Source organism: Syzygium oleosum, unplaced genomic scaffold, assembly GCF_021117445.2.
Source record: "Syzygium oleosum isolate NSW1041296 unplaced genomic scaffold, Sole_v2.1 Sole_v2.10, whole genome shotgun sequence".
Classification (NCBI taxonomy): domain Eukaryota; kingdom Viridiplantae; phylum Streptophyta; class Magnoliopsida; order Myrtales; family Myrtaceae; genus Syzygium; species Syzygium oleosum.
This window is the reverse complement of record NW_026607494.1, coordinates 10,868,463-10,926,728: the sequence shown is the minus strand read 5'-3', so window position 1 is coordinate 10,926,728 and position 58,266 is coordinate 10,868,463. Positions and strand designations below refer to the sequence as shown.

General features: G+C 41.2%; 2 protein-coding genes and 2 pseudogenes across 4 annotated transcripts; 1 reads left to right on the top strand and 3 right to left on the bottom strand.

Annotated features, from left to right (window-relative positions):
- Nucleotides 1–3,819: 3,819 nt before the first annotated feature.
- LOC115679881 (putative cyclin-D6-1) lies at nucleotides 3,820–6,193 on the bottom strand. 2 transcript variants are annotated; one of them, XM_056315413.1, is made up of 6 exons: nucleotides 5,745–6,193; nucleotides 5,538–5,618; nucleotides 5,264–5,359; nucleotides 4,949–5,153; nucleotides 4,733–4,850; nucleotides 3,820–4,422 (listed from the first exon to the last, which is right to left on the bottom strand). In XM_056315413.1, exons 1-6 carry the CDS (start codon nucleotides 5,931–5,933, stop codon nucleotides 4,284–4,286), a joined length of 828 nt encoding a protein of 275 aa, XP_056171388.1. In that variant the 5' UTR covers nucleotides 5,934–6,193; the 3' UTR covers nucleotides 3,820–4,283. The 2 variants fall into 2 exon arrangements, with proteins under 2 accessions (XP_056171388.1, XP_030459458.1); XM_030603598.2 differs by having other exon boundaries at nucleotides 4,720–4,850; nucleotides 5,745–6,187.
- A 10,354-nt stretch (nucleotides 6,194–16,547) lies between these two features.
- LOC115680042 (equilibrative nucleotide transporter 3-like) lies at nucleotides 16,548–21,106 on the top strand. 2 transcript variants are annotated; one of them, XM_056315273.1, is made up of 11 exons: nucleotides 16,548–17,048; nucleotides 17,486–17,624; nucleotides 17,720–17,779; nucleotides 17,962–18,066; nucleotides 18,671–18,826; nucleotides 18,919–19,062; nucleotides 19,156–19,261; nucleotides 19,734–19,909; nucleotides 19,985–20,145; nucleotides 20,315–20,573; nucleotides 20,664–21,106. In XM_056315273.1, the coding sequence occupies exons 3-11, from the start codon at nucleotides 17,741–17,743 to the stop codon at nucleotides 20,769–20,771; spliced, it is 1,254 nt and encodes a 417-aa protein (XP_056171248.1). In that variant the 5' UTR covers nucleotides 16,548–17,048; nucleotides 17,486–17,624; nucleotides 17,720–17,740; the 3' UTR covers nucleotides 20,772–21,106. The 2 variants fall into 2 exon arrangements, with proteins under 2 accessions (XP_056171248.1, XP_056171247.1); XM_056315272.1 differs by lacking the exon at nucleotides 17,486–17,624.
- Nucleotides 21,107–22,837: 1,731 nt separating this feature from the next.
- LOC115679857 (uncharacterized GPI-anchored protein At4g28100-like) lies at nucleotides 22,838–25,298 on the bottom strand (annotated as a pseudogene).
- Nucleotides 25,299–30,835: 5,537 nt separating this feature from the next.
- Nucleotides 30,836–33,172, bottom strand: LOC115680003 (coumaroyl-CoA:anthocyanidin 3-O-glucoside-6''-O-coumaroyltransferase 1-like; annotated as a pseudogene).
- Nucleotides 33,173–58,266: the final 25,094 nt, after the last annotated feature.

The window sequence follows — 58,266 nt, the reverse complement described above, 5'->3', positions numbered from 1 at the left end:
TATTCTACGCTTGATATTTCAATTTCCGTCATTTAAATTTTGCAACCACACGAATAATCATCGTTAAATTTAATTTATGGTTATTATTTAAAAAAAGAAAAAGACTTGCTTGCGCATTAATTCACATAGCACCCGTGTATAGAAGATAAGCCCTTTCGAAAATTGCTTGAAAACCTTAATTTTATATAATGGGCTAATCATAAATCAAATCAAAAAGAAAAAAATAAAGGACGAAAGGTTAAGGTTGTGGGTTTAGTCGCGATCGAGATTTTTTTTTTACTTTTTAAATTTGAAAAGGACTGAGAGTTAATACGAAGGGGGAGTTGGGCGATGTTGATCGCTTGGAAGCCCCAAGGCCGTGTAGCACAAGTTCAGGCCCTATTCCAATCCATGGAAATATCAAATATGAAAACTAATATTGGGGAGGGCTAAAGAAAGAACTTTGAATTATAAGCTCGTTTTTGTAAGGGATAATGGCACAAATAATCATGAATTTTGGCTCAATGTGCAATGTGGTCTATGAAATATCATCTCTAAATTTTTAATTTGTTCAATATAATCTATGAACTTTTGGTACATATTCAATGTAGTCGTTAAACTAGATGAAAATGCTCAACAAAAAAAAAACTCGATGAAAATGTTTTATATTGTCATTCCATTAATTCAAGTTTAGGAACAACATTGAATATTTTCATATAATCCAGGGGCTAAATTGAATAAATTAAGAATTCAGGAATGACATTGCATATTGAACCGAAGCTTATGAACAATTTGTGTCATTTTCTCTTTTTTGCAAAGACAAATTTTCCAATCAATCGACCTAACAAAGAGTCTTTTTTCCTGACATAAAAAAAGGTCTTTGAAATCCACAATCAATTTCTCAAGATTGATTTTCGCACGCTTGCTAGATTTTGGTGGTAAAGTGAAATAATCGATTGAGATGTATGCTCGCTAGATTAACTAGGCAATTTCTTGTACTTGATACATCGAAAAGTTTTGCTTCTTCCTCACCACCTATTTGTATTTCGTTCTATCGGTTACCACAGGCCGGCTATCTCAACTGATTCACTTCTCTTGACGAGTCAAGCTCAATCAAATCCACGATTTGGCTTAGGAGATCCCACAAAAACGACACTTTATCATCCGACTAATGTTTGATAGGAAACTCTTTGTCTTTACCATCCAAGTCAATCTTGAGATCGTTGCTTGCCACGACAAAGATGGTTGGAGGATGAAAATTCACCAAGAACTATTCGGCTTAGGACATTTTAATAAAGGGTAGACCTGTCAAAATAAGTCGTGAATCCATTTCTTAATCCATATACGGTAGACTGAGTTATTATATGGGTTAGTTATATTCAGTAAATATGTTAAAACATAACATAGGTGTTAAATGGGTCATATAAGAGTTTGCAACTTTCTTAGATCCAACCTACCTCTATGACTCTCTTAATTCTCTCTTACCTTCATTCGATCTCGCGCTTATCCATTCCGCTCTCTCACCTCAGTTTGAGTAAGGGTTTTCCTAATTTGAGTTAAATATAGAAGTGTTTTATCAATATGAGTCAGGTTGGATATGGATTACTATATATACATTGCATGGAAAATAGATGAGAAATGGGTTTTTTTGGGGACGGACAATTTTCGATCCAACTCATCCATTTGATGAGATTGATAGAGAGTTGGGGAGTGTGGTGGTGTGAGCTTATTCCCAGTTCCCATGTATCATTTCGCCCTGGCTTCGGATTGAAACCTTTAATGGAAAGAGACGCGACATGGAAGGAGACACAAGGAAAATGAGAGACATCCTCAAAAAGCCAAGCTTAATTAAACTCCAAAGTCTCTCTCTCTCTCTCTCTCTCTCTCTCTCTGAGAATGAGCCGAAAAGGGTTGTTGCGGAGATGGGCCAATTTTGTCACGAGTCATGTCAGAAACTGAGAGGACATGAGGCGATCATCGGCTTTTCGTGCGTTGCCGTTGCCGTTGCTGTTGTTGCTGGGGACTATCATCAATCACGAAGCTGGACTCGAGCTGCACTACTTGCTTAGGTGTCCTCAGCCAAAAGCTGCGGTTGCTGTCGAAAGGCCCCCCTGAAATCATTGATCATCATCATTCGTATGATCTTTTTTGAGGACACTTGCCCTACGTTCATTCTAAATGTTGTAAAATTACGCACCTACCGTTCCATTACATAGTGATGTAAGGACCATGGGAACGAGTGCTTTCACTGCGTTTCTTAGAGCGCATTTGAAAGCTTGGACACGATTGATCACAACATTAGTTAATCGTAATGTGAGAGAATGCTGTAAATCGAAAACCGGCTATGTTAACACGGGCAACATAAATGATGCTCATGGTCCGTGGCACTACGTGCATAAAAAAAAATGAAAGGGATACTACTATTAGAAGTGTCAAAATGGGTTGAAGGTCCATTTCTTAACCGATATATGATGTCATATATGGGTTAGTCTAATTTTAGGAAATGGGTTGTTATGGGTTTGGACCGTAAAGTCCAATTAAAGTATGAATTTTTAATAGGTCATATGTGGGTTGACCCACACGCAATATCTCCATCCTTTAGGCAGTGTCAATGGACAATATGAATATTAAGCAGCATCTTTCTGGTTGGAACTTCGCGAGGAACAGAAATAAGAAATGAAGCACCATCTTTAATTCTCACAAAATGAACTCTATATTAGATAGGAAAAAGAAAAAGGAAAAGAAAACAAGATTCTCGAAGTAATTATGAGAAGGCTTTCTTATGACCGTGGCCAGCCGTTCGTGTATATAGTTTCTTCTTAAAAAAGAAATTCTTAGGCATCGAATCCATGTGTAGTCAAGTGGCAACAACAACCAAATCGCAGGGCAGGTCATGTAGGGAGTTCAACTAACTGAAAGATCTTTTATTTATCGATTGTACCCTCGACCGATGCTTTCAATCATCTCCTCGGTCCCATTTTTTGCAAAGCAGAATGTCTACTTATAGATAAAACCCGAAAGCCGAGGTAATTTCGTGAATCGGATAAGACACGAGCCTAAGCTCCCGAGGAGATTCGGATGTGCGATTCTTCGTTTCTCTTGCACTCGGTGGTGGCGTATTGGACACGTGTTGTGCGTTGATTATGATGCACACATCATTTTCATCATTTAATTCCTTAGAGTCAGTCTCTTGAACTTGTCTAAACGGATATTTTGAGTTCATAATCACGGGCGGAAATGGTCCGTGCAGAGACTTTTCATCAGCAGGCACTGAAGTTCTTCCATTGTGTTCTGCGTTTTGCCTGCAAGAAACTGTGGAGAGAGCCCAAACTCATTTGGGCCATAAGCTCTCTTTTGAACTCAGGTTGGGCTGATATGGAGTTTATGCCTCGATCCAGTCCGTTTAAAGAAAAAGCACAGCCCCACAGTGCAATCAGGGAGCATATGAGGATAGCTACATGTTACAGATTCATTCTAAGTTAACCAACTCATTCGACACAGTGTTCGCTCCAACTTCATACACCTACAAGATCATCCATTACCATTAGGCAACTTCCTAATGTTATGTTGGTGTGGATGATTCGCTAGGATTAGATCATATCGCGAGCGAATTATGAGCTTTGAACTCTAGACTAGCGTGGGTGATCTCACCCCTGAAAGGCACATGTCACAAACTAGATCGGATGCCTCCTTCGCCTAACGATTTCCGCTCATGACAGATGAAGAGTTCAAGAGAAGTCCTGTTCAATCCTCTGGTTTTTTTTTTTTACACATTTGCATTGCCATCTAGTTTTCTCCGCCAAAGAAGAAGAAAAGAACAAGAGAAACAGAGAGACCCCAGAACAGAAACACCAGGCCAAGCAAAAAGCCCTTCTACCAAATTCCTGTCCAGACCCCTAGAGTGACGTTTTCGTCCCGGCATTTGGTTCCCCAAACAAACCGAAACCAAACAAAGACAATTCTTCCCACTTTAACTTTTCGCTTCGCTCCTGCTCGGACCACCCCTCTTTTGCACAGCGAGCGTTAATGAAGGGGGCCCGTACCGAGATCACGTCGCAGTGATTTTGTCCCTCGAAACATCCACTTCCCATTCTCTCTCTCGCTGTCTCTATCTCTCTTCGTTCTTTGAACCAGCTGGTGTCATTTTCGAAGCCTCTCAACGCTGACGCTAGAAACAATTAACTATTTCTCAGAGACAGGGGAGTCCCCAAGTTGACTACTAGTCGTTATTATTTTCGGGTTTTACTGGGTTTTTCTTCTCTTCAGGGCTCGCTGTGATCTGACGGTGGAGGCTGCGACATTGGTCATCTCACTGTCCGAGCACGAGAAATGGTGGTCCAGCACATTAATGGGCGTGTCCGAGCTTGAGTGAACATCGAGCGCTGACCCGAATCCGTCCATCGCTCCGTCTTGCATTGCATTGTAACAATGCAGCAAGTTATCCTGCAATTAGAAGCAAAAGCGAAAAAAGCAGAGCAGAACCAATGAGACCCATTTTCCAAAACGGGACACGGATTAAAAAAAAAGCAAGTACTTGTTAGTTGATTCCCGAAAAGCAACAGTGACCCATTTCTTTTAAACCAAAAGAAAATTATAAAAGATCTTGCTTTTGGAAGTGTAACCCATCTTGGACTCTGTAGCAAAGCAACACATTGTACTTTCTGACAGGACAAGATGACAAGAGTCGCTTATTAATTAAAGCATAAACAATGTTTAAGTTGGACTGGGATTAGCGATTACCTTATTTACATACGAACAACTGGAGATGTCGCTCTTGAAGCTCGCAAATTGCAAGGGGAATAGCTCATGACAAGCGCAGAGAAGCGCTGACGCTGCTGTTATTGAGGGCTTGAACTCCAGAAGCTTGATATCTGTCCCCAAACAAAAGAACATTTATCAGGCTTTGTCTTATAAGTTTTGCCTGGCAGAGAGAGAAAACAAAATGCTAGAATGGGTCTCTCTGTAGTACCATTCTGAGCTTTGAGGATGATCTCGCTCGCTCGAGCTTGGATAGCCTGCCCCAGTGGCGGGTCTCGGAGTTCGAACAGAGAGACGAAGAAGGAGATGAAACAGAAGGGAGTGATCGAGCGCATTCGCCACTGGAGAGCCCCCAACACGAGTAACTCCATCTTCTGTATCGAATGTGCGTCGAATATGAAACCTCCTCCATCGCTCTGCACCAAACCCAAAAGAAATATCACGATGGGTCCCGAATTCAAGCGAAACAGAAGTAATACGTATTCTCTTTCTTCCAGTTTTTGAGCTAGAATTCTTCCACGTTTACCTGAACATCAGCGAGAGCGATCTCTGTCTTCAGCATTTTCGCGGCCAGAGCCACGCAAGAAACGGCGAGAAGCCTCAAGACCCATGGCTTCGGTTTCTGCAAAAAGAACCGAAAGAACCCCAAATTTCAGGAGGCGATAAAACAGAGTCAAACCTAAAAAGCAACGCAGAACGCGGAAACCCAGAAAAATAAAATAAAAAGAACAACGGGTCTCGGTTCAACACCACGAGAGAAGGCGGCAAAAACAAGAGAAGCAATGCGCATTTTCATCAACCTGCAATTTATGGGAGGACAAGAACCGATCGACGTAATTGATCGCGAGGTACGACAGCGCCGGATCGAAGCCGCAAGACAACTGCAAAACCACCCCAAGAAGAAGAAGAAGAAGAAGAAGAAGAAGAAGAAGAAGAACGTGAACAAACTTGCCCCAGAGAGAGAGAGACAGAGGGACAGAAAGATTGCGATTGCCGCGATCGAGAACCTGCGAGACCGAAGAGACGACGTCCCGCCGAACGGAGAGATCGTCGGAGGAGAAGGAGCAGCCGACCGACCGAAGGCCGGCGACGTACTTCTCGGACGGCATGTGGTCCGACTCGACGAGGAAGAGGAAGGACTTGTCGGGGAAGCGGTCGTCGAAGTTGGTGAGCGGGTTTTCCAGATCGAACTCCATCGCCCACCACGGCGGCGACGGCGACGGAGACGGCGACGGCGAATGCGTGATCGGGGGTTTCAGAGGAACAATACTGGACGAGCCATGGTTGGCGACGAGAGCGAGCAGCAGCAGCAGTAGAGAGAGAGAGAGATGGAGATGGAGATGGAGATGGAGATGGAGAAGGGGAGCGAGGTTGTGGTCTTATGGGGGAGGAGGTGGGAAATTCCAAGGTCGGGGAAGGTGGCGATCGGATGGTGTCGAGGCTCACCGCTCGTTTCGCTGCGCGCAACCTTTGTCAGCTTCTTCTTTCGGAAATTTTTTTCATCCTCTTCTTATTGCTCCGCCGAATCTCGACCGTCCATAACGATCGAAGTTGACCGACCCAACGGTTGAGATTTTTCTAGTGTATTTGCGTGGGGGGGCGGGGGGATCCACGTGCTTTAAGAATTGGAGTGAATTCGCCATCGATTTGTCCATTGTACATTTGATATTTGTACATTTCATGTTCACGTGAAGAGGCCCTTTTGCCTTCTCGTACGTACGTCGATGGGACGGCAGCGACGGGTCATGTACGTACAAGTAAAATCGATTATTTATATCTTAAATTTGAATATTCATATCGAGTATGAAACTCTTGTTATAATGTTTAGAAAGGTCGTTGCTCTCCATTTTCGTTATATATTTGTATGCTTTTTTATAATTTTGGGACATAAGCATGAAGTGCTCGGCTAATTAAGGGTTTATAAAATGCCCTACAAGGCTCATGAATCAATTAAGTCCAGACTTTTGGCTTAGGCACAAATCCCGTATCTAGAGTAGTTTAGTCGCGTTTGGTCGGGTTTGAACATTTGACATCGGATTTGTCCATTGTACATTTGATATTCACGTGGAGAGGCCTTTTGCTTTCTCGTATGTCGATAGGACTATAATGACGGATTGGTGTATTTATAAGTAAATTGAGTATCTATATCTTAAATTCGAACATTCTTAACAAGTTTATAATGTTTAGAAAGGTAGTTGCTCCAGACAAATCTCTCCACTATCGTTATATACATGTATACTTTCTATGATTTTGGGACATAACCATATAGTGCTCGGCTAATTAAGGGTTTATAAAATACCCTATAAGGCTCGTGAAACAATTAAGTCTAGACTTTTGATTTGGGCATGAATTTAGTATGCTCGTGTTTGGTTGGATTTGAACATGTGACATTGAGTTAACAATTAAAAAAAAATGCCTCTAGGCAGTGTTGGGAACAGATGGAGAAGCAAATTGAGAGATAATTTTGAATTTTCATCCTCTCCTATTCAAAAAAGTTTTATAATCTATCTTATTTTTGACATCCACCCCTCATTTCCTCCCCATCCCCTCCTTCCCACACGCAACATAAGAGTTGGCTGGACTCTGTTAGGCAAACAAAAGAATGTAGAATCCATAACTTTGCCTAGTTCTGCGGTCACGTTGAGCATCCAAACTTTTGGCAAATACTTACTTGAATATAATCGATAATGAATGGGATCAATCACGACCTTTGATCATGTGCATTTCGTGTGAATCCCACAAATTCTAGCAAACTCAAGTCTATGCAAGTATTTCCCCCAAACTTTTTAAATAATATTGACTAATCTTGTGGAGTCACCCAATCCCTGTATATGTTCTTTTGCTTAACTTGGTGTCGTGGTCGGCATCTTCGGATCATTTTTGAACATCAAACCAAACCGTCTCTAGGACCGATCAAATGGCTTTCGTTATTCATCTTGGAATTACTACATTAGTGCATGCGCTTCAAGAGACCTTATGATGTGTCGAGTGCGAATCGAATCTGCAACCTCATGCTTCCTAAGATCCGAAGCTGCAATGATCTTACCTAACTCAACCAAACCTTGCAGAGTTACTTTCCAGCTCTCTCGATCATACCCTAAAGTTCCCCGAATCATGATCTTAGAGATGAAGAAAATTTGACTTGCCAAATTCACAAACATCAAAGTCCTTTCCTTGATCAGAGACCCCAGCATCTTGACCAAGAAGAGAAGGTCACCAATCGCCTAAGTCAGACATGTGCAGTGATCATTTCATCAGCAAACCCTAGGGAAAATGACAAGTTTGAAATCCTTGCTGCTCCTTCACATTAAATCATGTAACCACTCCAAGGAGGCAAAACAAATAGTGAAATGAAATAAAAATAAAAATAAAGAGAATCATACATGAAAGTCCACCCCTCCATTCCCACGACGACAACCCTCCAAACAATATAATACAAAGGTCAGTTTGGCAGCTTCGGGCTTATCGTTTAATGTCCTTGCACCGAGCGAGAAGCTCTCGTCCTTCCAAGCAAGCCAAAACTATCGATACGACAAATTCTGCGTACAGCACTTGCATGCATGGGTGAATTTTAGTCTGTGCTCGCTTGTGTCTGTGCATTAAACCCTAGGCGCGAAGCTAAGTACAGAGATTGAGGTTTTTTTACGTGGATTTGATCAAAGAGCGAAGTCAATGTGGAAGACGACATTAGTAAAACGATGGGCTCGGCACCTTATGAAAATGAAAGTTTTGTGGTGTTTTTAGCAGTTACTACGTGGTGTTTACCTAGATACTGATCGTTTTGTCAGAGAAGTCAAATTTTCAAGGGCCCTTGTCATTTTATAACTTTAGAGTAAGATTTTCGTATCCGAGAGTGTTTGGCATGTGTGTATGGGATTCATCGTTGAGGGCCAAAAGAAGGGCATTTTCATATTTCTCTGTGCGCTTTCTGGGCACGTGAAGGCTGAGCTCGTAGCCTCATAGGACCTTTCTTTGCTTCTAACCAGCGGAAAAACCCTGCCATTTATATAATCACGCAAGTGAAAATTTTCTTCCAAGTAAAATCTACTGCACCAAGAATTTCCTTGTTTCCTTTTCTTATAGTCGAAAAGTAATGTGTTCTTTGCCATGTTAGCGAAAGCATAGAAATCAAGATGTAATCTCTGAAGCTCATCGTTATCCAATTACAGTGAATAGATACCAGAGTCTTCGAAAACCCTAGCCACCCAACTTTTCACCAACTTCATTGAGGGATCCTGCTCATACATTTTTCTTTTGTGACATACAAGTTTAAAGAAGGATCGTATTTCCATAAATGAAAGTTAGGCAACAAAATCAAGCGAAGAAAACAAACATCAATGAAATCAACGAATGCGCAATGAATTCTCGCATTAACCTCAACCCCACTTGCTGTTTTTCTTGATCTTCAGTGCTGTGGTAGATAGACAGATTCACAAAGTTGGACATGCATTACCTTCATCACATCTTTATCCATCTTTCTTACCTTAAAAAAGTAAAAGGAAAGAGGAGGAAAAAAAGAGGACATTCATACTTATGTTTAATCATCACATTTGCAAGCAGAACTTGATTAACATCATGGCTCGAGGGGCATGTGGCTGTATAGAACACAATGATCCCCTCTGCTTTAACGAAGCAAGATGGACCAAACAACAAGGACCGCAAAAGAACCTTCTAAATAATCCCTTTTTCCCCCCTAAGCAATCTTTTTCTTTTCCTTTTCCTCTCTCTCTCTCTCTCTTTTGGGGTGTAAAATGGGAATACAAAGAAACGAGGGGGGTCCCACTCAAAAAGTGAAACAAGACAATCATTTGGTGGTCGTTTTGTTTGTGTGAGTAACGTGTTTGGGTTAAGTGAGAAAACGGTTCTACTTCGTTTAATCAACTTTTCGTGCACCTAACTTTTGAAAATCACTCACCGATCCATTCAACTTCTTTGACCATTGGCTTTAGTGCCTGACCAAACTCACATGGCAGATTAGTCCCTTTTATCCACTTTATCTTTGTTTTCTCCAAAAGAAAGCCTTGAGAAATATGGGTTTTCCGAGGGGCAAAAAAACACAATATTCCCTTTGACCTTTTCTTTTTTGGGTTCATGGGGGACCGGATTAAATAAAGCGCAAAACATATACTACAATGATGAACTTTGTAGGGTGATGGCGACTCATGCCTAGGGGCGGTGGGACCGATTCGCAATTGATGATGATGTTGGCGTTTAATGTCTTTGTGATTGCTAGGTTGGGATAAAGATTTGGTCCTTGACTTAGTCAAGCATTGAAAAGAAAAAGAAAGAGGCAATGGCGTGGAGGTTTGGAGTTGAAATGAAACCCCCAAACCCAATTTAACTTAAGTGAGACACAAACTAGTTAGGGCAGTATTTGACTCGGTGAGCATCATGGGTTTTTCCATAATGGCATGTTTAGGTATGCATTGAAAGTGGGATTGAGCAAAAGATTAACAACCTGAGATTCTGAAGAGGAAGTGAGGTGAAAAATGATGGAATCAAAGAGAAACGTTGTTGAGATTTCATTTGAGGAGAGATGATAGCTATATGCACTCCTCACAACAGATCGAATTAATTAGGACGTTTTTTTTTTTGGTCAGATAATTAGGAAGTTTGAAAGTAAGGAGAATTACATTTTTCTAATAGTTCAATAACTAAGGTAATTGACTGCCTTTTCTTTTCGGTTTGATAAATCAGTAGCATGAGCACAGAGATCCGGCAACTTGGAGGCACATGAAATATCCCGCAAGCCCCATAAACCAGTTAAGTTCAAGACTTTGAACTGTACATACGATCTTGACTCATAACATTTTACACTTAGATATTGAAATTTGAGGAAGTAACTTGCAATTCCCGAACTAGAAATTCCCTTATATCTTAATCAACCGTGCCAACTCTAGGGTTTCAAAATTATTGCCGCGAAATCTCATATAGTTAAGTTTGTCATATTCTCTTCAGTCTCCTCGTGTTCTTTATATATTCTCTCTCCTCATTGTCAATATAGTGAACGGTCCTATCGGGCATTTTCCCAGTCTCTCAGTGATGGAGGCTAAGGGGACTTTGGTTCCCATAAGTCTTCCCCTATATATGCACAGCATTACTCTACAGTCATTGCTTTTGGTTAGTTCAGCCATCTAAAAGTAATGAGTAGGTGGTATTAGGAATTGAATGTCTAGTGCATTATGACTTGTTTATTACACAGAATAATTTGGACATTTAAACCTTATCCATCTCATCATCATATAGAAAGAACACTCATGACTGCAAGACCAAATGCTCTGACATGATCTTCATAATCACTCTAATGTGAAAATGGAGGTGGAGGATCAACCATGAAGTCAGGATCATATGAGTCAGATGTAACATATTAAGGAAGATCTTGATTAAGAAAAAAAAATAATGAATGTCAGAAATAAAAATCATAGTGCTTTTCATTGGCCTTCTCGTTACCTGAACTTCTTTTCTTTACCGCTCATCTCCTCAATAATCTCATCTTATCTAAAGACCCATGTTGAGATTGAATTATCTTTGTTATGTTTAGCCAAATGCTTTGTCATAATCAAACGGCAAACAAGAATCACGGGATACGTGGTATATTGACTTTATATGTCAAATTTCATATTGGTTGAATTATTTCAATTGTAAACCATAGTGCTTTGGGGGTCTTAAGTTTTCGCCGTCTCTATTGACTCTCTGTCTCTTTCCAACGAGGTAAGAGAAAGCCTACATAGGTCAAGTCTCTTAATTATCGTTACTGTTATTATCTTCTTCTTCTTTTTGGCGAGGGAAGGTTAATAAAGAGCTGAAATTTCACAATGCATGCTTGCCACCTCCTCTTTTCCCCATTTAAGTAAACCATGCTTTTCTATGTACGCCATGTGAGCTCGAGCTGATTGGTGGTTTCTACATGCAAGGCAAAAGTCAAAATGAAGAGAAACCAGAAGAAGCAGATGATGGCAGGGGTGGTTCAGATGCAAAGTGTGCATGCCAGGCAAGAAAATAGGACATACACGATGATTGGATGCTTCCTCACGCCATTCCCTCATGCAGATGACACCATCATTATGCTTTCTTCCCTCCCCCCGAGAACAAGATCGGCAAAGTCTGATTGGGACAAAATTAAACCAAGGAGGTGCTCCTAATTGGACGACCCTTTTCGGCCTTTGAATGCGTCCCAGAGATGATCAACTTGAAATGTATGAATTGGTAATGTTACGTTGTTCGGATAGAGTAACGAGTTTATCTTCTGTACACAGATGGTATGTGAATTGATGCACTGGCAAATCTTATTTCGATAATAATTGTGGAGTAAACTTAACCATAGCCGTTTGTATGGTGACAAAATCTAAATTATGAGAACTTCAAAGTTGAAATATCGAGTGTAGAGTATCGAAATTGAAAGATCTTATTGCATTCTTGTAACTCGTGTTAAATAGCTAAGGGCATATACACACCCTTGTAATTGAATACTTTTAGCACAAAAGTTGGTATTTTCCAATTTTGAAATTTAAAGAAAAATGCATCGTGAAGTCTTCTTGCACATTAGGTTGATTTTTAACTGCAAAGTACTTTTGAAACTTAGATTCTTGAGTATTTTCTTTTATTAAGAAATAAACTTTCAAAAAAGTCTAAAGAAAAATTAAGGGATGTAATGATAATATTTAGATTTGATGTTAAAAAAACGGAACATTAGTTGTTCAGTAACTAAACATGAATGAATTGCTCATGCAAGGCATTACCTTTGTGTCGGCACTTTGGAAATGAAAGGAAGGAAAATCAACACAATCTCCAATGTGAAAAGTACTGGTAGAAAAAATTGAAAAATACACTTTACTATTCTTAGAAATAAATTATTTGGTTTACAATTTTTTTTGAAATAATATGCTTTCAAATTCATAGAAAGATTGATTTAATTCCAATTAAAAAGATTGGCACATATTGTAAAAAAGAAGAGATCGAAATGATTTTTTTTTTTGGTAAGGTAAATCGAAATGATTTTTGTGCGGTGAAAGTTTTACAATTGCCGATGGTCCGTCTTTTTTTTAAACACGATTAGTTTTTGCATGAACTTTTAATTAATGTGCTGGAAACGATCGTGATTAACAAAACAAAATGTCAGAAAGTGTGGTTAAGCGTACTTGCTTGCAATGAGTTTGTACATCGTTGGTGATAGGAACATACATTGCATTTCGATGCGCTCGGTGTCATCTTAAAACGAAAAATTTTACCGGCACAGTTCATTCGGCCTCAGAGAAACGTCACATTCCACGATAACTGGGTCCCATTTTCCTGTCCAACAACTTCCGGGACGCGTGTCGAAAGGCGATATTCTGTCAAAGACAGGGGGGTCATTGTAAATTGGAAAAGAGCAAGGGGGTGTCAAAGTTTAATTCATCTTAAACGAAACAGAAGAAGTTCGAGAGTAATTCATTTGTTTTTTCGGCTTTGGGTCAATAGAAAAATCGGGGGAGCACCGCGCCTGAAGGCGTACGGGACGGGCTCCTTGTCCAATGATTTGCATTAAATTGTCTTATGAGCCCAAGATCGAGCCCAATTCTTTTCACTCATACCCAGATTCCATTTACCTACTCATAATTAATCCTCGATTTATTAATGTATACGCATATATTATAATGTCAATGTAATGGATGTTTCTGACTTCTCTCGGTTGAGTTAGATTATGAATTCCGAGATTGTGATGATTTTGAACATTGAGAGAATATCGAGGTGACCTCATGTTTGTCTCGACAGCTCCGTGACCATTAATAAACAGACAAGGGGACAATATTTGGTACACCCCATTTGAAATATTCTGGTGATTGAAATTTGCCACTTTTATCAAATTTTGGTTGAAGTTTCATGGTCGGGTGAGTTCCAGTGGGGCGCGATTCTAACCTTCAAAGGCCTTGCGAAATCGGCCCCTTGGGCCCGTCCAGCCCAGCAATGTGGAAGCCCGGTTTCTCCTCCCTTGAGGAGATATATGGCGTGGTCGGTCGTATCGCACAGCAACGGAGGAAACTCGGCCGATCAGAAGCGAGGGTTTCGTAGTCCACATGGAAAATTTTGGCAAGACACGTTGTGATTAGTTGGACACGTCGTCCAGGCGTGTAACCTATGCGTAAAATACTTTGCTTCCAACCCCTCGAGATAATTAAATTGCTAGTGTGACGGACCATGATTCTCGCACATTCTTATACCATTGTGAGTGGAGCTTAGTGGCGTTGGGATGAAGAGTGAGTGATGTGATAATACAACTAGTTCATGAGAGTGTCGTAAGGGTGGTTTGTGCTAAGAGTTCTAGGTTAGAATGAATAAACCTTTGGGAGCTCTAAAGGTGGGATTGGCGTCTTGTGCACAAACTGGTCAAAAGCTAATGCCGTTCTACCGATGAGGTCATGGCAAGCCAAAACTAGTTATTGTGCCTAAAGTGTTTGTGTGTCTTGTACGTGGATGTTATTCGCCGTTGTGTTCTTTAAAATAACTATAGAAGGAAGGCTAGCCTGGTGTTCTCGGCTTGTCAGGCGTCGCACAGGCTATTTCGTGGTAAGGAATTGCCGGCTTGTGACAAATGGTATCAAAGCAGGATCCCATCAGTAGATAGGTGATTTGGGATAAACCCGTGGTCTACCCGATCTTATGAGGGCAAAGAGTGAATTGCCAGGGCTAAAAGGGCTCGAACAACATGCGTTTGTGTGCCTAAAGTGTTTGTGTGTCTTGTACGTGGATGTTATTCGCCGTTGTGTTCTTTGAAATAACTATAGAAGGAAGGCTAGCCTGGTGTTCTCGGCTTGTCAGGCGTCGCACAGGCTATTTCGTGGTAAAGAATTGCCGGCTTGTGACAAATGGTATCAAAGCAGGATCCCATCAGTAGATAGGTGATTTGGGATAAACCCGTGGTCTACCCGGTCTTATGAGGGCAAAGAGTGAATTGCCAGGGCTAAAAGGGCTCGAACAACATGCGTCTCTCATTTAGCTCCAAGGATGGCAATGGGGGCATAGGGAGGAACCAAATTACTCATTGAATAGGGATAATGTTTCTAGATCAATTGGCGAATCTCAAGAAGATGAATGCTATCACGTTTCCAACAAGGGGAGAACCGTCCATTGGCTTGCTAAGATTAGGAGAAGCTTAGTAGGCGAAAGAAGGTCTTGCCAAGGGAGTGCAGTTAAGCTCGGGTGCCACACTTGTTAGGAAGCACAAGTGATCGAAGATGCACGAACAATTTTGATCGAGGGAAGCTACCAGTGGAGTGGAGTTACTTGTTTTGTTGGGCGAGCATTACCATTCATGTAATTCCCAAGGAGTGGTGTTGATGGTTGGGAAATGCAAGGAAGCGACAGGATAGCCCGCAATGAGGGCGTTGCGGAATTGAGTAGGGGGGAACATCACGGATCGTGATTCTTCTGTACTTTCGTACCATTGTAAGTGGAGTTTGGTGGTGTCGGGATGAAGAGTAAGTGATGTAGAGAGAGTGATACAACTGGTTTGTGGGAGTGGCTTTAGGGTGATTTGTGCTAGGAGTTCTAGGTTATAATGAATATAAGAGCTCTGAAGGCAAGGTTGATTTCTCATGCATAAATTGGTTGGGAGCCGATATCGCTCTCCTGATGAGACCATGGCAGGCCGAAACCAGTTGTTGTGCCTAAAGTGTTATGTGTATCTTGCTCGCAGATTGGATACCTAAGCTAAGCTGGGTATGGTACGGTCCGATATATGGATATTATTCACCGCGCTATTCTTTGGAACAATTATAGCAGGAAGGTTGACTTAGTATTCTCGGCTCGCCAGGCATCGCACGGGCTATTCCGCGGTCAAGGAATTGCCGGCCTGTGACACTAACCCAGGGGAGAGAAGCAAAAGGGGAAGGGAAAATGACACAAATGATCTTTCAACTTTAAACCAATGTGCTATGTGGTCCATGAACTTTTACTTTGTTCAATATGGTCATTGAACTTTAGCTCATTGTGCAATGTAATCTCTGAACTTTTAAATTATTTAATGTGATCCTCAGACTTTTGGTACATATTCAATTTAATCTTTATACTATATGAAAATGTTCAATGTTATCCGTAAACTTGAATTAATGGAAAGATCACATTGAACATTTTTATATAATTCAGGAACTAAGTTGAACATGTATAGGAGCCACATTGAACTAATTAAAAGTTTAGGGATCATATTATACGTTGGGTCAAAATTCAATGACAATTTGTGTTAGTGTAAAAGGGAAGTTGAACTTTGACCAGTTTGATTTGATATTCCAAAAGCTAAACAGAAGTTTGGGTTTGTTTGTCTTGACTTATATAATTTCAAAAGAAAAATATCATTTTTTTGTTAAGATTATATGTGGACGCACACATTAACAGTTCTCTTGCAATCTCAGTGAGGTGCAAGAAGCCCACGAATGAACTTGTATCCATGGATCGTTCCTCTGTACTTCAATATTAAAATGGGCCTTCGGTTTCTATCCAGAGAAACGAGCCTTTGGTACCCACTGCCGGATCTTGCCATCATGCGTCTCACGATTGGTTAAAATGCGGTTATCTCCCGACGAGACTATCATCGAAAATCCACACGTGCTAAGCAGCCAATCGCCTGCAAATCAAGTTGACATCACGAAAAGGATCCCCTGCACGTGGAAAGTCAAAGTCCCGATGCATCCAATCCAACACAGCTCGCACTCGTTGAACGAAGGATCTTGTCGCATCTCTGCATTAAAGATTTGCTATCCGAATATTCTCTATCCAAATTTCGCCGAAAACACGTCGACTCGGATTAATTTCAAGCTAATATTTCCATGCCCTCGAACTACATGCCCGGCATATGAAAGGTGAATCTGAAGAACGTTTCGAGCCGCCAAACACAGAGATTCTCGGAGGGCGCAAGCTGATGAATAGATATGAAGTTAGGAAAGTCAAGCGCTGAACAGTAAGCCCAGAAAGGCAAAAAAAAAGATCGCGATGTGGTGGGGGCGGCATCGCTTGCAAATGGGATACTGAATCCGAGAGAGTCTATTCGATATTGTGTTACAGTCAAAGCCCACGCCGCTTTACTTGTTTGAAGTTTTAGATATTTCTAGGAATCGCCGATTCATCCGCAAACCCGTGGACAAACCGAAACTGCTGTTCCGGATTCTGGGTGTCTCTTGCATTCACACCTTTTCACAATTCAAACCAGTGTGAAGCCATCTTTTATTTTGTTCTTTTGCCCCTCGAAGAAGAGGATCGAGAACGAGGGTTCCAAGATTCGTTTGTAAAGTCCCCAGGAATCTCCCCCTTATCCACTTCCAGACACCCCCAGCCTCTACAAGGTGAAAAAACATCATCTTTACCTGTTGTTCATAGTGATCGTTGCCTTTTGCCTGAAAGATTTCGCGATATGGCCGGTTGTTTATCATTCCTTTGTGGGGTCGCAAGTGGGTATTTGTTCTCTTTGTTTATGGGTTGTGCGATTAGGTTTGTTGCATCAATAGGTTGATGCCCTTCGAATTCTGCATAATTTGAGTAGCTTTACGGGGTTTCTCTCTTTCTTTTCTATTCTCTGGTTTTTTAATTTTTGTGCCAGCTCTGTGTGAGCCCGTGGTTTCACACTCTGGGGGGAGCAAGATTGGACGAGTGATTATTGGAGCTCAAGTTTTTAATAATTGCTTTGATGGAGGCACGCCTCTCTTAAGTTTATTCCCAGGAGAGACATTCACATGGGTTTTGAGTTTCTGTCACTGATACTATTTTAATGTAAAGACAACAGTTTTTGGGTCAACAATGTTGATGTGAGGGTATCTTTCACGTAAGTGGCTCTCGTTCTACCGGTGTGAATGAACACTAAAGTGACCTTGCAATGAAGATGACGACGACGCTGAAAGACCACTCAAGCTCACGATTTCCATGTGAATGATTAGTTGTCTGTTTCGTTTGGAGTTGTGGATTATCCTCTTACATAAAAACAGTCTTGATGAAGTTGGTTGTTCATTATGTGTTGCAGCTGTTTGGGAGGAATTGAGAAATGGGTACCGTCAATGAAGATAGATCACCAACAAACAAGGTATGTGACCATGACAATTTGTAAAGTTACTTGCGCTTTTCAGGTAACCTCGAAACTCAGCGTTCTTTCGAGGGAACTTAAATCTCTGGAATTTGCAAAACTGTATAGCTGTCCTTTTGCAATGGAGATAATCCGTGTATACGTCTAACAAGCTTCTCATGCTTTCTTCTGTGATTGACCAGGGAAAGTATGCGGCGATGGTCGTGTGTTGGCTTCTGGGGAACGGCTGCCTGTTTTCATGGAATAGTATGCTAACAATAGAAGATTATTATGGCTACTTGTTTCCGGTATTTGCTCCTATCTTCTCTGGACATGTTTGTCGTTATACTACTAGAATGGCTTCTCTTCAAGATTTCCATGATTGGCGAGGCATTTGATGGATCCCAACTCCCTTTTTGAACTTGGTTTATAACATCATATGACTAACCTTTAGACCAGATTTTATTGCAATCGAGATGAACTTGGCCAAATTTTTAGATTTAGCTGTGAGAGCATTTTCTCTGTCAAAATCCTGCAACTTGGCCAACTTTGTCGGCTCGTTCTCCTTGGTAGAATCTCTCCGTGATCTTCATGGTGTCCTGCCCTTTAGATAAGTTGTACTCTGGACATCACGGTCTATCTCGTAGCTCATCAGAATTGCTCTCTTCTGGTTCTTGCCAACTTTGGTTCTGTTCACAGGATGTGTTAAACTGTTTTGAAGGTTGATGCTAGTATTTTCATTATGCAGTTTCCTTGCAGACTTTGGAGTATATGCATCTTGTTTTAGAAAGACTAGGTTCCTTAGCATGCTCTAATAGAAAGATGTATTGGATATGTCTAGTTGTGACACTGTCAATGTAGAGGTGTATGGTGATTCAGCTTATGAAACTTTGTCTTTCATTTCATTTGCAGAAATACCACCCCTTAAGAGTTCTAACTCTTGTCTACCAACCTTTCGCACTTGGAACACTTGCGGTATTAGCATACAATGAGGCAAAGATCAACACTCGACGGCGAAATCTATTTGGATATCTTCTTTTCTTCATTAGCACTCTTCTGGTTCTAGTTGTAAGTTGTCTTCTGGCACATATTGGTTCATAGCTTGGTCGAACACTCTGAATCTAATTCCTAGTTTTCTTTATCCATATTCCATGATATAGTTGGATTTAGCTACATCTGGGAAAGGAGGGATAGGAACTTTTATTGGAATATGCGCCATCAGCGGTGCTTTTGGAGTTGCAGATGCTCACGTGCAAGGTGGAATGGTTGGAGATCTTTCTTTTATGCGACCTGAATTTATTCAGGTAGGTATTCCTGGAGGGCGCTGCGCTACTTAATAAGTGGATTTGAGTCATTCGATATGTCATAAGTCTTTCTTTTTGCCAAATCTTTTTCAGTCTTTCCTTGCTGGTTTGGCTGCATCCGGTGCCTTAACTTCAGCTTTGAGGTTAATTACAAAAGCTGCATTTGAGAATTCTAAGGATGGTCTGCGCAAGGGAGCTAGTAAGTGCAAGTTTTCATAGGAGATACAAAGATCAAAATCTCATTTTCTGCTGTTGGTGAATGAATCATAGTTACAGGTGTTAAATTTTGTTTAAGATGGTGATCTGCAAGTCAAGTTGCATTTATCATTTATTGTTTCAAGATTTTGAACTAGGACGCTCTGTCAACATAATTTGCCCTCCGCTTTGCTCTTTAATTTACCGGGTTTTAGATAACTCCAAAAGCATTTTTTTAAGCCTTATATCGATACTCTTAATGGGAATAAACATTGATGGACATGTGTACATGTCTACTATCCTTTCAAGGGGTTATGGATGATCTGGTGGTAAGCGGACTCTGCTTTCTACTTTAATGTGACATTGGAAATTATTTTGCTCTTGTCTTCGAGTTATGCACTGCAACTTTATTTTATTGATTTAAATATGCTCCCAAACATGATCAACACTGATTTAACTCCACTTTTGTGGTGCAGTTATGTTCTTTGCAATATCTTCATTTTTTGAACTTCTCTGTGTTCTGCTCTATGCTTTCATCTTTCCAAAACTACCAATTGTCAAATACTACCGCTCAAAGGCAGCTTCTGAGGGATCTAAAACTGTGTCAGCAGACCTTGCTGCTGGCGGTGTTCAAACATTACCTCACCAAGAAGTATGTCTGCTCTTATACCTGAATCAAAACCAAAACCCACCTTGAATTAATGTTATGAGTTTGTCGTAAGTGCAGGCTGAGGAGGATCCAAAGCAGCTTGAGCGTTTGAGCAACAAAGAGTTGCTAATCCAGAACATCGATTATGCTCTTGATATGTTTTTGATCTATGTGTTGACGCTGTCTATTTTCCCGGGATTCTTATCTGAGGATACCGGATCCCACAGTTTGGGTGCATGGTAAGTTTCTATTTGGTTGTACTCCAGTAGTTTATGCATGTAGATACATCTAATTTGTCTTTCCTATTGCATATGTCATTGTTCATCGGATTGTTACTTTGATTTAGTGGTCTCTCTATCTACTTCTCTCTTCCACTTTCATTGTCTAACTTAATGTGGTATGCTCCAGGTATGCACTTGTACTGATCGCAATGTACAATGTGTGGGATCTCATAGGGAGATACATTCCGCTCATAAAGTTTCTTAAAATTGAGTCAAGAAAAGGGCTCATGGCGGTGATCCTCTCCCGTTTCCTTCTGATTCCCTCATTTTACTTCACGGCTAAGTACGGGGACCAAGGCTGGATGATAATTCTCACATCGTTCTTGGGGTTATCCAACGGTTACCTAACTGTTTGTGTCCTTACTTCCGCACCAAAAGGCTATAAGGTTTGTAATCAAACGCCATGCTACTGCATCAAAAAATTCAGTCTCTGCCGTATCAGTGGATTAACCTATATTTGCGATTTCGATCTGTAGGGTCCGGAGCAAAATGCTTTGGGAAACCTGCTCGTGTTGTTTCTTTTAGGGGGCGTATTTGCAGGAGTGACGCTGGATTGGTTGTGGCTCATAGGCAAAGGCTGGTGAAATTGATCTTGGTGAACTGACCGTAGGAGCTATACTCTGCATTATGGGAAGTGTTCATCTGACAAAGTACACTGTGGTTAGCCATCAGATGAGTTCTTGAGCATTCATTCAAACATCGCCTCTTGATCATACGTCTCGTAATTTATTTTGTACAGTCTATGTGCGTAAGTGATGAACCTCAATCCATACCATTGTTTTAGTACAAAAAACATGTCTTTATGAATTGTGCAGTTCTCCTTGAGGCAAAACACCACCCTGCATAAGTTGGTTTTCTTGCCTGGTATGATTTTGCATATCGCGTCTATCCACGTGTACTTTACGTGGCCTTCATCTGAGTTCTACATGGCCCTGTAAATTTTTCAGTTTTCCTTAGTGATCTCATGACGGCACTGGGATAATCAGTCAAGCACGGAGGCACGTCGCCTTAAACCCCTGTAGATACCTTCTATCTGTTCAGGAACTAGATACAGAAGTGAGGAAAATACCATTACGATATACAAATAGACTCATTTGGACTTCCATCGAAATTAAAACTAGAATACAAGCAATGTTGCGTTTGTAGTGGCAATTGTATTAGGATTCGATGAATCAATGGTACCTTCTTATATGGCCTTGAATAGATTCAGATACACACGGAGTTCTTAGCGGTTCTTATGGCATTTTGGATTAATCTTCTTTGCACTGTAAGAAACCATAGGCAAATAGAAGCATGAATACCGCAATTGAAGTGACACTCATGTCCATACCATAAGCTCATATTTACAACCAATATCATAGACCATCGTACTTAACACATGTCCAACATTCTTCAGTTCATTTCATATAATAGCATGGCCAATCCAGTGGCTTCCATCTGAGGAGGAAGATCCGGATCACACCAAGAATTTTCACTGAATGACAAATACTATCTTCTACATGAGTCCCCACCGGGCTGATTAATCAAACATGACGTTGGACTGTGTTGTTTCTTTGGGGGCATATCTGCGAGAGTGACGCTCGATTGGTTGTGGCTCATAGGCAAAGGCTGGTGAAATTGATCTTGGGGAACTGCCTGTAGGAGCTATGTTCTGCATTATGACAAGTATTCATATGACAAAGTACAATGCGGTTAGCCATCAGATCAGTTCCCGTGCATTCAATCGAACTTCGGTTCTCGATTACAAGTCTCATAATGTATTTCGTACAGCATGTGTGCATAAGCAACGAACGACCATCCATACCATTCCATTGTTTTAGTACCATAAAAAAGGAGGCTTTATGAGCCGTGTAGTTCTCTTTGAGAAAAACACCATCCTGCGGAAGTTGTTTTCTCGTCTGGTATGATTGTGCATATCGCGTCTATCCTCGTGTCCTTCACACGGCCTTTATCGAGTTCTACACTGCCCCGTGAATTTTTCTAGTTTTTACTTAGCGATCCCGTGACGGCACTGAATAATCAATCAAGCGTCAAGGCACGTCGCCTTAAGCCTGTGTAGATAACTTTCTGTTGTTTCAGAAACTAGAAACAGAAATGAGGAGACTATCTTTACAATATTCAAGTAGACTCATTTTGGACTTCGATTGAAATCAGAACACGAGCAATGTCGCATTCGTAGTGGCAACCGTATTAGGAATCGACGGTTCAACGATGCCTTCTTATTGCTCTGAATAGATTTGGATACACAAGAAATTTTTAATCTTATTGTCGCATGCGATCTCCTAATCTCGGAGTCCTTAGCAGTTCTTATGGCGTTTTGTATATAATCTTCTTTCCTTTGTACTAATTGAATGTGCAATTATTGTTATGACCTTTCTGGCCTCAATCTCGAGCTGAGAAGGTTGGTTTTTTACTCTTGTCGTGGAATTATACGCGACCAACGTGCTCGGCCTCGGAGACGGTGGCCTCTTTCCAGCTTTCACTTGTAATTTTCTGGCTAGGAAGGAATCAAACCATTCGCATTCCTAGGCATAAATCGCTCGTTTGCCGGAACATTCCCAAGATAACCACCCTTTTTGCGCTTTCCAACGCCGGAAAGGCTAAAAGTGTCCGTTCGCAATATACAGGATGGAAATTAAATGGTGCGAGATACGAACAGGTATACGTCGCCCATTTTCTTATAAAGCACCCGATAAAAAAAGTCCGGAGGTATGTCTATTGAGGACGGATTACATTTGTGTCGAATGATGTAACTGATGGAAAAACGATGCAAATGCAATGCGAGCAGTTCATCATTCAGCATGCATACTAACCTCCCCCTCCTTGACATGGAAAAACTTGGAATAATGGAGAGATCTTGCGCTCCAAAAAGTGCAGTAGTCGAAAGTCACGAGGACGCGAGCCTGTACGAGAAGCTTTTTGCATCCTTCGATGGTCCCTCGACAAACTGTTCTCGGGTCACGATGGGACCGCGCCGACCGTGTGATTCGATGTGATTCCAACGCGAATCATCTGTCGCATTTTGTTGTGGCAAAGAATGCAAATGCGTGCTCTTCTCTTTTTCCGTCCATGACAAGTGAAGTGACCAGCCCTCGTACCACATCTCTAATGTCCTAAAAATAAGGGACGCCTGAAAACGAGCTGAAAAATTTACAGCGGGCCGACGAAGAAAAAATTAGACAAATAGACCTCAAAACGACACCCCGTTCGGCCCGTTTTCGTCCTCTGCCTTCACGTGACCCAACATGGCCCCACCTAAGGGGGGAAGTCCAGCTCTGACACCACTAGGCGAAGACAGCTGCCAGCATGAGGAGGGGCAAGAGCGGGAAGGGAGGAAGGGGCGGCGGAGATGAGGACTGGGCCTCCTCGAGCTGGAGGGAATCGACGGCCAGCGGCATGTTCTCCTGGTCGGGGCTGCACGTGGACTGGTGGGGCGGGCGGGAGCTGTACATGAGGGCCCGGAGCACCGCCGAGACGGTGGGGATGTACGCCGTCTTGTTGCGGGCGAGGAGCCACGTCAGCCCCATGAGCTGGCAGTCCCGGTCGAACATATTCCTCGCCCGCTCGCTCGACTCTTGGTCCGTCGTCACGTTCTTGTATCCTCCCTTGAGCTGCAGAGATCAGCAAGAACCCGTTTCCGTTTTAGCAGCTTCATTCATATTTCTAAGCAACAGCAACGTTCGTCAAGAATCATATGGGTTCGCTTGGGAAGATGACAAGGTCGACTAATGGCATCATGTTCAACTAATGCATTGTCAGAAACCTTCGTTCTTTTGGGTGTTTGTGATGTAAAGGACATGTCATGTGATTTGGTTAAGAAGAGGTCGAGCCTTCCTCCGAGTCACTTTCATGGGCCTACCAGAATTGATTTTGGTTGCTTTCAAAACGGGGAAAGAACATGGTGGATCAGCCTCCCAAAGTGGACTTCGCTGTCACAGACCATCTACAACAGCTTGTTATTAGGATCATTTTGGATATGTTGCTATAAAGTATAGGTGAGATGTCTCCTCGCTAGCAGAATTCAAGATAGGTAAGAGCATGGGTTGCCAAGATAATCTAGGTAGATTAGATGTAAGTAAGCCTAGGTTGAATGCGTGATGATTGCTCCTCGAAGTATTTGTGTCGTGAAATTTTATTAGCAGGTAAACAAGAAATTAAAAACTGAAAGCAGTAAGGAATTAGGAAATGTACCTTTTGGAGGGAACCGAGGCACTTGGTGCAACCGGCGTAGGACGAGTTGCGGCAGTTCTTCTCCAGGTTCCTCACCGCGGCCGTCGGAGTGGCGTTGTGGAGCCCGGCCGAGACGTTGAAGGCGGCGGGGCAGCTGAGCGAGCCGATCTGGTGGAGCCGTATCCCGCAGAAGCACAGCACCGCGTCGCAGCTCGCGTTCGGCTGCGGGAGCCGCACGTTCTTGCTCTCCAGCGCCGACTGCAGCGAGTCCACGCACTTCTGCGAGTCGTCGGGCATCATCGGCGAGTCCTCCCCCTCCGGAGCCGGCGAAGCCTGGGGCGTGAGCTTGAGGGCCGACCTGGCGTGGGCCGCGAAGAGCCACGCGGCGAGGACGGGGCAGCAGCGGCCCCGGTCGAGGTTGCGGCCGCAGGCCTGGCTGACGCCGCCGAAGAGCTCGGCGGAGAGGTCGAGCTTGCAGATTTGGGTGTCGCCCTGGGACGGGAAGGCCGGGACAGTGTAGGGCTGGTCGCGGCCGGGCACCGTCTCGGCCAGGAGACCGGCCATGGAGCGCCGGAACGCGCACAGCAGCGTACAGAGAAGGAGCCACAATGCGAAAGCGATGGTGGGTCGAGGCATCTCTCTCTCTTTTCAGGGGATGGAAAAGGGTGAAAACTTTCTGGGGGTGCGATGATTAGAGGTGTTGACCGAGGGGAGGTAGTATGATACGGAATGCAATACGATCGGCAAGGTGCGTGTCTGTAGAACTGAGAAGTGAGAAAGAGAGGGACTCTATGTTCCAAATGAGTAGAAGGGTTTTGGAGGGACAGACACGGTGTGATATGGACGTTGTGGGAAGTGCAAGAACGAAGACAGAGCGATGTAGGAACAGTCCTTTTATCTCCGGTTCAAGAGGCAACGTGTGATGAGGAACAAAAGTTTCATTATATCTATATGGGCCCTTATGTACGAGATAAACGTCTCTTTCACTGCCGTTTGATGAATTATTTTCAGACGGAAAATGGTAAGGAAAGGAAGGGGAAGAGGAGTGGGTGAAGGACGGGACTGAGGAGGGGGGGTCCCCCTGCCATGCGTGGACAAACAGAAGAGGAGAAGAGATTCGTTGGAGAGAGGGAGAGAGAGGAAGACAGACAAGGAGAGGAGAGAGGAAAGCTGTCTGGGGATTTGGCACCTTCTGGTGCGTCCCTTTCTTCGCCTCCCTTTGCTCTCTCTTTTCTTTCTTCCACAAAAAGTGTCTTGCTTTTCAATTTTCCTGTTGCGAGCCCAGCACCATTGCGACTCAATTCCAGACTTCCTAGAGTGGCTTTTCGCGTTCGGGTGTCGACCTCGAGCTATGAATTCTTATCATATTGTATCATTGATTTCACATTTCTATTACATGTCCTAAAATATTCTCTCAACTTCTTTTTGGAGTTGTTAATATCTATATTTATCGAGTGTGATTTCCTTAATTTAAAAATTCATTACGTGTTAAAAGTCAAATATAGTGGATGTTGCACCCATTTCCGAATCCTGACGTGAGGTTGTCTGATTTTACTTTTCTTTTCTGATTCTTTCTCTCGCCATTTCCACTCTTAGAGATGACCCTAAACATAACATGGATCTCTAATGCAAGTGACCATAGGCAAGTGACGCAAGTGACCATAGCCAAGTGCTTCAAACTTGCTTACACAAGAAAATATATTTCAAAAAAGAGAGCCATGATGCTTGCAACTTTGAGGAGCTGCGACGACGAATTGCCATTCCCGAAAGAGTGCTGTCAATGGATTTCAATAACCATGACTCAAATAAAGCATTTCGAAATGGACGTAGAACTCTTGCGGTAATGTCAAGAGAATTATTAAGTCAGTTGTCACCATCCAACCTTTTTCATTATAAAAAAAATCTCTAAAATGACGCCTCATTCCTTTAATTACATCGAAAGGAACAAAAATTCCTTGGACAAACTTGTATCATGTGACCCTAACTTGATAATCCACAAAACCTGGCACCACTTGCTGCAAAATTAACAGAATTTCCTGGGAATGCATGACAATTCGATGACATTCATATTTTAGAAAATAATGTCACATGGGGTGGTCGTTCAAGCATGCATTTACTCAAAGGACTGGTACTGTGGGAACAATTGAAAAATAGCAAGCTTCCAAATCTAATAGGGGCATCTCAGAAACCTCCAACCAAATCGATATAAAAGACAACAATATTCTCTCTTTCCAACTAATGTCATTCTTTAAATATTCTCTTCCGAGTATATGACAAAGCATGACCATATACCTATTAGATTCCATCAAGAACATTATCATCTCGTATCATATGAAACACCACCACCATCATCCCACCTGAACCTGGTTGGAACTCTGGATTTCTCAACTGGTACTGAATGTAAAGTGTATCGTGTTTACTTTGCTCCTTCTGTTCTTACCAAAGTGCCTTTTGATTTAATCGCTAAGGCTAGCAGCTGAGGTAAACCCTATGGAAGGACAATGAAATGATCCAATCTTGAAAAATGGTCTCGAAGTCTAAACGACCCTTTTGTTTTTATCTAACAATGGAGCGTTTTCAATCAATCAAAAGAACTTGGGCGCTTTTCTGGGAGGGTCTCGACGTCAAGGGTGGACTTGCGATTTCGAACTAATCCAAAGTATCCTAAGAGCAAAAAAAGCACAACACGTCAAATTGCTAAGCTTAAAAGTGAATAATTTGCAGATGCAAACCGCCAACAAACGTAATCAAATCATGTGCTCCAAAACAAAACCCCCTTCTCTATATCCGTCTCAAGATCTCGCTTTCCCATGAGTTCGTTTCTCTGCGAGCTTGCTGTGCTGTGGCCTGACACAGGGAAAAGTGAGGGCTTAGCTTTGCGTTGGCTTCTTACAGGTATTATATATATAAATACACGTTGCTTTTCACCCAAAAGCCAGTGGGATTCAAAAAAAGAGGCGAGACTTTGAGAAGGGAGGTCGCGAAAGTGGGTGAAGAAAAGGTGTCAATCATGGTGTCGCAAGTCCGCGTTGACGGGCCCAATCTCGATGAGCTAAAAAAAACCAATTATATTACTCTACAAGTCCAGCCCTCGGTGCATCATAGTGTGATTTCTGTCGAGGCAAAAGACTTTCGAATTCACCTCTAGATAGATTTAGGGATGGCAGTACCCGTAGTCATCCATGCATCTGCCTTCAAAGCTTTTGGAGGCAAAAAGTTGACTTTAAGAGGTAAATTATCTTGACTCAGAAAGTCACTTTTGTTGGAGTGACCTTAAGAGGCCCAAATGCTGTTGTATAGTACAAGATACACACATGTGAATATTCATTGTGATACAATTGTCGCTAGCATTTGAGAATATTACGCAAAGCAAAGGAGGTATTTAAGGTGCAGTTCCATTAAATAGGAAAGGAACAAGAGAATTTGTAAAACTTGGCGTGCAACGATTGATTTGGGTGGACAGGACTACTGATCTTTTGATATGTGTTAAAGACTCTCACGCAGGAGAAAACGGGGAAAGGGAAAAAGGTTCGAAGCTACGAGCCTTGATTTCAATCCTTGTTTAAATAAAGAAGTCAACCTCTCCATATGAACCCAATAACATGAGCTAGAAATCTGGTTATATAGTTTGTGAACACATTATCATGCGTAAATCCTAGGAATTAGTCAAACGATTAGGATTTTGAATTGTGAGACCCTATTCATTCTTAATAAGAGTGTGGATGATTTGCCTTTAATTTGACATTAAATTATGAATGTAGTACAATTTGTAGGTATTATCTTCTTATGGCTACTCCGCTTTTGAAAAGTTCCAACTGTCAAAAGGAATATTTAACTAGGGAGTTGAAAATGGCTCTTGAAATTGTGGCTCCATTTGGTTTGGTATTTGGAAATTCTTTTGGGAAATGTAAAGACTTTAAGGTTAAATAGTTTTTTCGAAATGCAAACGGTATTTGGTAAGGTGTAATTGAAAAGTGCAATGAAAATCAACTTTTATCTAAATGTTGTTTGGAAAAAAATGGACTCATAAAGGCCTTTAGTTATATATTTTAAAAGAATAAATAATTAAAAAGAAAATCTATTTATGACGGCTGGACGCCGACGAGCCAAATTTGCAAATGTCGATCTTGGGTGGCGGTCTTGGGGTTGTGCAACCCTAGCGACGTCTCGCCAAGGTCGCGAGAGCTCAGTCGGTGTCAGATTTGGTTCATAGGCAGTCTGATTTGGCTCACTGGAGCACAGTGGAGGAGAGAGAGAATGGTGTATAATGTGAGGATAGAACTAAAATTTAAATAATTTATTGAGGTGCAGATGGGAAGAAAAAAAATCATCAATCCATAGAGATGGCTTTTCAATAATGCTGCCGACATTGTGTTTGGCACACTTTGCCAACGCTCTTTAAAGTTATAAAGACCCAGGCAAATGCAAGTGCCATTTGGAAAATGCAATTGTTTTCCTAAAGCTCTCTAAAGGCCTTTAGCTCAAAGCAGATTTGGAAGAGTTTTGGGCTTTCAACACTTATGGAATGCTAATACATTTTTTCCTTCCAACTTTGCCATCGCTAAACTTTCATAATTCTATAGATGCTCCTCGCATTACGTAATGTCACTAGCGGCTAGCCGGCCCCGACAGCAAAGGTTTGAGCTTTTTTTTTTAAAAAAAAACAAAAGTTTTTTACAAGTGTAATTTTTTCCAAACGATATTTAAGTCAAAAATTGCTTCCTAATGAATTTTTAAGTTTTTCACCTAAAGTGCTTTACATTTCCTCAAAGGCCTAACCTAAAAATCGAATCAAATGCACCCTAAGGATCTTTAGAGCCACGAAACCCATTTCCAAAGCCGAACTAAGTGCACCTGAAGATGGCGCACGAAAGAGGGACTTCGGTGAAGATATTTACTCTAGTCGTGGTTGTGGCGATGAGAAGCCAGTAAAAAAATTGTCAAACCCCATTAGAATTTGGAGATGCATTAGTCGTTTTGGGTTGTGGAGCCTACGCTGAATTTCTTCTCTTTCTCTAGCTGTGTATCTTCTTTTTCTCGTTTCTATGTTTTTTCTTTTGCTCTTTCTTACTTTGCTCAGAATTGGACCAATCTATGTATCAAACTGTCAGAAAGAATTTCATGCAAGTGATGGTCGCAACTAAATTCTTTTCGAATACAGTTTAACAGTGTTGATTTATATCGTTCTTGATTTTGTAGAAGCATTAGGTCCTTTTGCTCTGTTCTTTTAAAGAGCAGCTACAGCAACATGTCTATGTCCACGCCATGGAAGCATTTATGGCTTGCCGGGAGATTAAGCAGTACATCAACATTTCCTCAAATGAAGCTGTGTCGTTTTTTGTTAAATTTGCCATGGTTATCTTCTAAGTAGCATCGCCACCGACACGCGACACGCGACACGACACGCCGACACGTTATTTATCAAAAAATGAGAATTCCGACACGTTAGGACACGTTGTATATTAAATTTATATTTTTATATATTCATGATAAATTATCATTTTTATGATTATTGCATTCAAATTAATTTGATTCTAATCCATAAATAAATAAATAAATAATAAAAAAAAGAGTGTCCGACGAGTGTTGGTGTCCGACATGTCTGACATGACACGGAGGCCCCCGGAGAGTGTTCGTGCTTCCTAGGTTATCTTATCCTTTGTCTAGGTTGGATTTCAATTTTTGTTAAGAAAGCCATGTATGAATAAAGATTTCATTTAAAAAAAACCAACGTAGGATGAATTGTTGGAATTTGTCACCAAAAACACTTCAATGATCGTTTTTCCACCTGCGTTGCACACAAATGATCAATTGAAAAATTTTGGTACGGAAGTGTGCGTCGCACGAAAGATATAGCACTTCTGACATAATTTTTCCATTAGAAAACGACTATAGCAAGTTGGAAAGATTTTTTTGTGTGATTTATAATTCTACAAGTTCTCCCTAGTAGTTGATGCTTATCTTTCTTTTGCCTTGTTTTGAGGAATTTATATTCAATGCATACCACTAATTTGGGGAACTGGGGCCGACATCCTTACTCATTTTTCACTCTAATTTAGCAAAATATGTGCAACTCTCCATCAAATATTTATTTAATGGATAACAGCACAAGGTCTTTGTTCAATGTGTAATGTCGTTCTGAACTTTAAATTTGTATAATATGATCCCTAAACTTTGGTCCAACGTGATATGTGGTCTTTACACTTTTAATTTGTTTAATGTGATCCCTGAACTATTAGCAAATGTTTAATATAATCTCTAGACTATATGAAAACGTTAGAAATTCAAGGATTATACTGAATAAATTAAAAATTTAGAGATCACATTAAACACCCTTAAAGTTTAGAGACATCGTTGCATATTGGACCAAAGTTACTATTCGTGTCATTTTTCTTTGTATCATTTTGGCCCGATGATGAGTTCTAGAGATTCTCGCAAATTTTGTGCTCAAAAATTGATAGGAAGTCCTTACATTTGTGAATAAACTAAGGTACAAAGACCAATGTTGTAACACGCCATCTATAAGGACTGAATTGAAATTGACATGGCATTACATGAACTGATGTATATTAAAGTGGCATAAATGATTTCAATCCCTTTTCAAATAAAGAAATGAACTTCTCCAAGCCAACCCTAGTCATTGCCAACCCAACCTTCACACCACCATCCCCATCCCTGCTTTCTGTGAGAGAGATCACCCTCGATACATCGATGTGCACCACGTGGCTCTTCCTCGGACTCCCCCACCCAAAGTCCGTGTCGCACACCTTATGTCTCGACGACCTGGCCACCGTCACTAAGTCCCCATCGTTAGCTATTCTAAAGTCCCTTAACCATCTCTCCACGGCTCTCAATGCTCCACCCATCCCTACTTCCTTGACTTTCCTCCCTATAGCCCTCGCGGCATGTGAAATTTCACTTTTGTCCGAGAGTGTATTTCTCTTCTCCGAGAGAAAACATGCGTTCAGGCAATTCCCAAAGTATATCGAGGGTATCTAGTATTCGAGTCGGTCCCTGCAATCTGCAACGAAGTTGAAATAACAAAGTTTGTTGTCGCCGCTATCTGATGACGACGATTCCTCGTGATGCTGGTGTTCTTCGTCTTTTGATTTGTTGATGTATACCCATATGAATGCATTAGTCGCCGCGAATGTGGACAGGTGGGTTGGATCCGACTCCGAGTCAAGGTCGTTGTTTTAAAGTTGGCTCAAGATCTGCGCTTTTAGCCCATCGATGTGAGCTTTTCGAAGGACAAACGTTGCTCTCAACTTGTCCGCTACGGCGAGAAGACCTCCGCTCGGGCTCGGGCTCACACAACTCCACCAGTCTTTCAACAATATGGACTCGTGCCCATTCGGGTCTTTGATCACTCTCTGTCATGGAAAGGACTCAAGTCGTCCGACTCAACGCAAGATGGGTCCCCTCCGGACCTGTGAATGGACGTCCACGATTTCATGAAGTGATTGAAGGACCTCCCATCTGCCACTGCGTGGAGGAATTGGACCCCAATGCTGATGCCCTTGTTTGGTAACAGAGTCACCTAAATCATTATCCAACAAAATCCACGATAAGTTTCGAGTTTAAACTGGTATTTTGAGTTCGATGTTTGTTATCACCCTTGCATATTGATTGCACATAATCGAGGAAGACAATGTATTAGAAATCACGAGTGCTCTAGAGATATTTGTCAATGAAATCTTTATCATAATCTATGCCGGTTCTCATAAAATATGTCACTCGTTCTCAGCTTCTCATTTCACAGTATCATTTCTTTTTAAGCCAAACGAAGTACCTCATTTAATTGCTACAAATTTGGAATAGTACCGCAGTTTCATCTCTAAGTATAATTTCTACTGAAAATCTCATATATGACACGGCGTTTTAATGTTAGTTTGCGCACATCAACATAATGCTTAATCTATACTTCAAGTGATATGTATTAAATCTAAACGATGAGATCCTGCTTTAAACCTTGGACTCTCTTCATATAGTTACTCCTCTTTCATTTTCTTTTTATCTTTTTACATGTTATAGAGACTCAAATTACTCTTAAACCCAATATCCACTTTATATTTATGTCCGTATGATATAACTTTCTCGCTTGCGTTGTATCTTTGTTTTCTAACATCCAACATCCAATGGCATTAACTTTGTGTTGCAATAAGAAAACATATGTTGTTGCCAGATGAGCTCAAGTTATAGCATAGCATTATTATACTGAATTCACAAATATTCCAAACACAACTTTCAAAAAGAAAAATTTGATCCGCTCACTTGATATTGATACGAATACCAAATAATGAGAACTAAAAACAAGTAAATACGAACACGATCACGTGAGAACCAAACCATCACCGACTGACCTGAATCGCCATAAGGGGCCCCACACGTGCGCCGTCGGATTCATGTGGCGGCGGTAGGGGAGGCACCATAGGGTGGATTAGCGTGGCGTTGCGTGCCTTGTTGCTGACAAGCTCGGCGAAGTCGGCGGCGGACTCGGCAACGGTCAAGGATAGGGGTTGCCATCGGAGTACAGGATGTAGGGCTTCTAGGGCGGCGCCAGAGGGAGGACGAGGCTGGCGGCGAAGGGGAAGAAGCGGCGGAGACAGAGGGAGAGAGAGCGGACAAGGATCGGGAGGGTGGTCTGAGCGAAGGAGGGAGGGGACTGAGGGAAGTTGTAGAAGAAGAGGCGTTGCATGGGGCAACAAAGAAGCCACGGGATGTCGAGGAAGGTGAGAGGGGCAGCGGCTGTCGGGACTGAGTTCCCCGGCGGCGAGATATCGTAGCGGTGGAGGATCTTGATCTGCACCATCTCGTCGACGGTGAAGGGGAGATTTTCCATTAGGGAAGGAAGCCGCTTTATAGACTCACTATTGTGCTTGCATGAGGGCACAGTCAATTTTAGACGTTGGAATATTGTTTCAAAATAAAATAAAAAATATTTAAGAATTCATAAATGAAGAATACTAAAGACCCAATGCGCACATAATACAGATACATTGGACTTTCGATTTTTTTAAAATTTATTTCTTTTACCGAACGGTTAGCCATGGACTTGACTTTCGTTTGGGATGTCGAAAAGAAAATCCAGGAGGTATCCCCCACTCAATTTGTTTAAAGTTTATTTCTTTCAGCAAAAACGACGTAGTTTTCATTTCACGTAAGTCACGTTGGTACCATGTCAACACTGTTTGCTTTCTGGCGTTCATATAGACAGATTTTAAATGATTTTCATCGACAGAATTTTGACGAAGGGTAAATGTGTCATATATATACAAGTTCGGGATTTTTGGTATCACAGAAAAAAGTTTAGTATAAATATGTCACAGTGTGTATAGTTTATAATTTTTGGTGACTTTTTCCCTTTTAATTAAGGAATAATGTCACATTTTATTCCTCTCTTAGTGTTCGAAAATTAAAACCGCCCTCTATCATTTTTCTGTTAAAAAGCATCGTTCAACTTTTTAGAAAATGCCTCATTATAGTTTTTTTCTTGTTAATCGATTTTTGTTGACATGTATAGCAAAATTGTTGACACGAACGTCGAAATTTGCATATCGTGTCATAATTTGCTCAAAGATATTATATGATGTCAAATAGGCACAACGTTAAACAACATAAATGAAAACAAAAGTAAGAGATAAAAAGGAGTTCCATTGCAGCTACTATTGCGTGGGCTCAAGCTCAAGTTTGTGGACTCCATAGCCACTCGAGCTCATAGCCATGGTTGCTTAATTTGAGCTCGCAATAGCTATGGGCTTGAGTCGAGAAGCTCGCGGCGGTCATATCCTATAGATCCTTTCGAGCCACAAAGCTCGAGGACAAAGTTGCTCGATTTGAGCTCCTGACAATGGTCACTCAATTGGTGATTGCATGAATAATTTCGAGTTATAAATTTTGTACTGCTGTAGGTATTTTATGGGTATTCTTCACGTTAATCACTTTCCTTATCATATAAGGAATCTCACTATCATCCCCTGAAGGGCTATTTTCCTTCCTAATTATCGAAGGAAACCGGTTTCCTGGGGAAATTGGAAGGCAAGGGGCGGTGCTGTTAGCCAATCATTTCTCGTGTGCATACAATGGAGGTAATGAATTGAGTTACGTCTGGAAATGCGTGCATTCAATCAATCTAGAGCTCGTGTGCTTTTCTCGGAGGTCTCGACATCGCAGCTGGACTTTCTGGCTTTCAAGCTAAATCCAAGATATCCAAAGATCACGAATTGGTTTCGAGAAAAGGTACAACACGCCAAAATTGCAAAGCTAAAAGGGGGAATGAGTTACGGATACAAAACACCAACAAATGTAATCAAAGCATGCTCTAAAAGGAAAGCCTCTCTCTCTCAAAGTCTCGTTTTCCCTTGAGTTTTTTCCTCTGCGAGCTTTCTATGCAGTTTCCTTAGCACGCAGGGAAAAGTGATGGCTTAGCTTTGAGTTAGCTAATGGGACACAATAGTGAGGCGAGACTTGGATGAGATAGGGCCCAAAGTAGATGAAGAAAAGGTGTAACCAAGGTGTCGCAAGTCTACGTTGACGGGCTCAATCTAGACAGTTCTATAGCCTAACAAAAGGATTCTTTCATGCTAAACCACCATAAATGACATTTTTCTCTGTAGCTTCCGTACATAATGTCGAAACTTACAAAATCTTAAAGCTTCTTGTGCAGGGTAGATTCATGACTTGTAAAATTTATCCCCAGCGACAAAAAAGGGAAAAAAGGCAAAAAGGCTCGAAGCTGTTGTTCCTCGTTCCAATTATTGTTCGAGTAAAGAAGTGACCCTCTTCATGTGAACCCAATCTTTAGACCACCATGCCCAACCCTACAATATGCGATGAAGCCGAAGGGGCAAAGCTTGTCACGGCCTGCTTGTTAGAGACATTAGGAGATTTTCTAGATTTTCTTTGATTCTTTTAGATAGTCATTCTATATAGCTTATAAATAAGCTCATGTACTCTTCGTTAAAATTCATGGAAAAATATACAAACATTACATGATTTTCTCTTTTGCATTATTCTTATCTTAGTATTAAAGTCAGATTCCGCTCTAGTTATTTCATGTGTGTCCCCCTCTCCATGTGAACCCAGTCTTTAGACCACCATGCCTAGCCATACAATCTGCGATGAAGCCGAAGTGGCAAAGCTTCTCGCGGCCTGCTTGTTAGAGACATTAGGAGATTTTCTAGATTTTCCTTGATTCTCTTAGATAGTCATTCTATATAGTTTATAATTAAGCTCATGTGCTCTTCGTTGAAATTTATGGAGAAATATACAAAAATTACATGATTTTCTCTTTCGCATTATTCTTCTTTTGGTATCAAAGTCAGATTCCGGTCTAGTTATTTCACGTGTGTCCCTCATATTCATTAAATTTCACATGTCATTCCTCATCTGGCTTGCACGTGAGAAGGGGTGTTAAAATATTTCACATTACTTGAATGTGGGATTTATACACTCTTTATATACATGTAATCTTCTTTCACTTATCGGTTTAAGTTTTGGATTAGATATTCTAGCATAATATAAGAGCTTTTGTTGTCTAAGGAAATGCCCATCAAGTTATACAATGGTTGTAGCAACATTACGTCTATCATGTAAGTGTCCATTTTCCATTGAAACCGTTGGCCTTAAGTGCTGTTCCGACACCTTTTGCTACTTACCTTAAAAAAACCCAACACCAACATCAAATTTACTGCCCTCAGAAGAGCCGGATCCTAAAATTTAGTTGCGATCCGCTGTGGCACACGCCCACACCCACCACCATGTGCCGCTACCCTTCGGATCCACACGGCAACAACTTTTGTACGCTTGTTGACGTTACTCTCACGTTATCAGCCACGTCAACGACGCATCATATGCCAAGCACCTGCATGACACGTCCTTGCCATGTCTGCCAAGCCAGTAAACTTGCACAGTTAGTTGGTTCTTCCCCTGCAGACCGATCGGTTCAACATCCTCCAAGGTGCTGGTCTCTTCATGTTCTTTATCATTCTCCTGTATTCGCCGGTTAAGTGCATATTATGGATAAATTGGAAGTTTCGCTTCCCATTGAGACCATTTTGAATGGTTCAAATTCTATTTTATGGGCTCAACAAATATCAAGCTTGTGACATCCATGCACCTACTAAGACTACTGATGAAACTGTGGATAAATCTATTGAACGTTTGGCGGGGTGGGATAGCAAGAATTATCAAATCCTAAGGTCATTTTGAAACACTTTGATTCCATCTATAAGACTTCAGTTTGGTTGCTCAATATAGCAAAGGAAGCCCGGGATCTCCTTGGCCAGCCGATATTACACTTCTGACATGACCCATTAGCATAAGTTGTTAGGAAATCTGCATCGTATACAATTGAAAACAGGCTAGTTTGTTAATGATTTTTTATCCTCCACACATGTTATCTGGGATCAACTAGCCTTATCTGAGCCAAAATGGGAATCAAATTATGATGCTGGCAAATTTGTTGAATATCGTAAACGTATGCATGTTTTGCAATTTCTAATGGCACTTAATGATGAGTGTGAACTTGTGCAATCTTCACTTCTACATCGACATTCGTTACCTCATCTTGAGGCAATTATCTCATAGTTGTCGAGTGTGGAGATTTGAGTTGCTATTTTGAAGGTGCAACACACTACTTTGTCCACTTCTACGGATGTGGTGCTTGTCGCTTCCGCTTCTTCCTCATCATGCGAATGCTATTGTAGGCATTGTCACGAACATGGTCATCTTGCATCCAATTGTTATGGGCTATAACCTAAGCAACCTATGGGATGGTTAATCGATCTCAATATAGAGGTCTACTTGCACGCGGATCCACCACTACTACTACCATTGAGGATTTTCCCAATAACTCGTTTGTTACTCTAGAAGATTTTCATCCCATTTTTCGAGAATCTGTACTTCCAACTCATTTGTCCCACACACTTCTACTCTATCTATCATTCAAGATACTTCTGGTTGATGGTTCTTCGGTTCTAGCTATTGCAATCGCATGACTTCCAAATCCAATTTGTTTAAGTCATAATCATTCACTTCACAAGCACTTACTATTCATATAGCTGGTAACTCATAGATGATAGTTAGTCATATAGAAACATTTTGGCGTCCGCATAATCCTTTCCGAACACTTTCTTTTTTCCTAAACTCTCTTTAAATGGATTTCTATGGGACAATTATGCAAACTTTGTTTTGACATTCACCTCTTTCCTAAGGCTTGTTGTGTGCAAAATCCACAAACGTGATAGGCAATTGGGATAGGCCGTTAAGTGGGGGACCCTTTTCGAGCCCATCTACTTAAAGCTTCCAAACTCTTTTGCTAGTTGCACCGCCACAGTATGATCTAAAACTTGACATTTTCGATTAAGCATGTCAGTTGGGAAAACATCATTCCGATAAAAAAAAAAAAGTTGGGAAAACATCAGGTTTTACCATTTGATTTTTGTGAATCAGTCTCTCATGCTCTCTTTGATCTATTTTACTCTAACATTTGGGGACCATCTCCTAGTCTCACTCTGAAAGTATCTCGCTATTTTGTAATCTTTGTTGCACAATTCTTAGAGATATTGAAAATTAAGAAAGATATGGAAAATTTCCTCATATTTTTCAATGATCTCTAACACTTCCCATGCTCGATCATTATCTTGGCATGTGTTTTATCGTGATTTGACTCCGAGTTAGCTTTTTTATTCTTACACTGGTTTGAGATTGTCAGACCTCATTGGAGAAATGTTGCTCTTCCCTTGTCTGCGACTGCAAGAATGTAGTTCAATTTTTAGGTATTGTCTGCACACGGCTGCTCCGCTTCTGAAAAGCTCCAACAGCTCATGAGGAATGTTTAACAAGTAGTTCACAATGGCTGTTGAAATTAAGAAGCATTTGTATCTGTAATTTTGAACTTTCATATTGAGGGTTAATATGTATAAGAACATGCGTATCGAGAAAATCAATTTGTTCCCATGAAATATAAATTAAGAAAAATCACTATGCTCCCAAATTTAGATAAATTGTTTATTTTAATAATAATCACAATACTAAAATTAGACATGATCTAGGAGATGAATGCCCGACGACCAATTCACATGTGAGTGGAAATAAATATTGAAGGACACAATTTAAAATAAACCAATCATTTAAGTTCTTATTTTTTGTGTTTTGCCAAAAAATTATCTTTTACTATTTTTAAAAAACATATAGTTTATTGCAATGATACGAGTGATACAAGTTCATAAATGAAGTTTAGCTTGAGGCCGTGGAGGACCTTCACATCTAATTTTCATATGTAAACTTACTTTGTGTATTAATTTACCTCTTCTTCAAATTCAACCGTTGTTTATTTTTCCTATGCATTTAGATTCTAGAAATTTTCAAATGCTGCTTTTGAGTTCATGCATGGCAAAGAAAATTTACTTATCGATTATGATTATTTTAATCTCACTGAGTTTACATTCATTTTTCTGTTCGTTTCAAAATACAGGAATTGATTTGTTATTCCAAAAATTTTCCTTTTGCAATTATTTAGTTTATATAATTAAACTAGGTACATGCTCGGGCCATTATCGTTTGTATTGGAAAAGCTGTGGTTTTATCTCAAATTAGTAAACGATTATAGCAAGTTGAGAAGATGTTTTTTTTTTTTCTGGGATTTGAAATTCTACAATTATTAGTCAACTTCTAAAAGAAGTTGCTAATTTGTCCTCTAATCCATTGCTTCTTCCTTGGGCGTGAATCACTTTCTAGAGGCCACAATTATTGGCCCATACAAGACAATTTCATTATTAGTTCAAAGCTCTATTATTGGGGATTGGTCTTCATTATTGACCAACTTATCCAAGAAGTTAGCAATAATGCACAAATAGTCAAGTGATCTTGTCTTCTTGTCCAAGAAGCATGCTAGGAATGAATCATAATGTCCAATAATTGAGTCACTGCTTAGTTTTAATGGCACTTCTTTCTTTGGACACCAAGATTTCACTAAACTTGGCTTGGCAAAGAACTAAGAGAATCAAGGTTTCAGGTGCCTTAAATGATCAACCCTCCCATTAGAAATTCGAGGTTCGGGGCCAAATAATGTCCAATTGATATTGAACCAAAATTTGGAATGACCAAGTACTGAACTTGCTCGGACAAGCCTGACCGAGCACAAATTAGCCTGGACGGGCGCTGTGCCGGGCAAAGAGCTGAGCTGCACGAGCGTTGTGCTAGCCATTGCACGTACACGGTGCCGGGTGCTGCACCGTACGTGGCCTGGTCAGTCAGGCCACTCGGCATAAGGCCAAATGCAAGGGCACAGAGCCGAATGCATGCGTGCAGAATCGAGCCGCATGAACGGTGTGCCGGCACAAGGCTGGGCCACATAAGTAATGTACCAAGCGCATGTGCGGAACACAAGGACGAGGGATCAATTCATGGGTCAAACGCGCGCAAATCCCAAGGGTGGTACAATGCATGGCCCGCGGCCAGGTCAGATTGGCACGGGACTAGGTCTGTCACGCCCCGAACCCTACGGCGCGCGAGCATCCCAACCGAGGTCGAATTTGTGCGACGTCCCAAGACGCATCGCCGACCCAACACCCAAAACAACGAATCATGCACACGCGGAAGCAACATAAACACCCGTACAATATAAAACCACATGACCGCGGATAACACATATAACAAACAACATTATAATATACACTTGCATTAACATCGGGAAACATATACAATATTCATATACAGAAAATACATACCATCAATCAAAAGCGGGTTAACGGCCACTACTAATAAAAAGGGGTAGGTGGCCAGGCGGTTAGACTACTATCTAAGGTGGGCTCCGGTCAAAAAGGTACTGGCCGGACCTACTGAGGCTAAGGCTAACCCTACGGAACCCAGTCCGAGTCGGATCCCGAGGACTCGGAAGACCTATCAGACGGCTCGTCCTCGGAGTCCATGGAATCCAGTTCGGACTCGGCCTCTGCTGGCTCCTCCTCTGAATCCACCTCCTCAGGCTCGGGGTCCTGCTCCATAGGCTCTGGCTCCTGATCCGACTCCATCGGCTCCCGATTAGAATCCCAGTCCACTGGCTCCTCGTCCATCGGGTCAGGCTCGTCAACCTCCCAGATAACAGGCCGGCGGCCAGAACTAGAACTCCCCTCGGACGTGTACTCGGGGATTGCCAGGTCTCCATCCTCACACTGGGGATCTACCTCACCTAGCCCGTTGAACGGGACGTCAAAAGTCTTGAGGGGTCTAAAAGTCCCCGAGTAGTCCCTAAAATACCAAGCAATATACTCGTGGGCCTGGAAGTGCTGCGCGTCCACATCGACCCATACTGTGGTAAAGTGTCTAATATAAGTATCCCCGTTCCCTACGGGGTACTCGGTCACGTCCCGGTCTATCTGAGATGGAATCCTAAAACGTATAGGAACCTTAGACATCTTTAGGGCCGGGGTCTGAAAAGTTGGGTTTTAACAATAATGAGAACGAGTCTCAGCGAGTAAAACCCTCTAAACCTAAACTAGGCTAACATGCACCTCCTGACATGCAAAAAAAACACAAATAACCAGTAACGATTGACAATCAATTGACCCAAGCCCTCGGGCCCAGATCGAGCACACAATTGACCCTGCAGATTAGGCATAATATAATCGCAACAATGGCACATACGCGAACATACGCAGTCACACGTACGCCATGCACATACTCATGCTCCTTGATGTTGGCCTTACACACGGTTCACCGATGAGCGCATACTCGCACACCTGCCAATGCACTCTTGCACACATATGCCATCAATATGCCCATGCTCGTGATCCGGCTCAATTATGGACACTTGCACACTGCCAATTTCTCATTATTAATCGACCCGCGTAAAACGCATCAGGTCCATCAATCAATACCAATACTTCATGGCCCGCGTAAAACGCATCAGGCCCAGTGTCTCTAGCCCGCGTAAAAAGCATCAGGTGCAACACCGATCTCCATATACGAACCAAAACCCGCGTAAAACGCATCAGGCTGGCCGTCTTCCGGTAATCCGGGCATCGTCCCGCGTAAAACGCATCAGGACGGGTTCAATACCCCATGTAAGACGTATCAGGGCTTATAGTGATCACACGTGCACACAGCCAATTTTATCTGAACCCCGCGTAAAACGCATCGGGCAATTAAGTGATCACAAGCTCATGTCAAGCACCCATACTCGCACAATTCTCGCATCACGCCAATGCACAGCATGCGAAATGCGTGGCCATGCGGTCCGGCACTCGAGCAATAACACGATGCACAATGAGCATCCGATTCCAATGTAGGCACATAATCACTAAATGCCAGAATGCCACGACGTGCTCAATTCACCACGTAACAAACTCAATGTGTCACATTAACATACTAGCGTGCCCAATTAAGCCAATCAATTCAATCTTGCATGGCTCATAATTCACACACATAATACACGCGATCGGGACAACATAATTAGGCACATACGAGGCCCGCCATGCTAGTACATTCTCGGCTACACTAGGCATGTGACATGGCACAACGAAATCAATGCCCAATCAAGTATAAATCAACCACCAAAATGGACAATTCAAGACATGCTCGGAATTCCACAATTGAACCCTAAATTAACCAAACTCGGGCCAATTAATTCCACCATGGGCAGCCACCTACCCGAGCATTCTAGGCCATCACTCCGCCTCCAAATCAACATATTAATCCACCGAAATCATCACAACACCAGCCGCTATGATCAGCCCACTAATTACCCCTAAAATTACGCTAATTAACCACTAAAATACCCTAGACCTATCTAGAAATGCTTAATTAACCCAACTAGGGTTTAGAGGTAATTACTCACCTAATCCTAAGCTCCAAACAAAGCTGAACAGGTGGGAGGACAACGGCTGGTCGCCGGTTCACGGCGGGGCAAGCGGCGGCGCCGGCGGCGCTGGCGACTCCTACGGGCGGCGAACGGCGGCGGCTCACGGTCAAGGGGGCTGGTTCGGTGGTGGCTGAGGGTGGAGAGAGGGAGTGACGAGGGAGTGTGGGCGGTCGGTCGGTGGTGGCTCACGGTCACGGGCAAGCGGCGGCCCCGGTGTGGCGCGCGGCGGCGGTACTCCTCCGGCGAGCGGCGGCGGTACTCCTCCGGCGAGCGGCGCGCGCGGCCGAGAGAGGGAGAGAGAGGGAATCGGCGAGAGGGGGAGGAGAGGGGGAGCTGGCCAGCTTGGAGGGGAAGAAATGAAGGGGGGGAGAGAGAGAGAGAGAGAGAGAGAGAGAGAGAGAGAGAGAGAGAGAGAGAGAGAGAGTGTGTGTGTATAGCCTTGAGAGTGAGTGGAGTAGTTGACCAATTTCTAAAAATTCCCATCTTGCCCTCACACTAATGGGTAGGATCAAGTCTAACTAAAATATTTAGGGGCAAATTAGTCCTAGGATTTTCTGAAATAATAGGGCTGGACAAGACCATAATATCCTCCAATTAATCCTCAAAATTCGGAATACTATTATAGGGCATAAGGGCAAAACGGTAATTTTCCGGTCTCGGGTCAAATTTTCAATTTTCGACTCTACCGATCCCAAATATAATGGCCACACTAAAACGACGTTGTCCTTGCAAAATTAGTCGCGTACGTCCACGAAATTCGACACCGAAGTCCGGACTCAATTCCACAATCGATTTCGCTCAAATGCAATTTTAGCGTCTCTCACTAACGGGCGGCTGTTTAGGGGTTACGCGTATCGACCTAGGGTTACTCGAGTCATGACGGTCTCGATTTCCCAGAAAACACGAGGATTTATCACTAGTTCCGAGGGTCGCGATCGTTCGGAATAAGTTCGGGATTATTCGCCGCGTGCACTCTCGGTCGTGCGAAATCACCCGCGATCCGATCGTACGTCGTTGGCCAAACTAAATCCGTCACTTTCCTCGGACCAGCCTACATTGGTACAAAATATTCCCTTGTCGTTTCTTGGAATCGGACTCAATTCACGGTCGAGTTCTTGGGTCTACGTACCGATTTCCTAGTTAGCCATTCCCTATTGGTCAGTATCCCGAGAATGATCAATTCCGGGAGAGACTTACTAAAACGAATGAGAAATACGTATCCATTTTATTGATCACAAAAGTGGGTCGAATTCAGGACGTTACAAGGTTTAGGCCAGAACTAATGGGCACAAGGCCGGGCACAAGGCCGGGCACAAGGGTTGGACACAATGGTCGGCACACAGATGAGCACAAAGCCGGCCCGTGGCTTGACTGATGAGCATACGGCTAGTCCACGGCCGGGCGACAGGCCCGGCACATGGCCTACCTAATTAAACACAACGATCCATGGCTGATTCGCGACCAGTCCATGTTCGAGCATCAACGATCCATGGTCGACTCTCGGTTGTCATGTAGCCGCGTGGAATTGAACACAACGGAATAGGTCCATGATCGCTAGTGACCGGTGCATGGTCGAGCGGAATCACCCGTGACCGACACATGCCCGCACGACACCGACCCATGGTCGTCCGGATCGTCCCACTAGCGACTGTTATGGTTGAAAGGCCAATCCATGGTCGAATCCCTCTAATCGACTTGCGTGACGAGAAGGTCTTTTCGTTGTCGACCTCTTGGCCTATCCATGAATGATCTTTCGATCGAACCATCACCAACCCTCTAGATACCCGTTTCGACCATACTAGCCGATCCATGACCGATCCTTGGATCGATCCGCACACTAATTCCATGGCCATCTTCTTTTGGTCATCTCGGTCCAAATTGGGGATGTTACAATATGAACCCAATAACATGAGCTACAAATCTGGTTATATAGCTTGTGAACACATTATCAAGTGTAATTCTTTAGAATCAGTCAAACGATTGGGATTTTGAACTGTGAGACCCTACTTATTCTTAAACAGAGCGTGGATGATCTACCTTTAATTAGACCTTTAATTATGAATGTAGTACAATTTGTAGGTATTATCTTCTTATGGTCACTCCGCTTTTGAAAAGCTCCAACAGTTAAAAGAAATATTTAACTAGGGGTTGAAAATGGCTCGTAAGATTAAGGCTTCATTTGTTTTGCGAAAAATGAATGATTTAGAAAATATTTTTCTAAAAATAAACGCTTGTATCATTTACAAAAATAAATGAACAAAAAATATTTTAATCATCAACGAAAATGTTTAGGCATAAATTGTTGTTGATAATAAAAAAAAATTTATTGACTAATTATTTCAAGTGATAGAAACAATCAATTTTAGGAATATATTTTCCAAATTATTCATTTTCCACTAAACAAATGAAAAGAATTTGTCTTTGTAACTTTAACTTTCATATTGAAGGTAAATATGTATACAAATATATGTATTGAGAAAATCAACTTATTCCAATGGATTAAAAAAAATCACTGTAATCCCATATTTGGCGGGGGACTTTGCTATAGTCAAAGTGAGGGAGTCGTTGGAAAAATATTAAATAATATGAAAAATAAGAATGGTTGGAAATTTGTCGAAAAGAATGAGAAAATAATATCAATTGTGTAAGTTGTGCAAGCACCATTTTTAAGGATAATTCCTCCCTTTAAAGTACGAAACTTGGTGCAGTAGGCTTTGGCGGCTATCCTCCCAAGATACAATGGACATTTTTCTTTATTCCGCACATAGTAATATAAGGAACAGTAACAGCGTTATGTGTATAACCTGACAAAGAAAGGAAAGATATAAGAAAGAAAGGAAAATTCTCTTTTGATTCGGTGTACCTAGATTGTGGTATGAAGTTTGAATCTATATTTAAACAAAAGAGAGCGCTGTTAAAAAACCGTTATAAATCAATTGATAATTATTAAAATGATGATCGTTATAAAGCCGTTATAAAATAATGGAGGGTTTATGAAGAAATAAATCAAATGTTACACAACTGTTATAATTTGTTACAAGATTGTTACAAGGCCGTTATACAACCGTTACAAAATGATAGCTTTTATGGCAGTTATAACTTCTATCAAAGCCGTTACTTTAAAAAATATTTTTAAACCGCTAAATTATCCAACAATCCCCCACATATTTCAAAAGGTTTTGAAAAGAAAAAATAGAAAAAATGTTGGGTTATTGGTGAGTAATATATTGGAATTGGTGGTTGGTAGACTATGAACGAGACCTAGAAAGAATGAAATATAATTTCCGAAATCATTAGTGAAGTTTGAAACTTTTATGAATCAAAAATTTCTTTTTATGAATTATAATTTCACTAATCACATTACACTCCCACAAATTTTGTTGTTTATCGCGGTTTTGTACTAATAGGACATGCACGTGCTTGATTAATTCATAAATGCTCTAGAGATTAATGCCAATAATTTGCATGGGAGCGGCTCTAGTCCACACTTACATAAGTGATTCTATCAGGTGTATTCGGTAGTTTAATACACTACCAATAATGGCTATGGAATTCATTAAGAGCTTAGCTCAGCCTCTTTTTTCATTGCAATCTTGCACTATTCTCACCTTAGGAGGGATAGAGATTTTTAATAGTGTATCACTAGATCAACAAATGACCTATTATCACTCATATAAACCTAATTCAAGGGATTACCAATAACATAGGTTAGGTTACCATCACCGTTGATTTTCTTCAACTAGCTTAAGTCCCATTCCCCTTAATGTATAGTCAGTAGATCGACCGAATCCAATTCTGACTTCATATAATCAATGGACATAATTCCATCTTTAAGTAATTGATTTACCACATCACATCACAACCGGATGTGTCTCTTTTTATCATTGAAAGTTTCATTTTTTTCAATGACTATTGTCACTTTGTAATGGTTGTTGCCACTTAGTAATCACAATGTATAGAAAAGTAAGGTCTAGTTCAATTCCCATTCCCAAGAACTTAGTAGTTCTTCAATCACTAAGATAAATATTTTCTTCCCCTTCACCTACTAGAATGTAGAAGGATAAGGCACCGTGTTTTTACATAGATGTCTAGTTACACCTAAGTCTATCATCCATTCTTTCGCATTAGCCACTGTATTGGCTCAAGAAATTACTACAACAATTATGTCATTAGAATCATTTGCTTCAACCAAGTTGACTTTTGATTTAGCAAGATTTTCATTTCCTCCACAATTTTTGTTTGATTGATTTCCAAGTTACAACACCTCAATATATTGAACACATATCCATTAGTAGATTTTGTCTCATATGAATCTGAGAGCCTGTTAACATCACTATATCCTTATAATACAGTGGAAATCCACTAAATAAAATGCCTTAATTATATCACAGTGAGGCATCCCAGAGAGTGGGAAACAAATAGCCTCTAGCCATGCCTCGACAAATGAGGCATCCCTAACAATGGGAATATCAATTCGAAGAGTAAAATAGCCAATGGTTAGAGCCCCTATCATATAAAAACATTCACCATGTCATAACACGATATATATTATTTATTAACATCAGATCAAACATATAGATATGCATGCATAAAAAAAAAGCATGCCGTTAACACATATAAGCAAATAATTATAGATTCATCATCAAAAGTTTTTGTGTACACTAGACATCTCCGGATTAGAGATAATATTTGATTAAGGATGTTGACGAAAATCGCAAAAAAAAATTTAGTAAAAAGTGGACTGCACAATTCCAGGATTGAGACATCTCACTTCAATACCATGTCATCACAGAGATAAAATATTGTATAAGTCGTGAATGAGGAAGCAGCGCAAGCACATTTGAGATGAAAGTCAATTTACTGGAAAAGGCAAAATGTCCAGAGCTATCCTTGAAAAACTCTCTTGGTTAAAGTCTATGTTTCTTCCTGTTTCTCCGTTAATTAATATCATGACATGTAAGTCTAAATCTATGCTTTTGAATATCACACACAAGTCAAAATTGAGAGTGGACTAGCGAACAACATAAACAACCATTCGATTGAAGAGTCGCTTCACTCTCTGACTCTAGAGGAATGATGAGACAGGGCGGCAATTTCATCTCGTAATGCAATGATTTGTCATGACTAGATGTGCAGATTTTGTAGGGGCCAAACTGAAAATGCAAATTATGATAGCACACTTATCCACGCATTGGCTAAACCGACAAGGCCAATAGACAAATTCTATGCTCATTAACGACACCATCGGGTGGAACTTGCTCATAAAGCTCAAGGAGAAGAACGCTGTTCACAGATTACACAGAGATGGGTCAAAGTGTCCGACTCATATTCGACATTAAGAATTAAGGTAAACTTAAATCTTCGAGCACATCAAAGTCCTTCAAATCAGTCCATTTTCATACTTTTTTGTTAACATGACAAAAACATCCGCAGCATCATAAAGCATGGTCTACTAGCAAAAACAAGAATTCGGTATAACAATAAAACAGAACAAACCAAAGCTCAATTAAAGGACATACATGGTAATGGTGACAACACAACTGGAGTGATGAAGCTAGAGCCATCAACCGTGGCGGCGGCGGCGTCGGCATCAGTAGTGGTAGCGGCAACAATTTTAGTTTGGGAATCCATAAGGCGATTATCCTTAAGATTGTTCGAAAAATATTAGATAATATAAAAATAAGGATCATTGGAAATTCATTGAAAAAGATGAGAAAATAATATAACTGTTTGAGGCATGCAAGCATCGTACTAAAGGATAATTCTGCCTCTCGGAATATAAAACTTGATGCGATAGACTCTTATGGCTATCCTCCAAAGATAGAATGGACCTTCTTCTTTATTTCGCACATAATAATAGAAAGAATGTGAATAACATTAGTTGTATAACTCATGAAAGAAAGGAAAGATATGAGAAGGAAAGAAAAATTCTTTTTTAATTTAGTGTATCAAGATTGTGGTTTGAAGTATAAATTTATATTAAAACGAAAGAGAAAGCAGTTAAGAATCGTTATAAATCAATTGGTAATTATTAAAATGATGACCGCTACAAAGCCGTCAAAAAATAATGGAGGTTTTATGGATAAATAAATAAAAAATTACAAAATCATTATAAAGCTGTTACAAGACCGTTACAAAGCCATTGACCGTTAAAGAAGGTGAGCTGGAGGGAGGTGGTTGGGACGGCACCTGGTAGCGGAGACGCCTGGTGACAGTGGAGGATCTTCATGTCTAATTTTCATCAATAAACTACTTTGTGAATTAATTGTGGTAATTTCTTCTCGCGGATCAGACATTGTTGGAGGTTGGGTGTTTTGCCTGTCGCCTTGGTCACCAAACTCGTGTCCCTCGTGAGCCTCAGTTGTTTGATTTCATGCTTGGCAAAGAAACTTGATTCGTCGATTTTGATTGTCTTAATCTCACTGAATTAGCATTCATTTTTCATTCTAGCAAAAAAAGCATTCATTTTTCATTCACGCCAAAATATAGGAATTGGTTTTTTTATTTCCAAAAATTTACTATTGCAATTATTGAGTTTATTATTGAACGAGGTACCTGGTTAGGCCATTATAGCTGGTATTGAAAGAATTGTGATTTTATCTCGTATCAGAATAATAGAAAAATAATATTATAAGTGTCTTAACTTTCATATTCGTATGACGTTCACTTCCATGTCAGAGCTTTTCGAGCAATCACTTGAGTGTCACTTTGATAAAAAAACGACCACTTCACTACCATTGGAGATTTTTGTGGCAAAAAATTCCGACTTTGGCAATATTTTATTATAAACCATCTAACGTGGCTTGCCAACAAAGTGAAATTAGCATGATTGGACCTAAACAATGTTGTCTAATACATTATTTGCCCCAAATTAGTGAATTGGGAACACATACGTTGTCTTCTTCAAACCCTAACCCTGCAACTTAGGATTTGGGGCCAAACTAGTTGTTGAAATTTACAATGGAGCTGGACTAGGACAAGCGACTTACGATCTTGTCAATTTGGTCAATAGGAAATTGAGGTTGCATTTGGTTTAACATTTGGAAAGTCTTTGGGGAAATGCAATGACTTTAGGTTAAAGGGTTTTTTCGAAATGCAAATGGTATTGGGTAAAGTGTAATTGAAAAGTGCATTGGAAATCAACATTCATTTAAATGCTATTTGGAAAAAAATAGACTCATAAAGGATTTTAGTTATGTTTCTACATAAATAAAAAGAAAATCTACTTGCAATGGCATGACGCCAACTAGCCAAAATTGGCATCGACTGTCTTGGGGTTGCATAACCCTGGTGACGCATCGCTGAGGTTGCGAGACCTTAGGTGAGGGTAGCTAGCGTCAAATCTACCTTTCCGGTGGTTAGATTAGGCTCATCGGAGATGGCGGGGTCGAGTAGCAACGCGGTGGAAGAGAGAGTGGGAGAAGAGAGAGATTGGTGTGTATCGTGAGGATAAAATCGAATTTAGATAATTTATTGAGGGCAAGATGGGAAGAAAAAAAATCATTAATCCCAAGAGGGTGTGTTTGGCAACACTTTGCCAAAGCCCTTTGGCAAAATGCAAGTACCGTCTGAAATTTTTTTTTGAAGAGTTTTAGAGAGATGCAGTTACATTTTTAAAATCTGCTAAAGGTCTTTAGCTCAAGGCAGGTCTGAAAGAGTAAGGCTTTCAACATTTTCGGAATGGTAATATCTTTATTTCTTCAAACTTTGCCCTCGCTAAACTTTCATAATTCCATAAATGCCCCTCGCCTTACGTGACGTCTCTAGAGGTCAACCAAAGGGATCAAGCTACCAGCAATTGGCCAGCCTTGCCTACAAAGTCATGAGGTTGTTTTTTCATACATAAAAAACAAAAGTCCTTTACAATTATAGTTTTTTCCAAACGACATTTAAGTCAAAATTGCTTTCCAATATATTTTTAAATAACACTTTACCAAACACTATTTGTATTTTGAAATAGCCATTTCACCTAAAGTCCTTTACATTTCCTCAAAGGTTTTTCCCAAAAGCCAAATCAAACGCATCCTAAGTTGGACTAAGGGACTTTGCAGGACTTTGGAAATGCTAGCATTTCCCAAATGAGCTCCCAAAAATAGTTGCCAAACAATTCAATATTTGCCCAAGGATCTTTAGAGTCCCAAGCCCATTCTCAAAGCCAAACTAAGTGCGCCTTGAAGATGGCGCACGAAAGAGGGACTGTGATGATATTTGCTCTAGTCGTGATTATGGCGATGAAACCAGTAAAAAAATTGTAAAATGCTATTGGAGTTAGGGGATGCGTTTCGCGTTGTGGATTGTGGAGCCTCCACTGTATTTCTTCCCTTTCTATAGCTGAGTATCTTCTTTTTCTCGTTTCTACGTTTTATCTTTTGTTCTTTCTTACTCTACTCAGAATGGGGCCAATTTATGTATGAAAATGTCAGAAAGAATTTCATGCAAGTGATGACCGCAACTAAATTCCTCTCCAATACAGGTTAACAGTATTAATTTATATCGTTCTAGATATTGTAGAAGCATTAGGTCCTCTTGGTCTGTTCTTTTAAAGAGCAGCTACAGCAACATGTCTATGCCCACGCCATGGAAGCGGTTATGGCTTGCTTGGGAGATTGAGCAGCACATCAACATTTCCTCCAATGAAGCGGTGTCGTTTTTGTAAAAATTGCCGGGTTATCTTATCCTTTATACAGGTTGGACTTCAATTTTTGTTAAGAAAGCCGCATAGGAATTAAGATTTCATTAAAAAAAATCTACATAGGATGAATTGTAGGAATTTATCGCCGGAGGCACTTAAATAATCGTTTTTCCACTGATGTTGCACATAAATGATCAATCGAACAATTTTGATATGAAAGTGAGGGTCGCATGAAAGTTGTGGTACTTCTGGCTTTATTTTTCCATTAGAAAACAATTGTGGCAAGTTGGAAAGATTTTCGTGGGATTTATAATTCTATAAGTTATGTGTAGGAGTTGATACTTATCTTTCTTTTGCCTTGTTTTGAGGAATTAATATTCGATGCATACCACTAATTTGAGGAACTGGGGCCGACATCCTTACTCATTTTTCACTCTAAGTCAGCAAAGGATGTGCAACTCTCGATCAAATATTTACTTTATGGATAAAAGCACAAATGGTCTCTGAACTTTAATTCAATGTGCAATGTCATCGCTGAATATTTAATTTGTATAATGTGATCCCTAAACTTTAGCTTAATATGCAATGTCGTCTCTATACTTTTAATTTGTTCAATGTGATCCCTAAACTATTGGTAAATATTCAATATAGTCTCTAGACTATATGAAAATGTTTAAAAGTTCATGAACCATAATGAACAAATTTAAAGTTCAGAGATCACATTGAACACGCTTAAAGTTCAGATACGACGTTGCACATTGGACCAAAGCTACCATTTGTGTCATTTTCCTTTATATCGTTTTGGCCTGATGATGAATTCTAGAGATTCTCGCGAATTTTGTGCTAAATCTTGGACTCAACTTGCCCTTCTTCCCAAATCGTGATGCACCCTTCTTCGGTGATACCTTTAGGAATACATGATCTCCAACATTAAACTCCAGTGGCCTTCATTCCAATAAATAGGAGTTCTACAAGCTCTCCCGTACAATGCTTCAAAAGGAGCCATACCAATACTTTGCTAAAAACTGTTGTTGTAAGCAAACTCCACCAAATGTAAAGTGCTCATCCCAGCTACATTTAAAGTCGATTACGTGTGCTCGCAATATATCCTCTAATGTTTGTTTGGTTCTTTTTGATTGTTCATCCGTTCGGGGGTGAAAAGCAGTACTATGCTGAAGTTTAGTTCCCAATGTAGTTTGAAGACTTCGCCAAAAATTTGGAGTGAATCTTGCATCTTGATCAGATGTAATAGTCACAAGTATTCCATGTAGGCGAACTATTTGTTGGACATACAGTTCTACATACTTTTCCAATGTGTAGTCTATTCGTACCGTTAGGAAGTGAGTGGATTTAGTCAAATGATCCATTATTACTGTGATATCTCTGGATTAACTCACTCGAGATATTATCCGCTTTGACTCGTCCTATACTGAGCTTCACAATTTTTTCCATTGGCGTACATGCAGACACTTTTCCAGGAGGTCACCCATCCTAGTAGTGCTCTGGCCTAGGCTCGCTTAACTTTAGAGTTCCAAAGCAAAGCTTGCCGTTACGTCAAAAGACGCTTCCGTGAGTTAATTCCAGTTTTTACATATATATTCGACAATCGCTCTCCCCCTGTTCGGTGCACAGTTTGGTTCATTCCAGCCTCCTTCGCCATCCTAGCCTATTAGGAACCGTTCCTTGTCCAGACCCTCTAGCCCCGGTGACCACTCCCCTCCCTTGTCGGACCGGGTCGTTACAGGGTCACTCGAGGTATTGTCCGCTTTGGCCCGTCCCATACCGAGCCTCACAGTTTTGTCCTTTAGTGTACAGGTAGGCACTTTCCCATGAGGTCACCCATCCTGATAGTGCTTTAGCCCGAGCTCACTTAACTTTGGAGTTCCAAAACAAAGCTTTCCGTTACGACAAAAGGCGCCTCCGTGAGTTAATTTCAATTTTCACACACACACACACACACATCAGGATCGCTCTCCTCCTGTTCGATGCATATTTCGATTCATTCCTGCCCCCTTCACCATCCTAGAAGCTTGCCAGGAGCTACTCCTTGTCCAGACCCTCTAGCCTCGGCGATCACTTCCTGCCCTCATCGAACCGGGTCGTTATAGGCCCACCATCTTCGCATGGTTCATTCCCAAACTATACACCTACTGGAGGAGGTCTCGCTCTGATACCATATTGTGACACCTTGGATTTAACTCACTCGAAGTATTGTCCATTTTGGCCTGTCCCATATCGAGCCTCACAGTTTTGTCCTTTAGCGTACAGATAGGCACTTTTCCATGAGGTCACCCATCCTGGTAGTGCTCTAGCCCGGGCTTGCTTAACTTTGGAGTTCCAAAGTAAAGCTTGCCGTTATGTCAAAAGGCGCCTCCGTGAGTTAATTCCAGTTTTCACACACACACACACACACACACACACACACACACACACACACACACACACACACACACACACATATATATATATATATATATATATATATATCTTAAGATCGCTCTCCCCTTGTTCTGTGCACAGTTCGGTTCATTCCTGCCCCGTTCACCATCCTAGAAGCCTGCTAGGAGCTATCCAGGCCCTCTGGGCTCGACGACCACTCCCCGCCTTTGTCGGACCAAGTCGTTACAATTACCTAAATAGAGTCATGACTTTTTGGCTTCCTCGGTAATCCTTGCACAAAATTCATCATTACGTGCTCCCATTTCCATTAAGGTATTTCCAACGGTTTCAACATTCCACCGGGCTTACGATGTTAAGCTTTCACTTGTTGACACGTCAAATATCTTAAGACATGTTTGGTAATATGAACCTTCATACCATGCCACCAATAGTGTTGACGAAGGTTCTAATACATTTTCGTACTTCCTGGATAAACACTATAATTACTTCGATGAGCTTCCGACAAAATTTCATTCCTCAAATCGACATCATTATGTACACAATGATGCCTATGAAATCTTAAAACTCCATCCCCTGACACTTGAATGTCTGGCCGTTTTCCTTCTAAGGCTTCTCTAGACTTTTTGAAATTTAAATATTTGTTTGTTGCTGGGTCTTGATCCTTTGCATTATTTCTAGCTCAATTCTAAGAGTGGCTATTACACTTGAAAGACTACTCATATCAAATATGAACTCAGAATCTCGAGCCTCTTCAAGTAAGGTCCATTCTTTGACCATCATATGTACAACTACTTGTGTCGACTTTCGACTGAGAGTATCCGTAACTTTGTTTGCCTTTCCGAGATGATACAAAATCTCACAATCATAGTCTTTCAATAACTCCATCCAATGCCTCTGCCTCATATTTAATTCTATGAGGAAAAACAAGTACTTCAAGCTCTTATGGTCTATGTAGATTTCAAACTTTTCTTAATACAAGTAGTGCGTCTATATTTTTAATGCAAACACAATTGCTACAAGTTCCAAATCATGAGTCGGATAATTCAATTCATATGGCTTTAGCTGTCTCGACACATAAGCAACAACCTTTCCATGTTGCATTAAAATACAACCAAGTCCTTTATGAGACGTGTTACTATAAATTACAAAGCCTTCAGATCCTGATGGTATCGTCAAGATCGGAGTTGTAGTCAATCTATTTTTAAGTTCTTGAAAACTTTGCTCCATTTATCGGACCATTCAAACTTCATATCTTTCCTAGTCAATTGAGTCAATGGAGCAGCAAGGCATGAAAATCCTTCTACAAATCTTCGATAATATCCAGCTAAACCCAAGAAACTTCAAATTTCTATTATTGTCGTTGGTCTTGGCCAATTTATCACTGACTTGACTTTTACAGGGTCAACAGATATTCGTTCGCCTGAAACTACATGGCCTAAAAATACCACTCGAACCAACCATAACTCGCACTTGATAAATTTAAGATATAATTTGGGCTCTCGAAGTGTTTTAAGTACGAGTCTCAAATGCTGTTCATGATCATCAGGGCCTTTTGAATATACCAAAATATCATCAATGAACACTATCACAAAATGATCCAAAAACGACTTAAAGATCCTATTCATCATATCCATGAATGTTGCTGGTGCATTAGTCAAACCAAAAGGCATGACTAAGAACTCGTAGTGGCTGTATCGAGTTCGAAAAGCTGTTTTAGGAATGTCCTCCTTTTTTATCCGCAATTGATGATACCCTGATCTTAAATCAATCTTGAAAAATACCGACGCCCCTCGAAACTGATCAAATAAATCATTGGTCCTAGGCAACGGGTACTTATTCTTAATCGTAACTTGATTTAATTGCCGATAATCAATATAAAGGCGCATCGACTCATCTTTCTTCTTAACAAACAACACCGGTGCACCCCAAGGTGATGCACTGGGTTGAATAAAACCTTTGTCAAGTTGTTCCCGTAATTGCACCTTTAACTCATTTTAACTCCTTTAGCTTGGTTAAAGCCATCCGATAGGGAGCTTTGGAAATAGGTTCCATTCCGAGAGCGAGCTCAAGAACAAATTCAACTTCACACTCCAGCGGTAACCCTGGTAATTCCTCTGGAAAGACATTGGGATATTTTCGAAGTACAGGGATTTCTTCAAGCTTTGTTCCTTCCTTAGTGTGATCCGTCACAAATGGTAGATACCCTTCACATCCCATGCTCAGAAGACAATGTGCCTCAAGTGCAGAAATTAGTGACATTGAAGGATTTGGTCCATTTTCGAAGAATTCAAAACTAGGACGATGAGGTGGATTGAACTAGAATATTTTCTTATAACAATTCGCATTGGCTCGTTGCTTACGAAGCCAATCCATTCCCAACATAACATCAACGTCATACATGGTCAACACAATCAAATTCACCAAATGATCTTGTCCACCTATGGTGATTTTATAACCCTTACATATCAGCATGGACAATATTACATCTCTTAGCGGCATAGAGATACTAAGGGATATTTCAAGTGGCCTAAGTTTGATTCCAATCAATTGTACGAATTGTGTAGATATGAATGAATGCGTCGCACCAGTATCAAACAATGCATAAACATTATTGTCGCACACAGAAATGATACTTGATATAACCGTCTTGGTAGCCCCAACCTCTTCTTGTGTGACTGCATAAACCCGACCTTGAGCTGGTAGTCTCTGGAAATTTCCCAACTGCGGGGCTTTGTTCTATGGCAACTGTGGTATAGGCATGCCACGTTGTTGCTGCATCACTAAAGGGCAATCCTTTATCATGTGGCCTTGTTGTCCACATCCAAAACAAACTCCTTTCTGAGCCAGGCATGGTGTACTCCCATGTTGCTTCCCGCAAAATGGGTAGACAATGTTTTGATGTTGCATCCTCCCAGTCTGTAACGCCCCCACCTCAGGGTCATTTAACGTGATGTCCCATTCATTGTTATCTTTCTTTACACACAAGCGAAAGCATAATTTTGGGACAATCACATTCAGGACAACTGCGGAATTTAGACAAGCAGCATCATGAGCAAACCTTATATTTACAGTGCATATAAACATGTAACAAGCCCTTCGAGCCATGGCAAACAACACATATTTCACACGCACTATGAATAGCAAAACTCAGCTTGGGTGATCCTATCCTCTCTATTTCGTCTTTTCGCTTCTAACTCCATCCATATCTCCTCCCTGCTTCCCGTCTACATGGCTGATCTACACCCCACCCGTGGCATGTCCCGGAGCCGGCCTGCGTACACTGCCAAAAGGTCCATTGACACATGTAGGGGTCCAACCTATTCTCCGTCAGTGTAACCATGCCATGCTACGTACGGGTGAGGCACCAAGTCCGTTAGGCCTTCATCGACCATCACATACGTCGTGATCCGGCGGTAGGCTCGGCCTTCTCAGGCATCTATCATGGTGAGCACTTCGGTTCTCATTTCCATGGGGTCGCCGAACCGGGTCAGGGGAGATGCCATTCTTTGGACCTGAAAAGGAAACAACTGGGGATGAGTCGGGGAGACTTAGCAAGTAAACCTACTAATATCAAAAGAGGACGAAGGGATCGCCGTTAGCACAAGTCGGCCCTTACCGCACCCACATTGATGGCAGATCAATAGCAAAGTTCATACAAGAGAACATCAAGCATGGCTATAACATGTGCACCTTGCCATTCAAGTCTTGGTTCTATCTCCAAAACAAACGTCAAACACGAAACATGATTAAATCGGGAAATGAACCAACTACAACCAACCAAATGACCGAGAAACGGTCTAAGCAATCCGTGTCACAACGTATCACAACTTCCTTTCCCGATATTAGGAAGTTTACTTACTCAACGGAATAAAACAAGAACTAGAAGAAGAAGTGGCTGGTGGCTTGGCTTGAGCACGGAACAAGCTTGATTTCAGGAGAAACGGGGCCTCGGCCACGACTTGGGTGTGATTTTCGGGCTTTTTCTTGCTTTCTCTTTGCGTGGCCGACCGATACTAGGCATACAAAGGCCAAACCGTGGGTTCTTGGGTGGAAACGAGTAGAAACACGAACCGGTTCGGGACTTTTTGGGCGTAGACTTCTCGAGCCAAAACGTGAGAAAAACAAGAAATAAAAAGGAGAGGAAGGTGATGGAGAAGTTGGCGTGAGAAAGGAGAGGGGGGTGTCATGCTATTTATAGAAGGCATGGACCCTCCTAGAAAACCCTAGAACTAAACCAATAATGGAGGGCCTTTAAGTCAAATGTTATGATGGCATGCATTAAATGCTCTTAATGACTAAGGCCAAAAGATAATGATGAAGGGTCAAGCTTATCCATGCCATTATTGGCCCTCTCTCTCTCTCTCTCTCGGCTTCTTTCTCTCTCTCTCGGCTACCATTTTCCTTGGCCGACTCTCCTCTTGGTTCTAGCAATAATTAGTGCCCAAGGCATTAAATGCAAGGGACAACTCAGCTTATCTTCATTAATGGCATGTCATGATGAAGAGGCCTCCAAAGTCTAAGGTCATTATTTAGGCTTCTTGAACAAGCTTCATTCTTGGCCATTCATTTTCAAACTTGGCCATTCATTTCCAAACTTGAGCTTCAAGTTTTGATTTCTCTAGAATCATCCAATTCCAAGCTTGCTTCTCTCTTTTCTCTCTCTCGGTTTCCCCCTGGGTCGACCTCTAATCAAAACATAACATGTCTCATTTGAAAGCTTAGAACGTGTACTTTAAATCACCAGAAGACATCAAGTCAAAATTCCAACGTTCTCATATAGAAATTGATAAATCTTTGAAATCTGACAAAACCGGATAGTTTTGCACTGTTCACGAAATCGAACTTGAAAACATAGTAAATGGACTTCGAAAATTCTCAAATTTGAATATGTCATAAACAAGGCCTTAACAAACATTTCTCATGAGAATACAAAATCGGAATCTTTCTGTAAACACCATTTTTAGTAGCTCAAAGACAGACTAAAAACAATTCACAGGAACAGAATTCTTGTTTC

Excerpts from the sequence above, each read along its gene's own strand:
- LOC115679881 (XM_030603598.2), bottom strand. The coding sequence starts at position 5,933 with ATGGAGTTCGATCTGGAAAACCCGCTCACCAACTTCGACGACCGCTTC. Across the intron at positions 5,619-5,744 it reads TCGTCTCTTCGGTCTCGCAG|TTGTCTTGCGGCTTCGATCC; the intron begins GTTCTCGATCGC and ends GTGGTTTTGCAG. Across the intron at positions 5,360-5,537 it reads TGTCCTCCCATAAATTGCAG|AAACCGAAGCCATGGGTCTT; the intron begins GTTGATGAAAAT and ends TTCTTTTTGCAG.
- LOC115680042 (XM_056315272.1), top strand. The coding sequence starts at position 17,741 with ATGGGTACCGTCAATGAAGATAGATCACCAACAAACAAG. Across the intron at positions 17,780-17,961 it reads ATAGATCACCAACAAACAAG|GGAAAGTATGCGGCGATGGT; the intron begins GTATGTGACCAT and ends GTGATTGACCAG. Across the intron at positions 18,827-18,918 it reads GCACTCTTCTGGTTCTAGTT|TTGGATTTAGCTACATCTGG; the intron begins GTAAGTTGTCTT and ends TCCATGATATAG.